The sequence below is a fragment of the Euphorbia lathyris genome, chromosome 6 (assembly GCF_963576675.1).
Source record: "Euphorbia lathyris chromosome 6, ddEupLath1.1, whole genome shotgun sequence".
In the NCBI taxonomy this organism is placed as follows: domain Eukaryota; kingdom Viridiplantae; phylum Streptophyta; class Magnoliopsida; order Malpighiales; family Euphorbiaceae; genus Euphorbia; species Euphorbia lathyris.
This window is the reverse complement of record NC_088915.1, coordinates 31,011,508-31,083,596: the sequence shown is the minus strand read 5'-3', so window position 1 is coordinate 31,083,596 and position 72,089 is coordinate 31,011,508. Positions and strand designations below refer to the sequence as shown.

At 36.7% G+C, this 72,089-nt stretch overlaps 3 protein-coding genes across 7 annotated transcripts; 1 reads left to right on the top strand and 2 right to left on the bottom strand.

The window, feature by feature from the left end:
• Positions 1-2,969: 2,969 nt before the first annotated feature.
• Positions 2,970-8,636, bottom strand: LOC136232767 (mitochondrial inner membrane protein OXA1-like). The gene is made up of 9 exons (XM_066022161.1): positions 7,962-8,636; positions 6,841-6,931; positions 5,825-5,872; positions 5,254-5,303; positions 4,423-4,498; positions 4,189-4,320; positions 3,956-4,063; positions 3,674-3,728; positions 2,970-3,520 (listed from the first exon to the last, which is right to left on the bottom strand). Exons 1-9 carry the CDS (start codon positions 8,441-8,443, stop codon positions 3,252-3,254), a joined length of 1,311 nt encoding a protein of 436 aa, XP_065878233.1. The 5' UTR covers positions 8,444-8,636; the 3' UTR covers positions 2,970-3,251.
• Positions 8,637-21,740: 13,104 nt separating this feature from the next.
• Positions 21,741-35,902, top strand: LOC136232887 (carbon catabolite repressor protein 4 homolog 4). 5 transcript variants are annotated; one of them, XM_066022347.1, is made up of 13 exons: positions 21,741-21,950; positions 22,021-22,172; positions 22,258-22,358; positions 22,788-22,828; positions 25,381-25,430; positions 26,038-26,107; positions 27,387-27,508; positions 27,982-28,121; positions 29,616-29,766; positions 29,847-29,994; positions 30,064-30,252; positions 32,307-32,581; positions 32,680-35,902. In XM_066022347.1, exons 3-13 carry the CDS (start codon positions 22,277-22,279, stop codon positions 32,681-32,683), a joined length of 1,272 nt encoding a protein of 423 aa, XP_065878419.1. In that variant the 5' UTR covers positions 21,741-21,950; positions 22,021-22,172; positions 22,258-22,276; the 3' UTR covers positions 32,684-35,902. The 5 variants fall into 5 exon arrangements, with proteins under 5 accessions (XP_065878419.1, XP_065878418.1, XP_065878422.1 ...); XM_066022346.1 differs by lacking the exon at positions 22,021-22,172; XM_066022350.1 differs by lacking the exons at positions 22,021-22,172; positions 32,680-35,902 and adding an exon at positions 30,770-30,832 and having other exon boundaries at positions 30,064-30,166; positions 32,307-32,444.
• A 1,627-nt stretch (positions 35,903-37,529) lies between these two features.
• On the bottom strand, positions 37,530-42,566 carry LOC136233826 (mitochondrial inner membrane protein OXA1-like). The gene is made up of 9 exons (XM_066023509.1): positions 41,864-42,566; positions 41,424-41,514; positions 40,413-40,460; positions 39,876-39,925; positions 39,036-39,114; positions 38,802-38,933; positions 38,563-38,670; positions 38,310-38,364; positions 37,530-38,179 (listed from the first exon to the last, which is right to left on the bottom strand). The coding sequence occupies exons 1-9, from the start codon at positions 42,331-42,333 to the stop codon at positions 37,887-37,889; spliced, it is 1,326 nt and encodes a 441-aa protein (XP_065879581.1). The 5' UTR covers positions 42,334-42,566; the 3' UTR covers positions 37,530-37,886.
• Between the last annotated feature and the right edge of the window lie 29,523 nt (positions 42,567-72,089).

The window sequence follows — 72,089 nt, the reverse complement described above, 5'->3', positions numbered from 1 at the left end:
ATTTAATAATTATTAATCTAGATGAAATTTTCAAAATTATTTTTTTATTATATCCATAAAATTCATTAAAAATAAAAAGTTCATCCATAATTTTATCTCTCTTATTTTTTTTATAATTTCTACAATATTTTTTATTTATTTTTTTTAATAAAATAAATTCTATAACCTTAAATTAAAATTATACAATTACTGTATCTAAAAAAATCAAATTACTATATATTAAAGACATTAATACTACATAGAAATAAAAAAAAAATAGAAAATACAAATATTTAATCATGATCAAATATGATAAAGAATAATTTTATTATTATTATTTTTTAAGCCATTTAATTTTATTTAATCTAGTTTAACTATCAACTTTAATAAGATTAAGAGGATTAAAAAAAAGATAAATTACAAAACGACCAATTACAACACTCACTAAACACTTTCAAAATTAACTTTTCTAGAATACCCTTAGTATTAAAAAAAAGATAAATTACAAAACTGATCCAATATATATATTTAGATCCATTACAACACTCACTAACACTTTCAAAATTAACTTTTCTAGAATACTCTTAGTAGCTTGCTTCTGACGTCTGCATCTACTACTGGGCTTGACTCAGCTTCTTAACTCCCAACCCAACCCCGAAAGAGTTTCACTGGAGTCAACTGAGCATCTCAGCGGCGGGATTGAATACCCGGATCGAATCAGAGTTCACGCCGCCCGCCCTGAACAAATAGGAGGCGTGGGCCACATGTGGCTTTAGTCGCTTCAACGCAAAGGGAAGATGAAATAGCGTCGACTGCACGAATTCATTTGCCGCCTTAGAACAGCATTGGAGGAGGAAGTTTGTAAAAGACGTATATAGAATGGAATTCCTTTTCTAAAATTCCCCGCCCGTCAGTTTCACTTGAGTTAGGCGCTTTCCCGCTTCTTCGCTTTCCGATATATATTTATCGGAAACCGAAGGAGCACACAAAGCAAACGAAGGGACTCACCAAGCAACAACTACGCTGTTTGTGTAGGCAGAATCTATATATATCATCGATTAATATATCTCTCCTCTTTTTTCATTATCTTTATTCTTCTCTAATTTTCATAGTTTCTTTATGATTTTCTATTGAAATTTTTGATTTTTTTTTATCTTTTGATTTGTTAGAAATAAAAACTTCTTTGAATATATATTTTAATTGTTGTATAATGATGAGTAAATATAAAGCGTTTTGCCAGAAAGGTGAAGTGAAAGAATTGGTTAAGCCATAATATATATATACTAAGGGTATTTTGAAAAAATCTAATATAAAAGTGTCTAATTTGGGGTAAATTTCATCTATGGTGTACAACATTTACCCTAAATCACACTTTGATGTACAAACTTCAATTTGTCACATTAATATGTACGTACTTAGGGATGACCTCCCACTGTGGTGTACGACCGGTGAAAATGACCGGTCTAACGCGCCACCTCAGCTTTGACCGGTCAAAAAGCAAAAAAAATTCAACCACTTAATGTAAAATTACTTTTACACCCCTCTCTCCATTTATTCATCTTCTTCCCTCCATTTCTTTCTCTCTCTTCAAATTTCTATCTCTAACTCCTCCCTCTCTAGCCTCTTCCGCTCTCTTCAAATTGGAGAAATCTTTTCTTAATTTCTTTTGGAGCATCTCTTAATAGCTTATCAACCTCAATAATCAATAGATCTACCTTTGTGAACCAAACTCGAACATTTTCTTGTGGCTTCATTCATCAGCCCTTCATATCCTCTTTCACTCTTCGCATCAAAGCCTTCTTCAAACATATTAACTCATTCCTAGCACTCCATAGGACATCAATGTCTTGTTTAAGCAGGCCTACATGATCTGGTTCGACGAACACTCTCTCAACCAATACATCAAATTACCCACTTTGCTTTAGACTATCAACTTCTCCCTTCATATCTGCGACTCTTTTATCCAGAGAGTACCTGCAATGTTGGTTCTTCAGTCGAAACCCTCCAGGATTTCTTTTCTCGACAATTTCTTTTTCACCATCTCTAATTAGCTGAGCAGCTTCTTCCAGCTTATTTTGCGCAGAATCCAGCCATTGCCGAACTTCTTCCTGCAGCTTCATTGATGTGCCTTCCTCATCGTTGACCTTTTGCATCAATTGATCCTTAGATTTCCCCAACTCATCTCTCGCAGCTTTCGGTTCTAGAAGATTGTGCTCAAACTGCGATATGTGAATCACTAGATCGGCTTTCCGATCACGATCCACTGATTTGCAGTTACCCATATAAAAGGAGAAATTAAAGTTTGCTGCAGAAATTAAAGTTTGCGTCGACGAGATAATTGCAGAAAAGCTGCAAATTCTTTCTCCGCCACTCACACATTTTGAATTCCCAAACTATCAAAGTTGGGTGCTAATCTCAAACAAGCTCTCAAGGACTTTAATGTAAGAGATAAAGAGGTTAGAGAGAGAAATTTGAAGAGAGAGGAAGCAACGGAGAGGAGAAGATGAATAAAAGGAGAGATAAGGGTATAAAAGTAATTTTATATTAAGTAGTTGGTTTTTTTTACTTTTTGACCGGTCAATGCTGAGGTGGCGCGTTGACTGAGCATTGACCGGTCATTTTTACAGGCTATACACCACAGTGGAAGATCACCCCTAAGTACGTATATATTAGTGTGACAAATTAAAGTTTGTACACCAAAGTATGATTTAGGATAAATGTTGTACACCATAGATGAAATTTACCCGTCTAGTTCGGTAAAGATATTGTAATTGGTCTCAATATGTAAAAAGATCTATCAATTAAATCAGTTTTGACCCTTTAAAAAAAAGGTATGCTAAAACACCTCATCTATCATGCATCTCACCAGAGTTCAACCCAATACTATAAATAGCTTCAAGTACAAATAATCATGAACATGAAGCATTACATTTACATCACTCAAAATTTCAGCTACATAAAAAAAAACTTCAAGTTTCCAACTCTACATCTGATGTTTTGCACTTAGTCACATATCCATACTAATACAACCAAAACTAGGTATATATTATCACTTCAGTAACATAATTGCCAATCCAACTATAAATACTTCAAAATTTAAGTGTAACTAAAATTCGTCAATTTATTCGGATAAATGGGACTCAACCATGCCCATCTAATAATTATATGAATACTGTTTTTTCTTGGAAAATTGGAGAATACAACACTCACTACAATCGCAGTGAAACCTCATTTCTAATTATAACTTATGCGTCATTACTAAAATTTGAAAATCACCTCTTCTTGTTTTTCTTTCTTCCCTTCACTTGTTTCTCCAGACTTCTAATCCTCTGACTCATAACTGAATTTGGTGATATTCTTTGATCGGGAACCTTGGATGTTGATTCAACAGGTGGTGATGCTGTCGAAGGATTTTGTGCTGCTGAGATTTGCTTCAGTATCGAGGAAAGACTGAAAGACGGCTGCGAAGCACTACTTGCTGGAGGAGTAACAGGCATTTTAGGAAGGCCCAAGAACTTCTTCACCCCTGGAACCTTAAGTGCTGAAAGTAATAGGCAACACAGAAATAAATAGTTAGGCAATCACAACAGTTTCGACTTTCTTCCCTCAACTTTGTTACTTCATGATGAAATACAAGCAGACAACAGTTTGATAATAAAAATGCTGATTGCTCATGATTAGAATCAAAACTCACCCATGCCATAGGCGAGCGAGAATATGTTGGATGTTACCCAATAACAAAATATAGCCTGCAAGTAAAATAGGAGCCAACTTAATTATTTGCCTGATTTGTAACATATTCATTAAGAAGAAAGCATATCCTTATATGGAAGTGCGTACACAGCATTGCTAATTAACAATGAAAACATGATCTCAAAATAACATCGACATGGCGAACTTAAGGAAAGTGAACATTATAATTAATCCATAATGGATGCATGTTACAAAGATGCATCACTTCCTCACACAATATTACCTTAGGGAATCCAATGGTCAAGGGAACTGTCAAAACAGCAAGGCCCCTAGATACGTTTTTCATGGTACCAGCAATTGGATTTCCTTCCAGACCCTCTTGCATGTTGTACTGAGGAGATATAATGTAGTAAATTAAAAGTGAGCTACAAAGGAGCATTGAGCAAAGCTGAGTAGAGCAAGATGGAGAAGAACACAATAAATTCTAGACAAATAAAACAGTCAACATGGGCATACCTCCACAGTTATCCAGAATGTTAATGCTGTTAAAACCGGTAAGATGTATAGAGTATCAGGAGTACTCAAATCAAGGAACCAATATGCTCCACCAGTTTTAAACGATGGCACCTTTTCTGCCATGTTTGAGACCTGGAAAAATTAGATCATGATCATTCCATCAGTTTTGCTTCATTTTACGCTGTTTCCAATATTAGAAAGAAAAAGGAAAAGAAAACTGTGTTAAGTAATTACCGCTAAGAAGAAAGAGATAAAGATGGGACCTTGAATAAAGAGCCCCTTCATTGGTGTGAAAGGAGTCACACCATATCTGCAATTTCCCAAAAAATATATGAGCCAAAATAGATCAAGGAATCAAAAATCATAAAAGCAGGCTAAAATAATAGTACAACCTCATGATTTAAGTCAGAAAGATATAGTAAAAAAAATCACAACAACAATACCATCCACTACTATCTAGTTATAAAATACAAGTGATGACACCAAGAAAGGCTAAATATTTCATCTATTTTTATTTTTTAAATAAAAAATTTGGACATTCCAAAGTTATAGCTATCTATATAATATCTACATAGCGTTTGCTCATATCATAGTTTATCATACAACTGGCAAGTAAGCAAAACATCTTGGCCGCTTATGCATAAAGTACATCATTGTTCAAACTAAGCCAGATACAACCAAAGGTAGTTTCACTGAATTTATCAATCTTGTATATAAAATGACAGTTTAATAAGGAATTAGTGATTAGTTTATGAACCATACATGATTACCTAGTAAATTGCTAAATGGTGCTTCCATTAGTACCACATATAGTTACTAATCCCTTCTTATATCATGCAGCCTTCTGGTTAAAAGACATTGCTGAAGTTCTCACAATTACAAGAACCACTCAATGATGTTTCATAAAAACAGCAATCATTAATATAGCATGAGTCCTATAACTTATCTATCAGCATCTGAAGTTTATGGAGCATCCAACATGAAGATCTAGTATTAAGTCATCAAAAAGGCCATATGAATTTTTGGAATTGATTTTCTTACAAGCACGCAGAAAAGATTGCTTACTCTTTGAAAAGCATCTGCATTTGTTTGTTGCCATCATACATATCCAAGCCCTGAATTATGAGTGAGAGAAAGCATGTGTGAGAAAGGAAGTTCCCAAATAAAGCATTTACTTGGACAGCATTTTATGTAAGTGTGCTCAAGAAGAACACAGGGAAATCATAAACAAGGCCAAAAAGGCAGAAGCAGAACATTTTTCAGATGGCATCCTTCATTCAAAGAAAGTGACCTGTATTTCTTAGCTGACAAATACCATAACAAAAATGATAAGTTGATAACCACAAGATTATAAACATTGCAAGTTTCACATATAATAGGTTTCATCGCTGATGAGATTCAATATAAAATATCATATACCTAACTAAAATATCATAAACCTAAATCATGAGATTCAATATAAACTTTTTCTTTGTGTAAGTTATCATTTAAACGATACTGGTTAAAAGATTATGCAACAAAACAGGCGTAGAAGGTGATAAAATAATTAGCAAAAGGTGTAAGTTTATCATCTCCAAATAGCATGTAAACCATGTTATAAATGATAGGATAATTAGAGAAGTGACAACTATCATACCCCATCTTTTATCTTTTGTTGTATCTCCTCCAAACGTGGTCTCATTAGCTGCAACATGGAAAAAAAAAATTATGTTGCTATTAAACAAAGTTAAGTATGAAACAACAATTCTTGTGACAGTATTCATGTGATATGGATGCAAGAATTAATTAACACAACAATGCAGGTACACATGCTGCAACAAATGTTTTGGTAATCAGAATCCTGGAACAGTTTGATCAAGGTACGGTATATTTGACATCAATCTTGTCAGTGAAGCAATGTGAAGCAGTATAATCATAGATGCTACAAAAAAGATAAAGAAAACAAAGAAACAAACATAGAGTAATCTATTGGACTAGGCATCAAAATGAAGATGCACAACAAAAGCGTAGAACAAGAAGAAGTGAACCTATAAATAATGGTAGAAATTTGATTTCTTTAGCAAATTAGCAATTGTAAACAACTTCAGAAGCATCATAATTGTAGAAGTTCCAGCAGCTCAATACTAAAGTTTGAAACTTCTAAAAAGCGAATAACAAGCATCTGGGAACATAATAGAAAAAGAAGAGAATAACAAAGAGGTGAGACTTTAAAAAAAATATAAAACAAGTAAAATTTCAAAGAGACAACATTAAAGCTTTGTTCGTTTACAAAAAGTAATGAAATATTTTCCTCCTTTTCTAGTATTTTAAAAGAAATAAGTTAATAGTAAATAAAAAAATATTCTAAAAATGTGGAAAATAATTTCTTGTTTTTTCCAGAATGTAAAATTCTTTTCCAACCCTTGAAAATTAGAACTAAACATATAGAGATAGAGAAAGAAGCAGCAAGCATCAGCATCCTAAGCAATCAAACAAATATGCTAGAAGACCATAAAAAAATCTATAATATGTGTGAGAGCAAGTGTCAAATAAGGAACAAATTTTACACTACAATTTGCACATACAAGCCAGACATTTACAACAAAATACCAGCGAACAATGCAAATAAGAGGACTGAACAGGAATATGCAGTAGCAACATAAGATAACTTACGGTGAGTTGTGAAGTAGCTTTCAGTTGATTTACCACAAGTGGGAGGACTGCCCCTCTAATGACTATAGTTGTTAAAGCTATGCAAACCCACCTAAAATAAATTTTGGAAAAAAAAAAAAAAAAAAAACTCTATGATGCCGTGAACATACAATAAGAACATTCAAGTAAAACTAGAAGAATGAAACATGCTATATCTTTAAAATACACAACAAATTTACATTGTACTTGAAGTGTTGAAGTTTCAATCCAAAAAGTACTTTTCTGGGCAGTAAAATATACTCAGATGCACAAAAACATTTTCTTTGCATGGTAAACCATTACTTCATGGAATTTGTGAAATAAATCCTATTTATTTGGTACTTGTTTGCACAATTAGTAGTGTTAGAGGTGTAAACGAGCCTTGGTAGTTCGCAAACTATTCGAACTCGGCTCAGTTAAAGCTCGAATAAAGCTCGGCTTGATAGAGCTCGGCTCAGTGAAAGATTTTTAATTACTATATATATTTCATTATTTTATATATATATATATATATATATATATAGTACATTTCATTGGTTATTACAATTCACAAAAAAAATAACACAAAAAACTTAGAGATTTGAGTCTTTAGCTAGATAATTATGTTTTGATAACATGCACTACTATGTGGTTTGGTTTGTATTTTCCGACCTGTTGGAATCTAGACAATAACATGATTATTTTCTTTATAAATATGTTGAACTCATATGGATCATTTATAAATATGTTAAACTTATGTGGAGTGAATATGTTGAACTCATATGGATCATTTATAAATATGTTAAACTCATGTGGAGTGAATATGTTGAACTCATATGGATCATTTATAAATATGTTAAACTCATGTGGAGTGAATATGTTGAATTCATATGGATCATTTATAAATATGTTAAACTCATGTGAGTGTTAGATGACTTTTTTGTCTTCTATGCATATATGTATGGTGAATTTGGTTATTCTATGCATATATGTACGGTGAATTTGGTTATTCTATGCATATATGCTCTGTCAAATATATTAACAAGCTGGTTGACATCCCTAGTCAGAATGCATTGAAGTTCAATTGAACACTTAAAGAGATTTATCTCTCTGCAGATACTTACCAGTTCAAGCCGGTAAAGGAATGGACAGCATCAATAAAATGTTGAAGTACAGCAACAGGGAAAAAAGAATCAGCAGCAGCAATAGCAACTTCATTGAGAGCAGGTGCCTGCGAGGCAACGGCTTGTACAGTGGTATCAGAAAGAACATCAGCGACATCAGTCAACATCTCAATTTTGTCCGTCCCTTCACCAATAGTGGTTGACATATGCCGAGAAAAAGAAGCCCCGATTCCAATTGTTGGTGAAAGAGAGAAATCATTGCATCTCCGATCTTTGACGTAACCAAGTAGGGATGAATTAGCAAAGCCACTTACAAAACCCCTATGTTGTAAGAAATTGCTAGTCCCCTGCGAAGATGGTCCTTTAGGGATGGAATCATGTTTGCTATCATCATCGTCATGATGAAGAACGTAACCAATTGATGCGTGACATCGTCGTGTAAGAAGGTTTGCCCTGGTTGAGAGGCCGCGGATGTAAGCCATTTGATAACGATTGCGGTGTTGGATTAAGACTTTGCAGTGATTTGGTTATCGAGAATATAAAGAGGAATCGAGCTGGATCATAATGGCAGTGGACAAGGGTTTTTGTTTTGATGGAGAATCAGCAGAAAGACACTCAGGAATGAGGATCGAGCGCGCAAAAACGGCGAGTGTTGAAGCCTTGAAGGGACGGGAAAAATATCTAGGGTTTTATACATTTAAATTGGTTAAACGACACGACGTCGTACATATAAGCTCGGTAACAAACCTGCTAGGCTTTTTTGGTGATACAAGGATTAAAACCGAAAAAGTGAGGTCGTTTGTCCAAATGTTATAAAAGTCCTCCAGATGAAATGGGGGCTCCAGCCAAATAAAACTCGGAGAGTTAGCCAATCGAGCATTAATAAAATCCTTTAAGGGATAGTATTTTGATTTGAAAATCCTATGAACAAGAGAGTTTAGGATAGACACCAAATGCCAACCTTGCTTGCCCAACGTTGCCAAATTAAAAGCGGTAAAATTATGAAAATCGAGACCTCTTTTTGTTTAGGAAACACATAGCTTCTCCGAACTCATTTAGTTTATACTACGATCTCTATTTTTTTGCATCCCCCACCAGAATGAGTGGAGCATTTGATCCGATGTAACTCATTCGCGGTAAAGGCAGAAAATAGAAACTCTCTCATGAAATATAACGAGATAGCCTGACTCGTTGTTTTAATTAGAATTGACCTTCCTACCTTAGACATAGTATTTCCCCTCCAATTTTGTAGTTTCTAACATAAACGGTCTCAAAGATGAGCGAAGATAGCTCGTTTTTTACGGTCAACCATCGAAGGGAGGCCCAAATAACGGCACGTGTCAATCGGATTTGATACTCCCAGATTGAAGGAAATAACATCACTGAGCTCGAAGTTACATTATTACTACATAAGATGTATGACTTACTAAAATTTATAGATTGACCGGACACATCTTCATATAATTCCAGAATTCGTTTCACATTTCTGCTCTCCTCTATCGACGCTCTGAAGAAAATAAATGCATCATCGGTGAACAATATGTGGATAATAGGTGGACCACCTCTCCCAACCCGACATCTATGAATAATTCCTTTTATTTCTTCCTCTAGTAGTAACGTTGAGAGACCTTCAACACAGAAAAGGAGCAGAAACGGGGAAATGGGATCTCCCTGCCTGAGTCCCCTTTTAAGATTGGTAGGACCAACTAGTTGGTTTTTCACTCTGACTGAATATTGAACAGTGGATATATACAACATCCTCATATTAACCCATCGGTCTGCAAAGATAACTTCAACAGTACATCTCTGAGGTAGTTCCATTTCACCCGGTCATAGGCCTTACTAACATCAATCTTGATAGCTACATCCTTTTTTTTACATTACGCTTCATGCTATGAATAACCTCAAAAGTGATAAGCATGTTGTCTGTAATGCTTCTCCCCTTAATAAAAGTAGATTGTGTGTTAGAGATCACTTTGGGTAGAATCCTCTTCAATCTGTTTACCAGAACTTCAGAAAACACTTTGTATAGGATGTTGCAAAGAGCAATGGGTTTGAGATCCTGCATGGTACTGGGTTTCTCACATTTAGGAATAAGACAGATGATAATATCATTAAGGCCCTTGGGTACTTGTATTGATCTAGTGGAGTCCTGCTTTATAAATGTCATCACCAAGAATGTCTCAAAAATTCTGATCAAATCTAGGATTAAACTTTTTGGGCCCAATGCTTTATTAGGGTGCATTTGAAACAACTCATCTTTAACTTCAACCTTTATGAGAGGAGCTAAGAGCATGGAATTGTCTTCTGGGGAGACTTTGGGTGAATTAAGTTAGAGCACCATGTCGTAATTACCGTTACTGTTGGAGAAAATATCAAAGAAGTACATAAAAGCAATTTGTCAGATGATGTTATTGTCGTGTACCCATACCCCTTCATTGTTCTTCAATCTGGATAGCTTGTTGCACCTACACAACCATTTGCAAAGGAGTGAAAGAATTTTATGTTGATATCTCCCTCTTTGAGCTAAAAAGATCTTGGATATTTATCATAAGTGGTCTTCTTCCTTCAATAAAAGGGGAATCAACTTATTCTTTTCCACCATGAATTCTGCATCAACATTCGATAGAGATGACTCTAGAACTTTTCTAGCTTGTTGTTGCATAGCAAAAATTCCTTTCTGAAATTTCCATTCAAGCCTTTATCCCAACGGGCAAGGCAGTCTTCAATGTTATTCATCCTTTCCAAGAGCGAGAGATGTGATAATTTGATCCATATTTGGAGGACCACCTCTCTGAGTTCAGGTTCGCGCAACCACCTATTTCAAAAGCAAAACTTTTCTCTGATATGACACTACCAGTTTCTCCATATGCAAAAGGATTTGCGAATGAACTCATAAAGGTGCAAATGCATGATAGGAGGAACCGTTGGTGAACTTAGGCAACTAATGGAAATGATCGGTTGAGCCTTTCATGTACTTCATTCTTATTCCCTTTGTGCCAAATCCAGGTATAAGAGTACCCCTTTAGTGGAATCTCATATAAATCGCAAAGCTTTTATAGTATCACGAAAGCCTTTAAACACCATTTTTGTCTGCTAGAGAGAGTAAGTCATTAAAGTCACCAATTATTTTCCAATGTAGTGGGGAACTACTGCTATACTTCATAAAATTTACTTAGAGTGTTTCCTCCGAGATTATTCAGGGCATCCATAGTTACCTGTCACCCTTTAGTTACCTTGAGCTTTATCATGCACTTCCAGATCAATATGGTTAATGGAAAAGGAGAGAAGTGATCACTAGTCTACAACCTTCCTAAATACACAAAACCCTTCACTCATCCCTATAAAATCAACCGCAAAACATCCTTCAAAACCAAGCTGGAGTCAAATTTCTTCCACCCGGGAACTACACACCAATGTTTCAAACAAAAATATCACATCTGGGTTGTGAGCTCTGGCAAGCGCACAAAATATTTGAACTACCCCGACACTTCCCATGCCTCGATAGTTACAACTCAATGTTTTTTATTATGGATGGCAAACTCGAGCATCCATGCATGCCATCTCTCCGTTTTTAGACTAGACTCCTCTATAAGAGACTTCAAACCGTTAGACATACTAGTGTGGGTGTGGATAGGACTTTGAATATGACCAGTCTCATTTGTGTTAATAATGTTTGAAACCTCCATAATGCTGACTATTTACATAGTTATATTGTTAGGCATGGTCTCCTTGCCCATCGAATCTATCCTCCTCCCGTGAACCACCAAATCCGCACTTTTTTCTCCTTTTCCTCTCCTCGGTTATCTCCAGAACGGTGTCACAATTATTAGGACTAGTGATTTCTTATAAGACTTCTTTCCGTTTCTTCACCAAGTTGCCTCCCATATTATTGGCTAGATGTTGCAAGTTTTTCTGTCCATTGAAACATATGGTATTCCATTTGTCCTTTGAGGATGTGATCTGTTGATCCCGTCCTCTATCATACTTCTGGCTGTTGCCAGTATTATAACACCCATCTCCTTTGGTTCTTCCTTGAGCCACCTTTCGACACCCAAATTAGACATTCTTCTATGTGGAGCTTTGAGTGATGTCCTAGGCCCGAATAACTTCTTTAACAGTCGATTGGTAATATCATTCACAATTTCGGTCTATATGTCCAATGCGTCCATAGATAAAACAGAATAAGGGAAGCTTCTCATACTTGAATCTACACAACATCCATTCACCTCCTGGTTTTTGGACCTTCTTACCCTTCTTTAAAGACTACCATATGTCCAATTGCACTCGTATACACATATAGGCGCGATCATGTGACCAAGCATTTTTTGCATAATAAGAAACAAAGGCTCCAATGTAATTTGCTAAGGCTTTTCCCACAATCTCAGAAAAGAAACTTGCTGCCAGACCATGAACTTGTACCCAGAAGTTAGCAAGATGAAATGACATTTCTAACAGATCCTCTCCAGGCTTTAATTCATGGAGGACTAGTAGATGATTGTCAAAGGTCTAGGGTCCTCCATCCATCACCGACATTAGGTCATTGATGCGCGTTTTACGTATACGTGCACGTGAAGGCAAGTGTACCTTAGTCGTGTATCAAGTAATAAAGTGAAAGTATAGTATCGTTCCCACGAGGATGGTGATTATAAGTATTAATCTTTTTGCTTACTATCTATTATTTAAACAATCAAAAGGTAGAGTTTGTTGGACAACCAAGTTAAGACTTAATTAAAAAGTGAGATGAAAATTGTACAAAATTAGATGAGAGAATACTTATAATGAAAGAAACTAAGGCTTCTAGCTTCACTTAACCTCTTTGCTTGGTAATAACACTTAACCCTTTTTAAGTTGTTTTATCCTTTTTAAGATGACGATTTTTTTTATTAACTAATAGTTCTCGAGATTGGTTCTAAACTGCCGATTAATTACTTTCCTTTGGTCCGGCTCAAGTAATTAATCAAGAGAAGCATTAAGTTTTATTAGTCTAAACCTTTTTAACCTACTTTACCTTGGTCCGGCTAAAGTGATTACTTAAGATTCAAGAAAAACCGCTCGAGTAATTAATTCTAAACTTTCGATTAATTAATTTCCCTTGGTCCGGCTCAAGTAATTAATCCAAAGAAGCATTAAGTTTTCTTAGTTCCAAAACTTTGATTTATTACTTTCCCTTGGTCCGGCTCAAGTAATAAATCTAAGATTTGCAATAAGATTCATGAAAAAAACCTTGGAAAACCAATAAGCCACACTAAATGGTCATTAGGTCCAACTTATGAATTTTGATTAATCAATTTAATCACGGTCAATATAAATGATTAATTATAGTCAAGTAGAGAGTTGGCCCATCTCCTACAAGCATTAAGAATCATAAGTTAGTTCTTAAAAATGATAAACACAACTTAAATAGGTTAAACATAATTACCACATAATTAAGGTTAAGATCCTCTTTTAGCCTTAGTTAAGGAGGTTTTAGATCATGGTTAGATTAAAACACACCTTAAAAAGATAGATAATGGAGTTCATAGTAATAAAAGAGATTAAAGTTTAGAAGAAACCGTGATGACGATTGACGAATGAACTTCTTCGATAACTTAAAACTTACTTTTATTGAATGAACTCTTGCACAAACAACAACTTGAGCACAATAACAACAATTACAACAACACAAACAACTGATTTTTGAAGAGAAAAAATCAGCAAAATAACATTATAGAGGAAGAAATTAAGCCTAAGATTAGTGTGTCTTCAAATGGCACACAAGGTCTCCTTTTATAGTAAAATGACACACATAATTTCAAGTCTCCTTATGGCCTCCCACTCCCTTATCTTCTTAATTTAGCTTTTAAGAGAGCATGGTGGAAGATTTTAATAATTTAGGAGTTGACATGTGTAAAAGTGTGAAAGGAATCTTAGGCTTCAACATATTCATCAACTTTGGATAATTTTCTGGGCCTTACTTTGAATTTGGAGATGATTATTATTAGTCATTTGTTAATCTTTCTCTTAGCTTTCCAACGCATTTTGAATCGCCTCAATCCGAGTCCGTATGAGGGAGATAAGTTGAAAATGCGAAAATGTGTCAAATTTGTCCTAGTGTGAACAATTAGACTTTATCTTACAACACCTATCCGCGACGAAGTGCATGATGGGTATCACTAAAACTCTTTTTTTCTGGTCCTTTTTACTCCCGTGTTGCCGCCTTAAGCCCTGACTTGGTTATTTGTGCCGAAAACCTTGTGAAAGTACCTAGAAAACACACAAATTGGTTTAGATACATAAAATGAAGAAAATATACAAAAACCATTATTAAAATTTATTAAAATTGTATAAAAAAACTAGTAATTAAATACTAAAAATGCTATAAATTATGACGATAACAGTCATGTATGTGATAAAAGTGGAAGAGAATTAGTTTCCCTCCTATTTCCTTGATCGTTAACCTTTTCCCTGGTTGCCATAGACTGGCTAATTTGTGTTTCATAATCGTAAAATTGTAAGAGCGCGTTGTCATGAGAGAGCTTAGAAGACATAATTAATAATTCTCCAAGGATTGTGCATCTGCCAAAACAGGAAACTCGAAGCCGTCATCGATGATATTCTCAAAATCGTCGTAACCCATTGCCTTTATAAGGGGAAGCTCTTAATAGGAGAAATACTTAAAAAAAAATACTATGCTCTTAAGTTATAATTTGGTTTTTAATTTATTGAAGTAGTGTATGGTTACGTAAATTTGTTCTTAACTTTTTTTTAGTTAAAACGTAAAAATTATATACTTTAGAAAGACAACTTTATAATGGTGTTGGGATAATTTTAAAACTCATATTTTATTATTATTTTCTCTTTTTCATAGGCGATATTTAACCAATTTTGGATGGAAAATGAACCAATTTATTAAATGTTTTGCCACATGATGCAATTTTTGACATATGACATGTAAATATAAGTTTTTTTATATAAACTTATTATGGGGATAAATAAAAAAGAAAATTAATTCTTTATTTATCTATATATTAAATATATATGAAAAAAATTTAAATCAATTGGCACATCTCAAAATTTGTGTTATATAGCAAATTATTTAACATATCGAGTAGTTTACATTTAAAATGAGTTAAATATCACCAATAAAAGTACTTCAAGGGGCAAATGTTACCAAATGATACCACATGAGACAAATGATAAAAAAATTTGATACCACATGGTCAAATATGAGTTTAATCCTATTTTTTAGTATCACATCCTCAAAGTGATCTGGTTTTCCGGAGTAAAAACTGAAAGACTCATACTGAGATGATTTGGAATCTTGATTCTTGATACGTTACGAATTTGTAGACTACTCATGGAGCAAAAAACAAAAGAGCAATATCGAGGGAGATATGGACATTTTTGTGAGAATAAACTTACATGAAAAACGTGTCTCAATAGGAAATGAACTTTTCAACAACTCTAACTACCCTCAACCCACATTTTAAGGCGGAATCCTGCTTCCTCAAGCCAATGAGAACGTGCCATAAAAATTGCAACTGAAACAGAATAGTGGAAGGCCAAGATTCTAACAAATTTGAGCAAACTCCAACTATAAAAGACTTGATTTTTCAATTAACACACACAACATGGTAAAACACAACAAAACTCTTCTTCTTCTTCTTTTGTCCAAGACTTCCGTCATTTTCATACGAGTTCTAAAAAAATCACAACTTACAAGTTCTTAATTTAGTTATTTAAGTGTTAACATTTTTACTAAACATAATTCATCTAAAAAAAATTCAAGTTTTTTCTGTAATTTATCACTTTTTTGTTATTTTATTTCTTGTATTCAAACCTTTCCAAAATCAGTTCCTTGAGTTGATTTACATCTAGTGGTCATTGTTAAGGTTTTCAATAGTTGTAACAACTTACAAGTTCTTAATTTAGTTATTTAAGTGTTAACATTTTTACTAAACATAATTCATCTAAAAAAATTCAAGTTTCTTCTGTAATTTATCACTTTTTTGTTATTTTATTTCTTGTATTCAAACATTTCCAAAATCAGTTCCTTGAGTTGATTTACATCTAGTGGTCATTGTTAAGGTTTTCAATAGTTGAACTAAGAACCCAAAAAGGATTTCTCAATCCTTAAATATTTCGCTCTCAATCCTTAAATATTTCGCTCAATCATTTATTTTAGAAGTCAAAAAATCATTATATATTTATTTGGGAGTCAGATTCCCTTGAATGCTCACAAAATCGATAAAAAAAAAAGGTTAGAACTGGTATATTTTAAAAATATCGCTAACAATTTTAGCACCCCTTGTGAGACAAACTAGCGGTGCATTTTTTTTGTGAAACGATGAATCGTTTTTCAAAACCCATTCTATTCACCCCACTCAAATAATTTTTAGCACATTTAGAAACAATTTTGGCACACTGGTGGGACATATTGATAATCCGCCTGAAAGAACACCAAAAAAGAATTTGTTGCTTCCAACTTGGAAGAAAATCAAAGTCAATAGCAACTTGGAAAGTTCCATGCTGAAATGGTGGACAATATAAAAAGGGAGTGTTAGATGTGATAAACCAAAAAACAAAACGAACAAGAAAAAATATATGAACACTAAAACTAGAAATTAAAGAACAAAGTTATACAAACCCACGACATCTATTAGCAGTCTTCTTAAAACATATTTCATCGCTATTGATGATTGTCTCCCAGGATACAACAAATTACGCAAGCAAACTCTTACCGTGTGTAAATTGGTTACCACCGGAGTAGGAAAACAAGAACAATGTAAATGTACATAGATAAGAAAATTTCAAAGAGTGTTTTTATTTTTCTAGTCATTGAATTTTGACAGTTCCATTCTGTATAAATAGAACTCGAAAGGACATGTCTATTCATGAACGAACATGAATGTTCACGGATAGACACGGTTGTTCACAAATGAACACGACTGTTCACAAACGAACACAACTGTTCATAAACGGACATGACTATTCATGAACGAACACGACTATTCATAAAGGAGATGTTTATTGGTATTTAAATTAATTTCATAAATTTATTCATTTTGTCCAACAATACTCCACATGAATAAAATTGGAAACGAGACAATTGCAACGTGGTGATAACTTTCTACAGTTGATATTTGCATAAGATAGGTAGGTAACAACCCTTGAACCTTCCCTTTTGAAAGTATATTTACTTTACTAACTGCCTAGTAGATGCGATGTCCTTGAACTACTCTACCGTTTGTGTAAATAATGATATACTCCACACAAATACCAACATAATACGAAAATTGGTTCTTATGGTTATGTTCGTTATAGTTATGAACATCTCCTATATCTGCAAGAGTTTCGGAGAATTAAGCCCCATTAGTCTTCTTTGAAGCGACCCCACTTCACTCTCACATAAGTGATTTATTTGCTCAAAATACTGACGCACAATGTATCATTAAAAGCATAATTTAACCTTTTTCCCATTTTTATATCACTATTTACATCATAAGAATGGACTTGGGTTTAACCCCCACAGTGATCACACAAGTTTTATGCAATTAAGTTGTCCATTTGAACCTATATCTTGGGATCTCCAGTCAACAAAGTCGAGTTTTCCTTCAGATAACACTTTAAATTTAATGGGATTGAGTCTCATTCCTTTCGATGTCTTTTCAATTTGATCTTGGTTTAACTTCTAAATTAGCGGGTCTGCGTATTAGCCTTTGATTCAACAAAATTAGTAGATCTTATACCCGTTGAGATCAATTGACTAATGATGTTTATCATACAGAAGCTTTTCTATCCGTGTTTCATCAGTCAGAAGCTTTTTATACTGCATGTTCACCAATTGCCCTTCTATGTTTGTTTCAAACCTTTTTATGGTTCGACTACTTCAATAGATATGATATTTTGATTCCCTTTCATCATTGTGACGTACTCGCTTTAAAGCGATTTGATTTCTACATTTTCAGTGACTTTCATAAATTATATTTCCTAGCCAACTAATGTTCATCTACCAACGTCTGACTCGTTAGATAACATCATTGCTCAGATTTTTCAATTTGTGATATTTCACATTTCTAATGGAAATGAACCCCCACGTATGATAATGTCAAAATATAAAAATTTCGCATATCATCATCATCTATGAAGAAAACATATTTTGTTTTATGGTTAAGTCTTAGAATTCACACCAATGAATTTTTCTAGACTTTCGTTGTGGCTTACGGACGTTGCCACTAGTACACGTGAGCCTAAAAGCCTTTGAAGTAACCGTATTCTTAAAACCGGATCCATCTTCAATTAAAGAACATGTACCACCACATGTAAAAAGACAAGTAAAAAAATAAACCAACAATTTATTTCCTTGGACGCTAGAATGATAAACGCTAAGTCCAAGCCAATAAGTACATCCATTAATGGGACTGAGATCATAAACGTTAAGATAAACAAAGACATATATTCATCTTTTTTCTTCATCAGTTCTGACATTTTTGGTACACAACATATTTTCTTTTTCCTCTTCTTGTTGGATTCGTGTATTGTCTTCCTCAATTGCTCAACAACTTTGAATTATGTAAGACATGTACTTTTCAAAATGGTCTCTGCTCTTTTTCTCTCACTCTCCTCTACCCAATTTCAGGTTACTTAAAAGTTGAGAGTTTTCCTTCTTAATTTAAGGCTTTCTTTTTCTTTTTTCGTATATATAATTGAAAAACACGTAAAAATATTTAGGATTTCCTTACTCTTTTTTAGTGTATTTTTAGAAATCACAAAACAATTAATCGATCTTAAAAATGTTAGATGTGATAAACCAAAAAACAAAACGAATACAGAAAAGTATATGAACAATAAACTTGAATCAAAAGAATAGAGTTAGACAAATCTAAGACATGTATTAGTAGTCTCCTTAAGACAAATTTCGTCGCTATTGACGATTGTCTCTCCGGATACAATAGATTACGCAAGCAAACTCTTACCGTGTGTAAATTCGTTACTACCAACAGTAGAAAAACAAGAATAATGTAAACGTACAAAAAATAGAAAATTTCAAAGAGTATTTTTATTTTTCTACTCTTTGAATTTAGACAGTCCATTCTGTATAAATAGAACTCGAAAGGACATGTCTGTTCACGAACGAGCACGACTGTTCACGGATAGACACGATTGTTCACGAACAAATACGACTATTTATGAACGAATACGACTATTCATGAAGGGAAGTGTTTGTTGGTATTTACATTAATTTCATAATTTTATTCATTTTGTCCAACATGGAGTCCTCCATCACTACCACCACCACCACCACTAGGTGGGTATAACAAGAGATGTCGCAAATGCCACATGATGCTCGAAAAAAGTATCGTGCAAACTAAAGGCAAGTGATATCGTTCCCATGAGAATTGCGCATATAACTACTGATGTTATAAACTTTTTTTTATTATTAAGTAAATGAAATTAAAGCAATTTGTGATTTTAAACTGTATGATCTAAACTATTAAAACAAACAATTAAACAAAAGTTGATTTCGATTAATGGAAACATTAGAGCTAGGCTTTCCTGGACCCGTTTGTTTCAGTTGTTCCTGTTTGCTGTTTATTGTTGCTGATTGACAATAGATAGCAGCTGTTTTGGAATTTTACTAAACACTTTCTTTTGAAAGACAAAAAGCAGCTCCGAAAAATGGAAACGAACGGGTACTTAATCTTCGTTTATAAATTTCATTAACAATCTTATCCAAGTCCGTGTATTAAAATCTAGAGAGTGTGATTATTTCCCGAGTAATTAAGATACTTTTGGTCCACTCAAAACTAGGGGTGTTAATGACTCGGGATAATTCACAAACTGTTCGAGCTCAGCTAAAACTCACTCGATAGGTTACAATCATTTCAATTAAATGCAATTAACATGTCAATTGAATATAATTAATTCTAACGTTTTAGAAATGATCCTCTTCATATTAATATTTGACAAAATGCAACTATTTCGTTTTAGAAATTACATACTATTAATCAGTCAATTGAATGCAATTAATTTCAAATGGGATAAGGTACCAAAATAGGCCTAATGTTTTTGAGGAAGTACCAATTTAGGCTCAAAGTTCAAAATAGCACCAATATAGGCTTAACGTTTACAACATAATATCAATTTAGGCTTAATGTTTACAATATAATATCAATTTAGGCCCCACGTACAAAATAACACTAATATAGGCTTAACGTGTACAAAATAATACGAATTTAAACTTAACGTTTACAAAATATATACAATTTAAGCTAAACGTCATAATTAAATTAATCATATTATATTCTTTCCATATTACCTTTATATGTTATCTTTTTATTTAGTTCTATATTCTTATTTATTATAATACAATTAATTAGTATTCTTGCCTATTAAGATTTTATATTTGTTTTTCATCAATGATTCCATGACTACTAAATTTCATTGCTCGTGTAATATATGTAAACTAGTTAAAATAATATTGATACATGTCAATTTTCGAAATATTGTGGATGTTCAATTACTTTTAGTTTGCATGTGAAGTCATGGAATTTATGAGTTATGGAATGGTTGATGAAAAACAAATATAAGGTTTTAATGGGCAAGAATACTAATTAATTGTATTATAATAAATAAGAAAATAGAAATAAATAAAAAGATAACATAATATAAAGTTAATAGGAAAAGAATATAATATGGTTAATATAATTGTGACGTTCAGGGGCGTATGTAGGGGGTCAAATGGGGCATTTGCCCCCTTCATTCCATTAAAAAAAAAATTAGTCCAAAAATAAGGGTTAAAGTGCAAAAAAACTCCTAATATTTTGGGTCAGGAGCAATTTTATCCCTAACATCTAAAATAGTACAATTTTATCCCTAATGTTGGAAGCCAAGAGCAATTTTACCCCAACATTGATAAATTGGATCAATTTGAGAAATAATTCATCAAACTGCCTTCTCGGTCATGAATAATAGTGTCTGAAATTGATCCAATTTATCAACGTTAGGGATAACATTGGTGCAAAATTACAAAATTGATATGCAATTGGTGCAAAATAAAGAAAAAAATGACTGTATTTTATAAGTGTCTGAAATTGATCCAATTTATCAACGTTAGGGATAAAATTGCTATTGGCTACAAACATTAGGGGTAAAATTGCACCATTTTAGATGTTAGGGGTAAAATTGCACCTGACCCAAAACGTTAGGGATATTTGATGCGTAACAATCCGAGAATCCCGGAAATGGATGATTACGAGTCGGAAACATTATAATTTACGTTTTTTTATCAACAAAAATCACGAAAATAATGCATGACAATCGAACGATTTTGTATTTTTCGTCACAAAAATTGAACAATTTTGCATTTTTTGTCATAAAAAATTGAACAATTTTACATTTTTTGTCTAAAAATTGTTTACGTAGAATTTTGCCCTCCCCCCTCCCTCAAATCCTGGATTCAACACTGGTGACATTTAACTTAAATTAGATATATTTTGTAAACGTTGAGCTTACATTCGTATTATTTTGTAAACGTTAAGTTTATATTGGTGCTATTTTGTACGTGATGCCTAAATTGATGCTATATTGTAAACGTTGAACCTAAATTAAAATTATATTATAAACGTTAAGCCTATATTAATATTATTTTGAACGTTGAACTTAAATTAGTACTTACTTAAAAAAAAAAAACTTTAGACATAACATATCCCATTTCAAATTGAGCAATTTCAAATTATTTTAAGTGTCATTTATTGGTTGTATCTCTAACCCATAGTTTGACAAAAAAAAAAAAAAAATAAGGCTAGCAAAGTGTTGTATTACATATTTTTCCAACAGAATTCCCCTTCAGCTTGTCGCCCGAATGCTTGTCCATGGTTGGTTCATTGTAGCTGGTTTGTCTCCTCTACTATAGTCTCTCTCTCTCTCTCTCCAGCACCATTGCCATCGAAGTGACATGCTCAAGTTCTTGTCTCTTTCTTCTGGACTGCCTGTTTCCTTAACCAGGTATACTATCTCATTTCGAAGGAACTTCCTACATTTGGTATTGCTTGATTATCTTTTTGTGGCATTTTAGCTTTTATCTTTCCCGGGATGGAAGAAAAAAATTCCTATACACTTTCCTAATGGTGGAGGCTCCCGCTGGTCGCCGGCGGCGGAGCCATCAATGGCTGCTGCTACGTGAAGGGGGCACTGGGGGTGGGAGGTTGAAGACAACCTCCACTGGAGGTGCTCCCTAATCAATAGGCCAAATTTTTTCACCAAGCCGATTTCCGTCACGCTTCCTATCTGAATTGATTATATTCATATGCAGGAGAATTTGTTCGAGCAAAATGAGCACTTCACAATCACCAATTTGCCCAAAATTTGTTTCTGTTGAAGGGGCTGATATTCATTCAAGAAGTAAACCTGATGGTATGCTTGTTTTTTGGCTCTTTTCTTTTGGCTTCAATGTCTTGTTTTATATCTGCTTATACTTCATCCAGACTATTTTGGGTTGAGTTCTTTCTTTTTCCTCCCTTGAATCCATATTATTTTCTAAAGTGGAGCATTTCTTTTTCTCCACCACTAAGTTTCCTTTGTCTCTGGGGGTATAATTTTACTTTAACATATCTGCATTAGATTGGGTATATGGAATTATAACATCAACATCTAATCATTTTAATGAGTGAGGCTAACCGCTGAAAGTCTGGAATGCTGGAGACTAGGATACTATTGACATGACTTACCTCTAGGATTCTACTTGGGTTTTTCAGAATAGGATTTCCATTGTTTTATTATGCATACAGAGGAATTATTAACAGTTTGCTCTAAAAAAAGTGTTCATTTCCTTTTCATATGTAGGATTTCGATTCAGCCTCGTCTCCTATAACATTTTGGCTCAGGTACGCAAAGCTTACTCACTCTTTTTAACTGCCAAATGTTTAAGTGCATTATAAGGTTCCAATTTACTTTACCTCTTCTTAGTTTATCCTTGTTAAGATGGTTTTTTGATAGAGAATGGGCTAACAATGACGGTCTCTTGGATCACAACGCAACTGGGCCTACTGGCCTAGAGGATGAGAGTTTATACCTGTAAGAAGAAGAAGAAGACACAACAGGGGCAGATTGGGGATTCCTTGCCAGTTATGGAGAGGAGTATGTAGGGCAAGTAGTTAGTCATAACCTATGTTGAGCTGGCAGGGCTAGGCATTTTTTGCTATTTGAGCATCATTTAGGAGGGGAGGAGGTTAGGCTGTGTTTGTGTATCTTTTTCTGCATCTTGCAGGGCTCTGCTTTGTGCGGAGAGAGGAGATTTTCTCTTGGTGTGGGGTTAGCTTAACCTTGTTCTTTATTTCCTATTTTCGGATTAATGAATAACAACTCGTATATTCAGATTCCACTTGCTATTTGTTAATTGCTGTTTGGTTTAGCGGATTACCTTTATTGTTTCTACAGTTTTAGATACTTATTCTATATCTTTGTTGCAAATAAGAGTTGAAGGTAAAATATTAAATGTCAAATACTCTACAAGATATGTGGATGTATTCTTGATGTATGTAGATTCCCTTTTTTTTCTTTTTCTTATAGACCTTTGGTATGAGTTGACATCTGCCTAACTTTGTCTTGCTCAGACCAGATTTGGACAATGCTTGAAACTAAGTAGGAAATTAGGTATCATAGATCTCAGAAAGAATAATCCTACTTTAGGTATTATTTTAGGAAGTTCGATGAAGATGTTTCAAGTTGCTGAATGAGTAGAGTCTATTTAATTGACTCTCTACTCTAGAGTAACAGCTTCTTTGTCCTTAATTGGCAAGAAGTAGATATACAATATAGGAACAACTCAAAATGATAACAAACCCTCTTGAAATTGCAAAATATGCTTATTTTCTCAAGATGCTGGAAAGGATTTATTTTAGTTGCTGTAATTTCTCAATAATTTAAAAGCTCAACTAATTGCGAAGTTACTGAGTGTGCTCTGAAGATGCAGACTGGTAGTAACCTCGTGACCATCTTTCCTGTTGTACTGATATCTTTATTGAAACCTTAAATCTAGGAGCAAATCCTTTCGAGTATCATCTTTTTCAGCTTTGAACTACATGCATGTACTTTAAACATTTCATATATATGGGAGGAGAGGGGCTGTGGATCCTTGCACTCCCTGTATGTCTGCCAATGTGTATCAGTCAGCTTTATTGAAACTGGTTGTATAACTTAAATTATTTGAGCTTATGCTTTCGTTTCTCACATGAGCAACTTTGTTGTTGAAAATATATGGCACAAACAAATACATGAGAATGTAAGGTTTTATGTGAAAAAGTTCAGCAGATCATTGAGAATATACATTTGGATCCCTTCAAAACTAGAACAGAATAAAAATTCACAAAAACTGCTGTATTTTGAGTAGATCATGAAATGTAAAGAAATATTTCACAAAGAGAATATAACTTAATATTAGCATGTAAAAGGCAATGGAATATTCCACACAAAGCGTTTAGTTCAACAGAAATTCAAACAAGATCTTAGAATCAAAACAATCAGTTTGGTAGGTCTTTGATTGGTAAACGAAGACTCTATATATAGAGGGTATCCTAGAAGTATCAATGAGTTAGTGACCACGGAGTGACTTCTGAAAGCATAAAGAGATATAGAACTTCTTAAGTACCAATTTTTTTTCCCTTTTTGCTAATTAAAATGATGATTTTGGTGCAGAAGGAAAAAAAGGGAAAGCAACATAATGAACTTTTGGTTGTTTTTATCATTACTGACACAAACTATGCAGCCTATGCCCCTGTTGCATACAAGAAATTCATAATAAAAAGGAAATTTGTGCAAAATACTTTTGCATAAAGGCATCAAACTTCTAGATTTAGTTCTCTGAAATATTGATTAATTGATATGTAGGTCTAATAGACTAGTAAGTTAGATTTGACTACTTAGGGATTACAATTTTACTGAATAGCAATGGTTTATACATTGAAGATTTAGTTAAATCTTACTAAACTTGTGAGATTAAAATATACGCACACACATATTGCAAATGAAAATCATAACAGTTGTGTCTGTTGTATATGGCCATAGCAATTGAGTTTTCAGATTACAATGAATTAGAATCTTAGGACAACCTTATTTTTTATGTCACATTCAGTTATTTCTATGGTGATCAAGGACAAAGGTTATCTGGGAAAACAAACTAAAAGCAATGATTTGAAACCAACATATAAAATCAGAAAATTAATCGTTTAAATTTTGTCTAGTGCTAACTCTACCGAACTTCTTTACCAGCTGTGAAATATTTTGCAACTGGAGCGAAAAATAAAATTTACTTTTTTTTATGTAAGTTTGCTCCATCTATTTTTCGGCCATATTTGTGGTAGTAACAAATTCTTTCCGTACATGGTTTATTCAGTGTATACTCCTAATTCTGATAGTTTAAAATTACTCTAATGTGTAGGCTTACGTGAAGAGTTCTTTCTTTCCACATTCTCCATCACCTTGTCTCAAGTAAGTTTTCTAACTATATGCGCTCCTTTATTGATGCACCTCTTTAATAATTAATTTTCAGGTTTGTTGGATGCATCTCTATGAATAAGGTAGACCACCTACCTATATATGCTATTGGAACAGATTTATTCCAATAGAGTCTGTAAAGCCAATAAAGGAAGGAAAGAAGAGACAACACAGACAAGGCATTTGTGCCGTGAACTACTCTTCATTTCTACTTTTGCAAAACATATAGATCAGGGAGATTATTACAAATGCTAGTTGTCTTTGCATTTTCTTGACCAGAAGAGATATTCTAGAAATGAAAGCTCTTCATGTTTTTCTTATTTCTACTATTTTCAAAATTCAGATGGCACTGGTCTGCTAGTTCTAGTATAAAGCTTGAGATGCTTTTTCTCACTATAAAATTTGGGAAACATTTATATTTTTTTCGTTTTTTTTTTTTTTGGCTGGAAGAATTCTTGATTGTGTCCTTCGTACTGGGGAAATTAACTATTTGTCAAAATCACTACATGCCTATAGAAGCAGCCCTAAATTGATGCAAATTTTTTTCTCGTTTTTTTACATTTGAGGAACTAATTGAATAAGTTTCTCATCAATACTACAGGTGGAAGTCTCGTTCAAAGGCAATGTTAACTGTTCTCAAGAACCTTGAAGCTGACTTCCTTTGCCTACAGGTATATGGTGTCATACATGGTTTTCAATCAATAGTAGAAATATAATTGGCTTAAAGCATTATTTGGCCCCTGCCTTATTAAAATGTTGGTGTTTGCACCGTGACCTATGATTTGGTAACATTTACCCGACCTATCAAAATCAATAAAATGTGAACCAATTTGGACAGAACTATCACAGAGAACGAAATTGAGCTTTGATTGTACACGGTGGAACCAAAAATTACAGAACAGGTAGCAAATAAAATCCAAATATGTAATAGTTTACAAAATAGGTGGCAAAGAAAATCCAAATGTGTAATAATTTGCACACGAATACTTTTGCCACTTGCTTTGTAATGTTTGGTTCCACTGTGTAAAATCAAAAGCTCAATTTTGCAGTTAACGGTTTCTGTGGCAGTTCTGTCTAAATTGGTTCGCATTTTATTGATTTTGATAGGTCAGGGTAAATGTTACCAAATCGTGGATCAGGTGCAAACACCAAACATTTTTTATAGGTCAGGGACCAAATAATGATTTAAGCCAATATAATTAAGACATCAATTTCAGAAAATGAGACACTTTAGGTGGCCTGATGATCTCATAAGTCCTCAACTTGAATTTAAACTGTCTACTGTATTTATAATTAGAAACAAATTATGATTTTGCTGCATGAACTCACAGATCATTACTAATTTTGTCCAAGAACTAAGGACTCTTTGATAATATAGCATTGAAGATTCAAATACTTTTAAGTTACTGCAATGGATTATGGTCAGCATTACTTGATATATATAAAATTCTATTTTTCTTATAAATCATTCTATACCATTTTCACTTAATATGTTTTATTCTTCTCAAATGTCTTACTTTTCTTTCTGGTGTTTGTTTTCCCGAAAAAAAGATTCCCCCAAATAGTTAATGTATATCAGGCAATATCATATATAATGAACTACAATACAAGTTGAAGAAGTAAATTTGGAAGTCATTATGATTCTATTCACACAATGAAGAAAGTATAGACAAAATAGAAAACAAAAACGAATGAATCAACGAAAAATTATTTAATGCCTTTTAACTGTCACACCAGCAGTCATATATTCCCTTCAGCTGTTAGATTAACATTGATACCACTTCGAAAATTTGGGAAGCAAATTGATATTTGTTTTTTTGGACAGCAAGAAACCTCAGGATGTACCAGATAATTATACCCTCTTTAAGCCTTGAAAATATGTCCATTTTAATTTGTTATTTCATATTTATACAAATTGACTAGAAAACAACTTGTAACAAATCTGATCAGGAGCTGGATGAGTATGATAGCTTTTACAAGCAGAATATTGAGACCCGTGGCTGTTCCAGTATTTATATTCAGAGAAGTGGGCAAAAGCGTGATGGTTGTGGAATTTTTTATAACAACAATTGGTATGTTGTTTCTTCTTTTTTTATTGATTTTTTGAATTTCTGTAGATACTACACACAGCATTCCAAAGGAATCACTTAATTTGAAGAAAATAATTAATTCAAATAAACTAAGTTTTAATTGGTTTGATCTAAAATAAATGTTAAAACTAATTTTAATAAAAAGTTGGCAACACTTAGTAACAAAATCTGGAAATTGAATTGAAATTCATCACCAAGAGTTGGGCTAGTTTAGATTTGTCAGAAGCCTATTTGGTTAATAGATGTTGAACCGATTTATGACAAAATTCAAATTGTGTCTAGAGCTAGACATCTGAGCCCCTCAAGAGAGCTCTCTGCTACTGTGGACCATCTAATTCTTCTTTATATGTTACTTGCATGTGGCACTGTTCTTTGTCATCACCAAACATGAAGAAGTTTTTGCGAACATTAAAATGTCTTAGCAAGTTTATCATTTCTTTATACCATGGTTTCAGTGCAGATTTGATCTTAGAGGACCGGATAGAGTATAATGATCTTGTGAACTTAGTTGAGGATGAATCTTGTGTATCTGGAGATAAACCAGCTGATACATGTATCACTGGCAGTGAGGTTAAAAATGATGAACCTAAGAATGGTAATTTTTACAATGTTACTTTTTATGTGTTATTTTATCTAATTTTACTACTTATTCACAGTCTTTGCTTTGGCATGTATTGCTTAAAACTTTAGTTTTCTGCCTAAAAGACATGGCTTTCAAAATTTGCTTTTACCTTGGTCACATAAAATCTGTTGTATAAATAGTCTTTGTTTCCGCATGCATTGCTTCAACTTTTTAGTTTTATTCCCAACATAACTTGACTTGCAAACTTTCCTTTTACCTATTTTCTTAAATTTTCTCTTATCATTTGTTGTTCTTTTCGACACCGGTTTCATTTGTTTATTCATGAATGCCTTGTTATTATTTTGTTTACAAGTTTTAAGAAAATTGTGAATTATGAGGTGAAATATTGTGGCAAGCTAAATTATTTGCATTTTACTTCTCCCTTCCTCCCCTTTCTCCTAAATCTCTTTCTGGTTGTGAGGATTTGAGTTTGCTCATTGAGAATATAAGAAATCCTATAGTGAAGGCTTGAATTTCTTATTTGCTCAATGGAATTCCAGTTGATCATAAATTTCCGGAAGCAGGAGGCATAGGAAGATTTGTTCTAACATTTGTTAAGAGGACTGAAATCCTCATATAAGGTCCTAATGTAATTTGTTAGTACAGCTGTTACTTATTGTATGCTTGATGTTGATTAGCCTAATTAGCTCCTACCTAGTTTAGAATACTGTACATGTATATATATAATTATATACGTTGTACCTTCTCTTGAATAAATAACTGGATATTCTCCATTCGTGTGATTTCAAATTTTATGTTTCATTGCTGGAAATTATTATTTTTATTGTTGTTTTACATGTTAGGGTTTTTGATAGAGCATGAGACAAGGGTCAGCTTTTAGATCAGTTGTCATATCGGCCCAAAATATGGAAGGTGTACTCTAGGACAAGGGGTGGGACACGTGGTGGCTGATGGGAGAAAAGTTTGTTAGTTTGTTAGGGGTAGAGTAATCGAATCGGGGTCATTGTTGAGGGTTGCAAAAAGTTTCTGTAGAGGTTACGATGATGATTACATTTCTGTTATTCCTGACAATTGTTCATAGGCAGTGGGTTTTGTTCCTACTGTAGTATTTTCCGTTCTGTTTGGCCACTCATTAATAATCCTTGATTCTGATCAGATTTTATGATTGTAAATTGTATATTTGATTCAAAAGAATTACATGTATTTATAGTGGAGCGAGCATATGACTAATTCCTAAAGTAGACCTTCTATGTTTTGAGCCCATATGACAATTGATCTAAAGAATTACGTTACATGTATAATCCTTGATTCTTTTCTCCGACCCCTTTTCCTAGAGTAGACCTTCCACGTTTTGATCTAAAAGCTGGCCCTTGTCTCATTCTCTATCGGTTCTGCTTCCGTAAATGTATTTTCATAATGATTATCTTATGCTAGTAATGTTACTCTTTGATTTCTTCATATTATAGGACTAAATGTATGGATTTCTTTTTCCTCACTTATTACAAGGTACCTCATCAAAAACTAGTCGTGAAGATCGTGGAGATCCCAATGATCCTCTTGTAAGATTAAAACGGGACTGTGTTGGAATCATGGCAGCATTCAAACTCAAGGATTCTTATCATAGTATTGTTATTGTTGCAAACACACACCTTTATTGGTACGTAGTGATGGTATTATGTTTTTGCATCTCTTCCATCTATGCATAATACATATCGCTGAAGAATATATTTGGTTCAGGGATCCAGAATGGGCTGATGTCAAGCTTGCTCAAGCTAAATATCTTCTGTCACGCTTATCTAAATTTAAGAGTTTAGTTTCTGAGAAATTTGAATGTACACCCTCCGTTGTTGTGGCTGGCGACTTCAATTCAACACCAGGCGACAAGGTTTGATTGTTACATTTTCGTGATATATGTTGATGATTATTATTTCTTAAGAGTGATGTTATTTTTCAGGTGTACCAGTATCTTGTATCAGGCAATGCTTCACTTGGTTCAACAGAATGTTTGGAAGAAGTTCCTGTACCTTTATGCAGTGTTCATGATCATACAAGAGGAGGTGAACCACCATTCACAAATTGTACCCCTGGCTTCACAGATACTATTGATTATATATTCTTTTCTCCTGATGACAGAATAAAACCTGTAAGTTTCCTTCAACTTCCTGAACCGAATTCTCCTGATGTTGTTGGTGGATTACCAAACAACTATCACCCGAGTGACCATTTGCCAATTGGCGCCGAATTTGAAATCTCCAAGGAATAGTCTAGTCTAGTCTAGTCTGCCTTCTGGGGTGCCAGACTGAGACTGAGACTGAGACTGAGACATGTTTGTCTTTCTTGATTTCATTCAGTTCCATACCATTTTTGTTATGCCTGAGTCTGACCAATCAATTGAAACAAGTGGGATCACAAGGGTCGAGAGCAAGAGTTTACTAGGCAGCTTGGGAAGGAAGGACATACACTGTTATTTTTAAATTTTTAATAACTCTTGTACAATAATTCATCTTTTTTACGAACTACTTGTGTCTTTCAATAAGCCAAGCGAACTTTTAGTAATATCTCATCAAACCAATTCGATTATAATATCTCATGGATCAATATTTCAACTTTTATTTCATAGTTGATAATAGAGAAGTCAGATTTTGGGTCTTACTGTGCAGCATACTGCTCTGTCGGATACCACATGCTGTGAGCGGTCCCTTCAAATTAGTTAACAGGCAAAGGTAGAAAGCTTTCTTTCTTTGAAATTTAGAATTGTATTGTAGGTAGAAAGATAATATGGTTACTTTATTTTTAACAAAGTAACCATTAATTTGTTTTTTTCCATCATTGGATGATGACTTCCAATGGTGGAAAAAAACAAAGTAATAGTTAGCTTGCACCATTGTATTGTAATTAAGAGATTGTTCCTTTGTTCTTAATATACTAACATCATCTCTAAATGATTCTTAGTTCACTTTTTAAAAATTATATAAAAAATTGACTCTTAGATTATCTCTAATGCAAGCAACTTCAAAAGTTGCCAAAACTTAATATTCCATCTTAAAGTATATTATTTTATTTTCTCTCGCATTTACATCACTTTTAGCAACTTTTTTATAGAAATTGCTCCAATACAAAACAACTTCAAAAATTGTCACTATGGTCCTATAAATCATTATTTTATATATAATTTATTTTAATTATAAATATTATTATAAGAATGCACCAATAATAGACAATTAAATTGTCACATATGTGCCTAAAATTTCTAGTCTTTATACCTTAGAGCATCTCTAAGAGCCTCTTAATTTGGTTCTTAAATTAAAATTTGAAGAGTGAGAGTTAAAAATTAGCTAGTGGCTCCTCAAATCACTAAGAGTCTTTTCATCCTCTCTATTAATGGAGAGTCTATCTCCACTTTTTAGTGCCTTTTAAATCCATTTTTTTATGTGAACTACTATCTACCGCACCCAAATTCTGATTCACCGCCCATTTTTGACATATTTTCCCTCACTTTTTCTAACTAAAAATTCAAATTCTCTCAAATCATCTCTACCTTCTTAGGATTTTAAAAAAACCGAACTAAAACGACATGCAACCTAGGGTAGGCAAGGGCAAAGGCTTCATGACTGTCCAGGTAAGTGTTTTTTTTGAAAAAAATTAACGAAACCATGATTTTTGCCTCCGAAATCGGAGGCAAAAATCGTAGAAATCGCACTAAACGGGTGCGATTTTCGTTTCCACCATAGGTGGAACGGACGAACTATCTGTTCCACCTATGGTGGAAAGGGAATCGTCGTGCGCTTCACTAGGTGGTGGAACGCACGGCGCACCCAATCCACCATACGGTGGATCGGGATCGCTACCCGTTCCACCGTAAGGTGGATTGGGTGCGCCGTGCGTTCCACCACCTGGTGGAGCGCACGGCGCAACCGTTTGTCCCATCGGTCAAACGGATGCCCCATTCGTTTGACCGATGGGCCAAATGGTTGCGGCGCACCAGTCAACCCTAGGGCCGACTGGTGCGCCGCACCCGTCTGGCCTGTGGCCAGATGGTGTAAACCAGCCGCCCAGGCAAAAAACGGGTCGATTTGTGATTTTTTTAAAAAAAATTTATATCGGGCATGTCGTTGGCAGACCCGAACACATAAAAAATAAAAAAAACGGTAAATTGAATATAATAAATAAATAATGGAATTTTTCGATATTTTACAGGATGATGTTGAGGCGGGTTCTGGCCGCAGGCATACATCTTCACGTGTTGTTACTGCCTCTGCTCGACGGCAGCGGGAGGAGCAGCTGCGATTCATGGCGGACGCCCAGAGGGCACATGCAGCAGAGGAGGAGCGTGTCGGAGGTCAGGATGTGGCGGGTGATGTAGAGATGGAGGGAGATGACTCTATACCTCCTCCTAGTTCTGATACTATCCCCGTACCTCGTGACGAGGGGTCGAGACGGACGATTTTCTTCTACCGCAGGATCGTCTTTTGGTAAGAGAAATTTAAATGTGCTTATTTTTATTTGTTTTATTCGTGATTATTAGAAAATATACCAAAAATTTAATGTAAATCGTTTACTGTAATTTCAGGTAGCAGCAAGCGCTCGAGGAATGCTACAGATGATGAATGGGTTGTGAAGGACCCCGTCCCCGGGGGTCCATTTGATGAACTAGTAGAACGAGCACGCCCACGACGAGTTTCATTGTATTCCCAAGAACTCGGCATACGTTTTGTGGATTTGCTCACCTTAGGTCGTCCTCGAACGTGAATTTTGACATCGGGTTCGGTGTACCGAGCTTGATCAGGGTGTAGTTGATCATGGATAAGCATTGAAATATTACGTATTAGGGTTGGGTCGCCTTTAGAGACCTGGTCCACCAAGGACTTAAAATATCGCTGGTCCTCGTTCAGATTATTACACCCTGCATTTTCATCGGTGTGACCATAATTGATTAAAAGTGTTCTCCAGAACACATGAACACTCTCAACACTGATCATTTGGTCCAGATCCCAAGCTCGTTTGAGCTTACATGCACATGGTATCTGATGCGAGGTTCTCAATACACAACCGCAACGCACGTACACTTCATGGCTCAACCCTCTCATGCGCGCTAACTCTTCATTCAGCAACTACAAACAGTGTTGAGAGACATTGAATACCAGGAGGTTTAATGGGAATCCGGCGAAAGTGACTCCTTGACGAAGTCGGGACTGCTCAAGCATGTACCTGAGATGAAGACAAAATTACTATTAGTTAGTGAAATGATACATTTATAAATGCAAATTCCTAAATTGCAGTAGAACAAATTGCAAATACCTTATATTAGTTGCTTGTGATTCAATCTGCTTGTGAACCTTCTGCCATACCGTGTTGAGGGAGCCAGTTGCGGTATTGAGCCATTGCTTTAGACTAGCATGTTCGCTGTCCACTCGACAAGAAGTTGTGTTGCCAAAATGTAGGAACTCCTTTGTCCAAGCAACAACAAACTTCTCCTTATGCACCAACCACGTCTCCTTAACATACGAGATAAGACTTTTGTACCTACTTATCCCATCATTCATCATGCTAAGATTGGTCTCGTACTCCTCAATGGTTAATGATTCTAATATTGTTTTCCATTTGCCATTCTTGAATTTAAAGGCATGTCCTTTATCTCCTAGAATTCTATACACCCGATCTTCCACATCCTTATTTATATGCCAAGTGCATAGCAAGTGCGCTGCTTGTGGAAAAACTTCTTTGATTGGCTTTAATAACCCAAGCTCCCTATCACTAACAATAACGGTCGGGTTAAGATCAAACCCAATCAAAGTCCTCAGCCTTTGCAAAATCCAACGATAGCTCCCTTCAGTCTCGTCTTTAACTATAGCATACGCTATCTTGAAGTTGTTATTGCATGGCGTCATCCCCACAATCTCAACAAACGGCATTTTGTACTTGTTTGTTTTGTACGTTGAATCAATGCCGATGTACCAGTGGTAAGTCCTGAACATATCAACTGAATCTGGATGTGCCATAAACACATGTGTTATCACACCGTAATCAGTCTGTGTGTAATTGACATATTTATTCTGCACAGTAATATGATAGAATTGACTAGCCAAGTCTCTACCTTCAAACCCGTCCTTCCTCATTTTGTCCCTGTAATTATATATGTGTTTAATTATTGGGTTGTCTTTTGGGTGTTTTTCTTTAACTGCTGCTAAAATAGCACAGAACTTTGCTTGAGCTGAAGTCATATCACGCACAATTTGTTTGGATGCGATACTGAGTCCGTTCATCTGCCGACTTCCCTCTGGATACACACGCATTGTATGGTTATGCATTCCAGTTAACCCAGCCTTAGCCTGTATCCCCCATCCAGAAAAGTCTGCATGTTGATAGGCTTTAATCTGAAATTTACAGCGGCACACTTTAGTTTTACTTTTTCTTATTGCATAATCTTCATCAATTCTTACAACACATCTATAGCGTTCACCCCGTGAACATCTCAACAGCCTTTGTTTTCTCCTATGTTTGTGCGAAGATATTACAATCTCGAACCCATTCTGAATAGCTATCTTCTTTGCCCAATCAATAGCATCTTGACACGAAGGGAAAACGATATCCGTTATGAAACGCGGACTATAATCAATGTCATTGGGATTCCAATCTTCAAACGGTACCTGAATATACAGAAAATGCATAATAATTAATCATAATGTACGGTAACCTTTATGCCCTATTTTTTTTCCTGGATGGGCAGGCTACCTGTTCCACCATGGGTGAGGACGCGCAGGCTACGCTGCCGTCTAACGGACAGAACGGGCAGCGCTTACGCCCGTTCCGTCGGTGGAACGGGCAGCGCGTAACACCCATTCCCTTGGTGGAACGGGTGGCGCATGCGCCCGTTCCCTAGGCCGAACGGGACGGGCAGCATGCGCTGCCCATTCAGGCAAAAATAAAAAATAAAATTCAGAAATTAATTTGAGAATAGAAATCTTACCTCGTGTTCGAAATTAAAATCTTCGGAAAAGCTCGGGTCCATTTTTGTAAAAACCGGGTTTTTGGCTTGGGAGAGAAAGGGAGATGGAGGTTTTAAGGTTTTGGGTGAAATAAAATGAAAAGGGCGATATGGTAAAAGAAGGGGCGGTAGATCGGAATTATGGTGCGGTGAATAGTATTACCCTAATTATTATTAATGAGTCTCCTTTCACTATCGGTAAATATAACAATCATTAATAATTTTAATTATAGAATAATAAATAAGGAGTGAATATAAAGAGTATTGTTAGAGATTTAAATCATTAAGAGGCAATTATTTATATTATTTTAGAAAGTGCACTAAGAGTGCTCTTAGTATTAGATTGGGTTATATTTTTGAGTGGAGGAATAATTGATTGAACAATATGAATATAGTTCAAAGATTAATTTATGCCTTTATACATGGCCGGTTCCAGTATTTTAGAGGCTCTAGGCAGGGCCGATTCTGGCATTTTTATGGGTCCTATGAAAAAATAGAGATAAGAATCTCTTAAATAAAATTGTACCTAAAAGTTTAAAATATAAAATTGAGTCTATTTTAAACCTAAAATATCATTTTATTATTTGATCATTTTCCACTGTTATAACTACATTTAAAAAAATTACTATATATACAATAAAAAAACAATTTGGGCACCTTTTGGGTGAGGCTCTAGGCGGTCTCACTCTTAACCTTCACCAGCTCTCATACTTCATTTTTTTACAAATTTAAATCTAACATATATGAAATATAATTAATTTTTGACTCAACAAAAAGAAATAATTGAAAATCAAACTTTTTGGCAATATGCAAAGAACGAAACAATTAATTAATATATTATTGTTAGATTATGTACAAATTTATCTCTATAGTTATTATGTGAAAATTGATCTAACTTTTATGTACAAAACAATCCAATTTCAAGTCTCGTTAATGAAAGATGAGTTTTTGTTTCACGTACAATTTTATGTTCTGGCTATTCTACAACCTCTAGCATTCTGACCACCCAATAAGGTTTTCTATTATCGAAAAACTCATCATTCGTTAATAACATTGAAATAGTATTGTCGAGTAAATCTTGGCTTCAAAATTATACTATTTTGTAAGCAGGTGCTGAATTTGCTTTCCCTAATAACCATATAGCTAAATTTGTAACGCATTCCTATTAATGTTAAGAGGAAAGTTGTAAAATAAAATTTGAAGCCTCATGTTATGCTATTGTTGTTAAGAGATGGTGGGTAACAAAAAAGGAATCAATTTGTATTATTGTATTATAATTTAATTTAATTTTGAATTTTATAAAGAAAATTTTTTAAAAAAATTGGATTGGAGGCCCTAGGCGGCCGCATATGCGGCCTCCCTCTGGAGCCTCCCCTATACAATATTTCATCCGCTTGTACACGCATTTTGCTTTGTGTAACAAGTTTGGAGAAGAAAAGAAAACAAAATCATTTATGGCTAAGTTCCCCAAATGATTTTTTTCTTTCTTCATTTTCATATTTTATTTTTGGGAAAAGTACGAAAAAATGTATGTGGTTTGTCCATTTTGCAAATAGAGGTATGTGGTTTAAAAGTTTACAAATAAAGGCATGTGGTATGTTTTATTTACAAAACAAAGTATTACAATTACACAGTTAAGTTCTGATTACAACTAAATACATTTTTATCTTAAAAAAATTATTCTTACATATCAGCAAAACATAACCCCCGAAAAAAATAACTTTCTAAATCGAAACAATAAATAATATGGTGGAATTTTACGTTTTTTTCTAATCTGACAGTTTATGAACTAAATTGATATTTAAATTTATTTTACACCGTTTCAATTTGATTTTGGGATCCGTGTTTTGTCAATATATAAATATAATTGAAAAAAATTTAAAAAATGCGCTTATTGTCATCAATTACTTAAAAGTTTAATTTTAAAATACTTTGTTTTGTAAAATAAGTATACCACATACCTCTATTTGCAAACTTTTAAACCACGGAGCTCTATTTACAAATAAGGTAAACCACGAGCATTTTTTTCGTACTTTAACCTTTATTTTTTTTTTTGTGTTTTTATTTTTATTTTTATTGTTATTAAATTTGAATTATAATTTTGGAATTTTTTTATATTCCTGTTTCTAAATTTGATTTGTCTTTTGAAAAGTTAGGACAAGACATAAGAAGCAAGCATGGAAATAAGAAGATATTCAAATTCAAATTTAATATTATAGAATAGATATGATTGCTTGGTGTATATTTAAAATATTAAAAATTGATCCTAAATTTATTTTAAAGAAAGATAAGTTGGTTAAACAGAAAACTAATCTTTCATAATTTTATAAAACCATTATCATTGATGACACTTCATTTTTTAATAAAATAAATTCTATAACCTTAAATTAAAATTATACAATCATCTAGAAAAAAGCAATATAAATGTTCAATCATGATAAAAGAATAATTTTATTATTTGTAATGTTATTTAATCTAGTTTGATTGTCAAGACTTTAATAAGATTAAGAGGTAAAACACCTCTATCATGCATCTCACTAGAATCTTAAATAGCTTCAAGTACAAATAATCATAGGAACATGGACCACTATCATGTTTCTAACTCTACTTCCGATGTTCTGCACTTTGTCACATTTCAATTTCTTCAGATAAATGGTACTCAACCATGCCCATCTAATCTAATAATTATATGAATCGTCATCCATTTGCTATTGTTTTTTCTTGGAAATTTGGAGAATAACACTCACTATACTCGCAGTGAAACCTCATTTCTAGTTACTAAAATGTGAAAATCACCTCTTCTTGTTTTTCTTACTTCCCTGCACTTGTTTCTCCAGACTTTTAATCCTCCGACTCATAACCAGATTTGATGATATTCTTTGATCGGGAACCTTGGATGTTGATTCAACAGGTGGTGATGCAGTCGAAGAATTTTGTCCTGCTTTGATTTGCTCCAGTATCGAGGAAAGGGCTTGTCTTCGGTCTGTCAATCCACTGAAAGACGGCTGCGAAGCACTACTGGTTGGAGGAGGAACATGCATTTCAGGAAGGCCCAAGAACTTCTTCACCCGTGGAACCTTAAGTGCTGAAAGCAATAGGCAAACGCAGAAATAATTAGTTAGGCAATCACAACAGTTTCGACTTTCTTCCCTCAACTTTGAAATACAGCTTGGTAATAAAAATGCTGATTGCTCATGATTAGAATCAAAACTCACCCCTGCTGTAGGCGATCGAGAATATGTTGGATGTTAACCAATAACAAAATATAGCCTGCAAGTAAAATAGGAGCCAACATAACATATTCAGTAAGAAGAAAGCACATCTTAATATGTTGGATGCTAATTAACAATGAAACATGATCTCAAAATAACATCGACTTGGTGAACTTAAGGGAAGTGAACATTGTAATTAATTCATAATGGATGGATGTCACAAAGATGCATCACTTCCTCTCTCTCACAATATTACCTTAGGGAATCCCATGGTGAAGGGAACTGTCAAAACAGCAATTGCCTTAGCTATTATTTTCAAGGCAGGAGCGAGTGGATTTCCTTCCCCACCCTTTTGAAAGTCGTACTGAGGAGATATAATGTAGTCAATTAAAAGTGAGCTACAAAGGAGCATAGAGCAAAGCTAAGTATAGAGCAAGATGGAGAAGAACACGATAAAAAAAAAAGTAACAGCTTTTTTTTTCAACATGGGCATACCTTCAGAGCTATCCAGAATGTTAATGCTGTTAAAACCGGAAAGATGTATAGAGTATCAGGAGTACTCAAATCAAGAAACCAATATACTCCACCGCCTTTAAACGATGGCACCTTTTCTGCCATGTTTGAGATCTGGAAAAATTAGATCATGATCATTCCAACAGTTTTGCTTCATTTTATGCTGTTTCCAATATTAGAAAGAAAAAGGAAAAGAAAACTAAGTTAAGTAATTACCGCTAAGAAGAAACAGATAAAGACAGAACCGTAAATCAACACCCCCTTCAATTGTGCAAACCAAAGAGTCACACCATATCTGCAATTTCCCAAAAAATAAATGAGCCAAAATAGATGGAGGAATTAAAAATCACAAAAGCAGGCTAACATAATATAGTACAACCTCATGATTTAAGTCAGCAAGATCTAGTAAAAAAAAATCGCAAGAACAATACCATCCACTACAATCTAGTTATAAAACACAAGTGACAACACCAAAAAAGGCTAAATATTTCATCTGACCTATTTTTATTTTTTAAATTGATAATTTGGACATTCCTAAGCTATAGCTATCTATATAATATATACATAGCATTTGCTCATACCATAGTTTATCATACAACTGGGAAGTAACAAAACGTCTTGGCCACTTATGCATAAAGTACATCATTGTTCAAACTATCCCAGATACGACCAAAGGTAGTTTCACTGAATTTATCAATCTTGTTCGTACAATGGCAGTTTAATAAGGAATTGACAATTAGTTATGAACTACACATGATTACCTAGTAACTTGCTAAATGGTGCTTATATTAGTACCACATATAGTTACTAATCCCTTCTTATACCATGCAGCCTTCTGGTTAAAAGACATTGCTGAAGTTCTCACATTTGCCAGAACCATTGAATGATGTTTCGTAAAAACAGCAATCATTAGTATAACATGCGTCCTATAACTTATCTATCAGCATCTGAAGTTTATGGAGCATCCAACATGAAGATCTAGTATTAAGTCATAAAAAAGGCCATATGAATTTTTTAGAATTGATTTTCCTACAAGCACGCAGAAAGGTTGCTTACTCTTTGAAAAGCGTCAGCAGTTGTTCGTTGCCCTCATACATATCCAAGCCCTGAATTATTAGTGAGAGAAAGCATGTGTGAGAAAGGAAGTTCTCAGATAAAGCATTTACTTGGACAGCATTTTATGCAAGTGTGCTCAAGAAGAATACTGGGCAATCATAAATAAGGCCAAAAAAGACAGAAGCAGAACATTTTTCAGATGGCATCCTTTATTCAAAGAAAGTCACCTGTATTTCTTAGCTAACAAATACCATAACGAACGTGACAAGTTGATAACCACAAGATTAGCAAGCTTCACATATTATAGGTTTCATCACTGATGCCCAAATGCCTTTAGCTAAAATATCATACCTAAGTCATGAGATTCAATCTTTATGTAAGCTATCATTTAAACGATACTGCTTAAGAGAATATGCAACAAAACAGGCTTAGAAGGTGATAAAATAATTAGCAAATGGTGTAAGTTTATCATCTCCAAATAGCATGTAAACCATGTTACAAATGATAGGATAATTAGAGAAGTAACAACTATCATACCCCATCTCGCAACTTTTGGTGTATCTCCCCCAAACGTTGTTTGAATTGCTGCAACATGAAAAAAGAAATGTCGCTATTGAACAAAGTTAAGCATGAAACAACAATTTTTGTGAAAGTATTGATGTGATACGGATGCAAGAATTAATGAACACAACAATGCAGGTACACATGCTGCAACAAATGTTTTGGTAATCAGAATCCTGGAACAGTTTGATCAAGGTATGGTATATTTGGCATCAATCTTGTCAGTGAAGCGGTATAATCATAGATACTACAAAAAGATAAAAGAAAACAAATAAACAAGCATAGATTAACCTATTCGACTAGGCATCAAAATGAAGATGCACAACAAAAGCGTAGAACAAGAAGAAGTGCACCTACAAATAATGGTAGAAATTTGATTTATTTAGCAAATTAGCAATTGTAAACAACTTCAGAAGCATCGTAATTGTAGAAGTTCCAGCAGCTCAATACTAAAGTTTGAAACTTCTGAAAAGGGAATAACAAGCATCTGGGAACTTAATAGAAAAAGAAGAGAATAACAAAGAGGTGAGACTTTAAATAAAATATGAAACAATTTTAATTTCAAAGAGACAATGTTAAAGCTTGTTTGTTTACGAAAAATTTTGAAAAATTTTCCTCCTTTTTAAGTATTTTAAAAGAAAATAAGTAAATAGTCAATAAAGAAACATTCTAAAAGAGTGGAAAAGAACTTCTTGTTTTTTTCAGAATGGAAAATTCTTTTCCAACCCTTGAAAATTAGAACTAAAAATACAGAGATAGACAAAGAAGCATCAAGCATCAGCATCCTAAGCAATCAAACAAATATGCTAGAAGTACAGACCATAGCAAAAAAAATCTATAATATGTGTGAGAGAACAAGTGTCAAATAAGGAACAAATTTTACCCTACAAGTTGCACGTACAAGCCAGACATTCACAACAAAAATACCAGCGAACAATGCAAATAAGAGGACTGAACAGGAAGATGCAGGAGCAAGAGATAACTTACCGTGAGTTGTGAAGTAGCTTTCTGTTGCTTTAGCACAAGTGGGAGGACTGCCACTCTAACGACTAGAGTTGTTAACGCAATAGAAGCCCACCTAAAAGAAATTTTGAAAAAAAAAAACTCTATGATGCCGTGAACATACAATAAGAACATTCAAAAATACGTTTCTGGGCAATAAAATACACAACAAAGTTACATTGTGCTTGAAGTGCTGAAGTTTCAATCCAAAAAGTACGTTTCTGGGCAATAAAATATACTCAGATGCACATAAATATCTTCTTTGCATCCCAAGCCATTACTTTATGGAATTTGTGAAATAAATCGCTATTCTATAAATGTCAAATTACACCAAAAATGGTAATTGTTTTGCACAGTTAGTAGGCACTGTATGCACTGAAGTTGAATTAAACACTTTGGACATCTATCTCTCTGCAGATAGATACCAGTTCAAGCCGGTAAAGGAATGGACAGCATCAATAAAATGTTGAAGTGCAGCAACAGGGAAAAAAGAATCAGCAGCAGCAATAGCAACTTCATTGAGAGCAGGTGCCTGCGAGGCAACAGCTTGTACAGTGGTATCAGAAAGAACATCAGAGACATCAGTCACCAACTCAATTTTGTCCGTCCCTTCACCAGTAGTGGTTGACATATGCCGAGAAAAGGAAGCCCCAATTCCAATTGTTGGTGAAAGAGAGAAATCAATGCATTTGACGTAACCAAGTAGGGATGAATTAGTAAAGCCACTTACAAAACCCCTATGTTGTAAGAAATTGCTAGTCCCCTGCGAAGATGGTCCTTTGGGGATGGGATCATGTTTGCTATCATCATCATGATGAAGAACGTAACCAATTGACGGGTGGCATTGTCGTGTAAGAAGGTTTGCCCTGGTTGAGAGGCTGCGGATGTAAGCCATTGATAACGATTGAGATGTTGCAGTGATTTGGTTATCGAGAATATAAAGAGGAATCGAGCTGGGTCATGGTGGCGGTGGGCAAGGGTTTTGTTTTAATGGAAAATCAGCAGAAAGCCATGAGGAATGAGGATCGAGCATACAAAAAGGCGAGTGGTGAAACCTTTCTTTTCAAATAAATAACACCACGTCGTACGTATAAGCTCAATAAGAAAGCTGATTGGCGTTTTTGGTGATACAATAGGCATTACTTGGTATTTAATTAAAATGTTAAACACTTACAAATATTTGGTACAGGATATTTCGACTGTTGTGCGACTTGGGGGTGAAACGGGCATGGCAACAAAAATGGGCATTATTCAATAAAATGCGTTTGTAGACTGCAATGGATGTACTGATTGATAATAGAGGGAGAAATATGATCTGTATTTATTGTTGGATTATTTTATTTTGGTTCCATCGGATGGGTTGAAACTATTGAAGACTTTCATATATATATATATATATATATAGAGTTAATCTATGCTTACTTTGTTTTTGACAAAATAAGCCTTACTTTGTTTTTTCCACCATTAGATGAACTTACTTTGTTAAAGTTCATCACCATCTAATGGTGGAAAAAACAAAGTAAGGCTTACTTTGTCAAAAACAAAGTAAGCATAGAATACACCCTTTTATATATAGAGAGAGTAGAAATTGTCTTCATTTAGCAGCAACAAGTACAGTCTAGCATCACCTTCTCCACCTACGTTTCCAATCATAGGAAATCTTCACCAACTCGGCTTGTGTCCTCGACATTCTCTTCGTAAATTGGTTGAAATCTATGGCCCCATCATGTTGCTTCATCTGGATAGTATTCCATAAATTATCTAATCAACAGATCTGGCCACCTTGTGTTCCATAAATTATCTCATCAACAGACATCGCTCATGAGATCATGAAAATCCATGATATTAACTTCTCAGATAGGCCTAAATAAAAAATTAATCAAATAAGTTGATGATTATCATATTCATGAATGAAGCTGCTTCTAATTCCCGATCCACGCTTCAACCTTAAACACTCTGATACTCCATTAAACGCATGAAGAGAAGCTCAAAGCTTTCTTTCATACTTCATATTTTTCATTATCAACAGTAGAACTAGTAATCGAGGGCAAAAAGGTATTATTATTTCTAGCTTTGAGTCTTTTCAAGAGAAGATTAGTGATCTTTGAAGGAATGGGAAGCTTAGAATTAGTAGACAAAGAAGAAGGCCAAAAATTAGTAAGAGTCTTAACTCCATATGATTGACAACATCAAATCTTCTTCTTCTTTGTCTGTTCATTTAAGTCAGAATTAGAGATAAGGATTAAATCCTAGTTTTGTTGATTAGAGACCATGGAGGGTTAGTGCAACATCTTAAGAGAGAGAGGTTTTAGAGAGAGGAGGGATGATTAAATGAGAGAAATAAAGTAAAGGGATGAGTTAGAGAGAGAAAAGGGAGAGAAAAGAGAAAGAAGAGGTATAAAAGTAATTTTATTATAAGCGGTTAAACTGCTGATGTGGGGTGTTGACTTCGTGTTGACCGGTCATTTTTACCAGCTGTACACCAAAATGGGATGTCACTTATAAGTTCGTACATATTAGTGAGACAAATCGAAGGTTATGCACTAAAGTGTGAAATTGGGTAAACGTTGTACACTATTGATGAAATTTATCCGTCTTTCTTTGCACGATTCTTCGTCATAGGTCCAATTGACAGCTCCAATGGATCCCTCATGCTTCTACTAGGCTCCTTAACTCCAAGCTCCTTTGTTCCATGCTCTTGTGTTTTTGATATCACTTCACATATATTACCGGTTCGACCGATTGAATTGAAAATCGACCAGGTCTTCGATCTAGGAGTGAGCAGAACCGAACAAAAAACTCCAAAACTAAAAAAACGAACCGAATTATATTTTGATTTGGTTCGATCCTAATTTTTTCGATAATTTGTTTCGGTTCAGTTTGGTTCGGTCTAAAGCTGAACCAAAATACAATATATATTACTTTTAGTTTTAGAGTTTTAAATTAATTAACTAATTATATATAGAAAAGAAAAAACAATTAAACATTTTCTTTGTCTTAACTAATTATATGATTATTTTCTTGGTGATATAACCCTAATACACGTAACCAAAGGTTTTATTAACTACACCCACGTACCATATCCTCCTGATAACTCTAAGGTAACCACCATCCAGGTAACTTCCTCCTCAATTCTTATAAATAGTCTTTCAATTAATGAGGAGGGGGTTGGCTTTTAGAGAGAGAAAAGAGAATACTATATTTGACTGTATCTGACTTAATCATCGGAGCGTTTGTGGGAAGACCGCTTCCCACACTGTAACAGGTTCAATCCTCAAGGAAGATCAACCTTCATCTGAAGACGTTCAACCTTCATCCGAAGATGTTCAACCTTCATCCAGAGACGTTCAACCTTCATCCAGGAGGTTCGATCCTCAAGGAACGTCGGCTGTCATTATCCTAATTGGAAGGACCGCCTTCCTTCAGAAGCTCAACGATTGATCTCCCATTTTACAAATTTATTGTTTAGTTCAGGCTACAACAATTGGCGCCGTCTGTGGGAAACATCGATCAAAAAGCCATTCATTCTATGTCATTGATAGGGGTATTTTACCCTACGGTTCAATTTTAGAAGAAATAAATGAGTTTAATTGCAAAAATAGAGTGTTTTAATAAAATAACGGAATAAAAATAAATTCCGTACTTTCAGTTATTTTTCCATATTTTTTATTAATATTAGAAAATAAAACATCAAGCTAACTCGGCTCTCGAGAATTGTATTTCAGGTACGAACAAGGAGTGAAAATCCACCACAATATGCGGGGCGTCTCATTCCTTACGCGGGGCGTGAAACACCAAGTCAGAAATAATTACCTTATCCACAGACACCACGTGGGATCTACTCAGCATACGCGAGGCGTATACCACCTTACGCGAGGCGTACGATATGTGTCAGAAATAATTTGCCTAATCTTGAAAGTCAGACTGCACGGTCTCCCTGAGTCAACTATCCATACGCGGGACGTACCACCTTACACGCGGGGCGTGTAAGGAAGTTCTTCAATGCAAAAAGCTCAGAGACTCTTTTACGCGGGGCGTACTTCAGCTACGCACGGCGTAAAAGACCCAATTCAAGCAATAAAAACTCAGAAACTCAAACACGCGAGGCGCATCCCAGTCTACGCAGGGCGTGTTTGAGACAACAAGATCTGGAATTGGTCCACATGCAGGAGATTTCTGACGGAATGGGCAAACACGCGGGGCGTTCCACACCCTACGCGAGGCGTATTATGGGATTTCTGCACAAAATCATGTTCCTCCATGCTTGCACCTTGTGGAATTACAATCTTACCCCTAGCTTGATGTGTATAAATAAGAGTGACTAGCACTCATTTGAAATACCTTAGACACCTTGTAATATACACCTTCTTGAGATTAAATTCTTGTCATTTGTAGTTTTAGATTTTGTTTTTAGGCTTTATATAGCCAAACTCTTCCACCTTGAGAGCTTGTTCGTTGATTCCGGCATTCCATCAAAGTTCCGCTCTATCTCCGTGCACCAAGATCGAAAGCTCCACCATCCAAGTCCTAAGAGACGGCTTTGAGTCCGGTTAGCTAGTTCCGAGGGTGGATTCTTCCCTTTACACTTGCTAATTAGCTTGCACTCATCTTATGTACTAGGCTTGGTTGTAATTCATATTTACATTCTCCATATTTATAATTTATGATTCATAATCTTCTTTTCTATATATGTGTTTATGTTTGTTACTTGTTTTGATATTCATAATTGATTATTGTGTAGGAGAACACGATTTCCGACGCCATTCGGGCTATCTTTAGGGATTCATATAGGTGTTGCCTTACCGGAAGTGACAAACCGGAAACCGTAGGAATTGACAAGCCACGGAACTTACGGGCCCTAATTTCTAATCCCGAGCATTAGACACGCCTTGACTAGGAACCACATAGTCTAAGTACTTCACCGGTCTGTCACACTACACGTAGTCGTCATTGCAAAAACAAACCATCAACCGTATAAACACTAGAAGTCGTTATTTGTCATATTTATATCTTATCGCATCCACATCATTTCATAGAGTTTTGTTATATAAATTCGCCTCACCTGTAGTTAGGACTAGTTTGTAGTTGGTCCCCATATCAAACCTCAAAGTATTCACCGCTTAAATAACGTATAAAACCGAGTCGTTTAATACTTATAGTTATAAATCCCGTGGATTCGATACCCGGTCTTAACTGGATTATTACTTGATACGACGGGGTACACTTGCCCCTAAGTAGTGACGTCTAGTAAAGATAGAGCACTTAGAAAGATCACATCCATAGTCATAACGCACTTATCATAATACATATTTTGTCGTAGAAAACACTACACTAGACGGCACGCATCAATCATCTACTTTTTGTAATCAAAAGGGGTGCCTCCTAAGAGATCTCAAGTTCCACCTTCTCAAACATCCCATATTCCGGACGAGCACGATGCACGCCAAGCCAATGAAGAAGAACGTGTGGAACACGTTGAAGACCAACATGGTCCATCAAGAGCTAATCCGCCCACCGTTCCCTTAGCGGACTATGAGGAGTTGAAGAAAAAATTTGAGGAAAACAATAATCAACTCCAAGAGTTAATGCTTTTTGTTCAAGAAGAGATACGGGACAAAGAATTTCGGAATAAGGAAAAGCGTCCTGAAGTCGAGTTATCACACGATGAAATCTCAGAACCACATGAAGGAGGAAAGCGTAAGGGAAACAACTTAAAGATCCATGAGGTTATGGAGAGTTCTTGTAAAGAAAATTCGAAAGCACATGAGAAAGCCGGAGAAGAATCCATGTTCAGCGTGAAAGAGACAGTAGATCTTAAGAGGATGATCGAGCAAGTGTTAGAACAAAAGAAGTTGGTTCCGAACCGTGACGAACAAACGGCAAGAAAATTTCCCTTTTCAGGAGAGATCATGAATAAACCTCTCCCTCGAAAGTTCAAGATGACACAACTCATCACTTACTCTGGAAAAGGTGATCCCTATGATCATATGCAGAATTATGAGGCAGTAATGCTATTACATGGATGGGAAGATGCTATAATGTGTCGAGCTTTCTCTCTCACTTTATCAGATCATGCTCGTACTTGGTTCAATAGCTTAAAGGAAAGCTCCATCTCCAACTTTGATCAGTTGAGAAAAGAATTCATAAAAGCATTCATCATTAACACCAAAAGGAAGAAGTATGCAACATATCTCCTTACAATAAAGCAAGATGAAAGAGAAAACTTGAAAGATTATGTAGAAAGGTTTCGCACTGCAACTCTCGAGATTCATGATCTCCAAGTTAGAATGGCAGTTGCGGGAGTACTTCAGGGAACAAGATCGCGGGATCTCCAAAAATCTCTTTCCTATGATCAACCTTCAACCTTGGGCGATTTGTTCAGCAGGGCTAATAAATTCATTCTTTCCGAAGATGTGATGAGGAGTATAGGGGCGAGAGGAAATCAAGATAAAAAAAAGGAAGGAGAGGGACGAGGTTGATGATGTAAAAAAGGGAAATGGAAGAAGAAATGAAGCAAGACATGCTCCAAAGTTGAGATATGAGAATTTCACACCTTTACTCCAACCACGTTCCAATATCCTGGCAGCCATTGAAAGATCCGGACTCCTTTACTCCAACCACGTTCCAATAGTCGTCGTCTGTGGGACGACCTCATGGATGACGAATGTTCGCACCAACAATCAACCTCACAATTCGATGTGGTAATCTCTATGCTTAAAGACATTCATGAAAGATTATCTAACACTGAGGCATATTGTAGGGATTTAGGAAATCTACTTGCCAGATTGAAGTCTCCTCTTGATTCAGCCTCGGACGAATCAATTCGAGATACCAATCCGGTTGGTCAAAATGGAAAGCTCGAGTTAATTGAGTTTTCTCAAGAAAATTCTCCAAATAATAAAGGTTGTCTCAGTTGCGAGGAAACGGACATCGATGAGCCGGTTGTGTGCGGGCCCATGGGAATGAATCCAAAACTAGAAGAGTTTGAGGTTCCTTCTACCTCGGAATATTTTACTCTTTTTGAACTACCAAAGGAGTCAAAAAGGGAGCAAACTAAACTCTTCATTAATTTCTTTAAATGTAGTTTTTGGTTTTTATTAATTTTTATTGAGACTAATAACCCGTTTTGCAGGTACGGGTTGTTTATTCAAGAATTTGAATTTCTCACGCGAATGGAAGCATACACCTAGGAGGAAATGCTCAGTCGAGCTCACCGACTATAACGTAGCGCTTCTTGGGAGGCAACCCAAGCTCGAATAAGGGAGTTTTCGTTCCCAAGCCTTTATTTATCGCATTTTATTTCCCGTATTGTTTTTTTGTTTATGCTCTCCTAAAGCCAAAAAAAATCAAAAGAAAAACAAATCCCATGTTCGATCCAAAGGAAAATAAGCCACGCGGGGCGTACACACCTATACGCCCCGCGCATCCGCGTATCTAACCTTTTTTCTCGCGGTAAAAGGCATGATACGCGGGGCGTTTACCCCTTCACGCCCTGCGTAAAGATCGGCAGTTAAATGCCTCAGAATAAAAGCCACGTGGTAGGACACGCGGGACGTGTCCTAGGGCACGCCTCGTGTATCCTTGGGGAGTTGTGAATTACAACTCCCCATGGCAGCTTTCCCACTTTTTCCTTCCCCAACCTTTCCCATCACTCTCTCCTCTTCCCCAAAAATCTTTCCCACTTCTCCACTCCACCTCTTCCTCTCTCCAATCACATTCCACCTTTTCAAAATTTAAAATCTCTTTAACCTCCCTCCGTAATGAATTTTGTCTTAATTACCCTCTTAATTATAACATAAAAACATTAAAAATAATTAACAAATCATAAACACATTAATTGAAACCCATAAAAATTCAAAAACTGCTAAAAAATCGAAATTTTTTTTTAACTTCCTCCTTTTACGCGGGGCGTATCCCCATGTACGCCCCACGTCCTTCCCTTTTTTCCATCAAAAAAGGGCAGGAGGTGAAATACGCGAGGTGTGCTCCCTTTCACGCCCCGCGTATCTTACCACTTTTGCAATTAATAACGGTCAGGAGGTGGGATACGCGTGGCGTGGCCACTTCACGCCCCGCTTACCCCTCTGGGAATCCGAGTTTTACTTGGATTCCCCACTCCTCCCCTATATAAATCCTTCCTTTTCTCCCTTTTCTTCCTCACAACTCATCCTCACTCCCCCCCCAACCTTCCTACACATTCTCTCAATTCTTCACTCACACCATGGTTAGGCGAAAATAAACCGCCGACATACGTCCCCCACGGTCCACTCGGGCCCGTACCGCCCGCACCTAAAATTAACAACAACAACCACCACCCGAACAGGAGGAGACACCACCACTCACCCGACAAACCGGGCGCCTTTCCATCTCCTCACCGAAGAGGAAGCCCAAAACTACCAAACACTTTCCGCCGCCCACTTTATGGAGCTCCCATACATTGAGCGGAGCACTCTTGACCGCTTCGACCTTGGCGGGGCTTTCGTGGAGCGCCTCCGTACCCTCTCTTGGCTCGATCACTTTCATGCACGGCCACACATTTACCCCTCCTTAGTTTTGGAGTTCTACACCACCCTCACCTCTAACAACGTCCCCGGTGCCGCCCTCTTTAACTTCCGCCTTCACAACCACCCCTTTTCCATCGACACCTAATGGCTCCGCAACCATTTCACCCATCAAGCGGAGGGTGGCATCTCCCATTGGCCCGAGGGTGTTTCTGCTCGTGATTTTTGGACCTCCATCATCGGGTCCGAGGATTACGATGTCTCCAACCTCCGCCCATCTCTCATCCGTGATCCAATCCTCCAACTTCTCCACCGCTTCATCTCCTTCTACTTTTCGGGGAAGTAGGAGTCCACCAAGGTCAACAAGGACGAACTTTTGGCGCTCTATTATTGTGCCAACAACCACGCCTACGACCTTTCCTATTTCATGGTCGTCCAACTCCACCACATTTCCACCCGAAAACGTGGCAAGATCGGGTTGGGACATCTCATCACTCTTTTCGCCACCTCTGCTCTTGGCGAGGCTGCCCTTGATCGCCTCCCAAGTCTTGAGCCTCGGCCCTTGGAGAAAAATGCCTTCAAATCCCTTAGGCGATCCACCTCGGGCCCGGGTGAAACCTCGGAGGCGGCCCACTCACATGAGGAGGAGGGTTTGGATTCGGATATGGGCCTCAATTTTAATCCTCCGCCCAACCATGACTTCAATTCCATATATGCTCGGTTGGACGCTCTGGAGGGCCACCAACGTGCCGATCGCGCCCATTACGATTCCCAATTCGCCACCCTCAACACCCGTTTTGACACCCTTGAGGCTAATCGCCTCATGGACCACTCTACCTTCATCACCCACTTCAACTCCATCGAGGCGCAACAACGTGAGGATCGGGCTCACCTCGATGCTCGCTTTGACGCCCTCACCAACTCCTTCGCCTCCTACTTCAACATCCACGGCAATCCTCCTCCGCCTCAACCATAGTTTCCATTTCTTTTTATGTTTTCCTTTGTTTTGTATTCTCATTGCTTTTCCGTTTTTATTTTGTTTTCGATCTTTCCGTTGTTATTTTTTGTTTTTATGTTTTTATTGTACTTTCTTTTCCGTTTCAATATATTTTTAATTTATGTTTATGTTTCGTTCTCTTGTCGTGTTTATTTTTCGTTGTTCGAAACCATTAATAACATTCACGCCGGACATACCCCCTTGTACGCCCCGCGTGCTCTTCTTTTTTCTTGTATAAAAAGCCTCGAAACTCAAGCACGCGGGGCGCCCCTCTTCGTGCGCTCCGCGTATTTGAGTCTCTGCCCAAAAAGAGCTCAAAACGCACCTCCTACGCGGGGCGCCTCCTGGGCACGCCTCGCGTAGGACCAAACCTTCAACAAGGTCCATTTTTAATTTCACGCCTCTTTTTGTTTTTTTTCTTCTTTTGCGACGTCCTTGGAATAGACGTCATTTTAATAACGCGGAGGGCCGTGCAACCCCGCACTTAACGTTTGTTTTGCACTAACAAAAACAAAAATAAAAAAAATAAAAAAATAAAAAATAAACAACAAAATAATTAAACTAATTTATTGATTCTTTAATTTTTCCGACACACTACCTTCCCTCGGAAATTAGCTAAAGTTCCGTTATTTATCGTTAAAGGTAAATACAGACGGAACACAAAGGATCGGTTTTAGTGAGAAATTTTAGTCTTAATTTTGAAGCTCTAGAATTTATACAAAGCCTAGGTTTATACTAAACAAAAGCATTGAGTCCTAACCCACATGTCATCTCCATAATGAAATTTAAAAAGGCAATAAAAACGGGATGTTTGAAAGTTTAGCGAAGACTCGATAGTACACAATTTAAACCCAAAATTTTGTGAGGTAATTTTGAGCCTAGAAGAGTTCGTACGAGAACTCTATTTCTTTCACAAATTTTTGAGAGCTTTGACTTCACCCGACTCATAGAGTTTGCACCTAATACCTGGTTAAGTACACCTATTTTGGTTAAAATGGCAATAGATGATAAAACGAGCCCACTTAGTCTAATTCTTTTCTTAATTTATTTTTCTCGTTTTTATCAACCTCTAAGAAACCCCTTCGAGCCTATTAATCGACTTCTCTTGTTAATACCCTTTTAACAATTAACCCTCTTTTTCCTCTTGTTTAAATACCAACAAAATCAATTCGCACCCGAAATAAGTCAAGGCCTTAATAAATGAGCACCATAGTTCTCGAGATCGTTTTTGTGCCGCTCTCAAAACAAAAAGAAAAAGAAGAACATAATAAAGAGCAAAAAGGCATTCTCAAGCTCCACCCGAGCAATTTCGAGTTATATTTTATGAACTTACCAAGGCCAAAATAAAATACGGTGCAATCATCAAAATGATATTTAAACTCGATTTTTCAAAAATTAACCACTAAAAAGCCACCCACATTACAACCCCCCTCCGGGTTCATTTTTAATGTTGCCTTAACCATAACATAGGAGGAAAAACCCGGATAAAAATGCAAACTCAAAGTGATCTCGAGTAAGTGCAAAGAAGAGTGCTAAAACACCGACCCATCAAAGTTTGAGCGTAAGAGTGAAATCCCTTGGTGAGGTACTATCGGGTTCTCAAAAGATAATCGACCCCCGTTAATATTGCCTATTAATTTTAATCATGGAGGTTTCAAATAAGTTTTGGTCACTCATTTGTTTGCGTAAGTACTTACCGAAAGCTTTGCATAAAACTTTAACTTTGAAATCACGCACTTGGTAAAACCAACCAACGGTTTGTTTCTTAATAATCTCAATTCCTTGTCTTTCGATTTCTTTTACTTGAGGACAAGTAAAACTTTAAAGTCCGAGGAGGTTTGATAGGGGTATTTTACCCCTAACTTTTAGCGTGATTTACGGTTCAATTTTAGAAGAAATAAATGAGTTTAATTGCAAAAATAGAGTGTTTTAATAAAATAACGGAATAAAAATAAATTCCGTACTTTCGGTTAATTTTCCATATTTTTTATTAATATTAGAAAATAAAACATCAAGCTAACTCGGCTCTCAAGAATTGTATTCCAGGTACGAACAAGGAGTGAAAATCCACCACAATACGCAGGGCGTCTCATTCCTTACACGGGGCGTGAAACACCAAGTCAGAAATAATTGCCTTATCCATAGACACCACGTGGGATCTACTCAGCATACGCGAGGCGTATACCACCTTACGCGAGGCGTACGACATGTGTCAGAAATAATTTGCCTAATCCTGAAAGTCAGACTGCACGGTCTCCCTGAGTCAACTATCCATACGCGGGACGTACCACCTTACACGCGGGGCGTGTAAGGAAGTTCTTCAATGCAAAAAGCTCAGAGACTCTTTTACGTGGGGCGTACTTCAGCTACGCACGACGTAAAAGACCCAATTCAAGCAATAAAAACTCAGAAACTCAAACACGCGAGGCGCATCCCAGTCTACGCAGGGCGTGTTTGAGACAACAAGATCTGGAATTGGTCCACATGCAAGAGATTTCTAACGGAATGGGCAAACACGCGGGGCGTTCCATACCCTACGCGAGGCGTATTATGGGATTTCTGCACAAAATCATGTTCCTCCATGCTTGCACCATGTGGAATTACAATCTTACCCCTAGCTTGATGTGTATAAATAAGAGTGACTAGCACTCATTTGAAATACCTTAGACACCTTGTAATATACACCTTCTTGAGATTAAATTCTTATCATTTGTAGTTTTAGATTTTGTTTTTAGGCTTTATATAGCCAAACTCTTCCACCTTGAGAGCTTGTTCGTTGATTCCGGCATTCCATCAAAGTTCCGCTCCATCTCCATGCACCAAGCTCGAAAGCTCCACCATCCAAGTCCTAAGAGACGGCTTTGAGTCCGGTTAGCTAGTTCCGAGGGTGGATTCTTCCCTTTACACTTGCTAATTAGCTTGCACTCATCCTATGTACTAGGCTTGGTTGTAATTCATATTTACATTCTCCATATTTATAATTTATGATTCATAATCTTCTTTTCTATATATGTGTTGATGTTTGTTACTTGTTTTGATATTCATAATTGATTATTGTGTAGGAGAACGCGATTTCCGACGCCATTCGGGCTATCTTTAGGGATTCATATAGGTGTTGCCTTACTGGAAGTGACAAACCGGAAACCGTAGGAATTGACAAGCCACGGAACTTACGGGCCCTAATTTCTGATCCCGAGCATTAGACACGCCTTGACTAGGAACCACGTAGTCTAAGTACTTCACGGGTCTGTCACACTACACGTAGTCGTCATTGCAAAAACAAACCATCAACCGTATAAACACTAGAAGTCGTTATTTGTCATATTTATATCTTATCGCATCCACATCATTTCATAGAGTTTTGTTATATAAATTCGCCTCACCCGTAGTTAGGACTAGTTTGTAGTTGGTCCCCATAACAACCTCAAAGTATTCACCGCTTAAATAACGTATAAAACCGAGTCATTTAATACTTGTAGTTATAAATCATGTGGATTCGATACCCAGTCTTAACCGGATTATTACTTGATACGACGGGGTACACTTGCCCCTAAGTAGTGACGTCTAGTAAAGATAGAGCACTTAGAAAGATCACATCCATAGTCATAACGCACTTATCATAATACATATTTTGTCGTAGAAAACACTACACTAGACGACACGCATCAATCATCTACTTTTGTAATCAAAAGGGATGCCTCCTAAGAGATCTCAAGTTCCACCTTCTCAAACATCCCATATTCCGGACGAGCACGATGCACGCCAAGCCAATGAAGAAGAACGTGCGGAACACGTTGAAGACCAACATGGTCCATTAAGAGCTAATCTGCCCACCGTTCCCTTAGCGGACTATGAGGAGTTGAAGAAAAAATTTGAGGAAAACAATAATCAACTCCAAGAGTTAATGCTTTTTGTTCAAGAAGAGATGCGGGACAAAGAATTTCGGAATAAGGAAAAGCGTCCTGAAGTCGAGTTATCACACGATGAAATCTCAGAACCACATGAAGGAGGAAAGCGTAAGGGAAACAACTTAAAGATCCATAAGGTTATGGAGAGTTCTTGTAAAGAAAATTCGAAAGCATATGAGAAAGCCGGAGAAGAATCCATGTTCAGCGCGAAAGAGACAGTAGATCTTAAGAGGATGATCGAGCAAGTGTTAGAACAAAAGAAGTTGGTTCCGAACCGTGACGAACAAACGGCAAGAAAATTTCCCTTTTCAGGAGAGATCATGAATAAACCTCTCCCTCGAAAGTTCAAGATGCCACAACTCATCACTTACTCTGGAAAAGGTGATCCCTATGATCATATGCAGAATTATGAGGTAGTAATGCTATTACATGGATGGGAAGATGCTATAATGTGTCGAGCTTTCTCTCTCACTTTATCAGATCATGCTCGTACTTGGTTCAATAGCTTAAAGGAAAGCTCCATCTCCAACTTTGATCAGTTGAGAAAAGAATTCATAAAAGCATTCATCATTAACACCAAAAGGAAGAAGTATGCAACATATCTCCTTACAATAAAGCAAGATGAAAGAGAAAACTTGAAAGATTATGTAGAAAGGTTTCGCACTGCAACTCTCGAGATTCATGATCTCCAAGTTAGAATGGCAGTTGCGGGAGTACTTCAGGGAACAAGATCGCGGGATCTCCAAAAATCTCTTTCGTATGATCAACCTTCAACCTTGGGCGATTTGTTCAGCAGGGCTAATAAATTCATTCTTTCCGAAGATGTGATGAGGAGTATAGGGGCGAGAGGAAATCAAGATAAAAAAAAGGAAGGAGAGGGACGAGGTTGATGATGTAAAAAAGGGAAATGGAAGAAGAAATGAAGCAAGACATGCTCCAAAGTTGAGATATGAGAATTTCACACCTTTACTCCAACCACGTTCCAATATCCTAGCAGCCATTGAAAGATCCAGACTCCTTACATTCCCTCCCAAAACTGACAGAACGATGGGCAAATTTACGGATGCTTATTGTCGATTCCACAAAACTCATGGTCATTCAACTGATTGATGTAGACAATTGATGAATGAAATAGAATCATTGGTACGACAAGGTAAGCTTGAAAATTTTGTCTATGCAGAAATGTGGAGAAGGGAAAAACCACAAAACTTAAAGGAAGAAAGATACATGGAAAACAGAGAGAGGGATGGTCGAACATATGCCAAAGGAAAGGAAGATAAAAAAGATAAAGCCATAGCTCTTGATAACAAGCCGGCGTATCCGGAAATAAATGTTATCTCTGGAGGGGAAACTTTAGCTGGCAAATCCTCTTCATCAGGGAAAGATTATGCTAGACAAGCTTATGAAGTCAATAATATGATGAAAGTCCAAGAAGAATAGTCCATAATTTTTACCCCTGCGGATCAAGGAAATGTGGTTATACCCCATGATGATGCTTTAGTGATTTCCGCTACCATAATGAAGTTCCCAGTAGAAAGAATTCTCATTGACAGTGGGAGTTCGGTCAACCTCCTCTATTGGAATTGTTTTAAGAAGATGAACTTGTCTTGGGATAGATTGAAGAAGGTGTTGGCTCCACTTTTTAGCTTCTCAGGAGAAGCTGTCCAGGTGGCAGGGTCTATCCAATTACCAATCACGTTGGGTGAGGAGCCTTGTAATGTTACAAGGATGGTGAATTTTACAGTAGTAAAATCTATATCTCTAGCCTACAATGTGATACTAGGAAGACCATTAATTATTGTCATCGGAGCCATGATATCGCCAGGATACTTATTGATGAAGTTTCCTACACCAAACGGCATAGGGCAAGTGAGAGGAGATCAAAAGAAAGCTCGCAATTGCTACGTTTCTTCCATTAAAGGAAAACATGGTGTAAGTGCAGAAACAATGGCAATTTCAGAAGAATCTGATAATAAGCCAAAACCGAAGCCAGCTGAAGAAGTTGAAGCAATACGATTGAATGAAGTGAAGGGTGAAGTAATCACATGCCTTAAAAGAAATGTGGACGTGTTTGGTTGGGTTCCTACAGATATGCCTGGCATAAGTTTGGATGTAGTTTCACACCACTTGAATGTTGATCCAAACATCAAGCCCATCAAGCAAAAGAAAAGGAGAATCGCTCCGGAGAGGCAAAAGGCTTTAGAAGAAGAAGTTGATAAGTTACTGGAGGCAAACTTTATTCGAGAAGTTTACTACCCGGATTGGCTTGCAAATGTTGTGATGGTGAAGAAACCCAACGGAAAGTGGAGAATATGCATAGATTTCACCGATTTAAACAAGGCTTGTCCAAAGGATTCATATCCTTTGCCTCCAATTGACAAAATGGTGGATGAAACCTCTGGATACGAGTTATTGAGCTTCGTGGACGCATACATGGGATACCATCAAATCAAGATGAATCCATCTGATGAAGAAAAAACTGCATTTATCACTGAGAAGGGCACATACTGCTACAGGGTTATGCCTTTTGGACTTACAAATGCAGGAGCAACATACCAAAGGATGATAAATAAAGTTTTCAAACCTTTATTGGGTAACACCATGGAAGCCTATGTGGACGATATGATCATTAAAAGCAAGAAAGGAGAAATGCATGCAGAGAAGCTCGACAAGGTGTCCGATGTATTGAGAACCCACAATATAAAGTTAAATCCTAGCAAATGTACTTTCGGAGTACAATCAGGAAAATTTTTGGGGTATATGATAACTGAAAGGGGTATTGAGGCAAATCCAGAAAAAATCCAAGCCATCTTAGAGATGAAGCCTCCTACCTCCATTAAGGAAGTTCAACGTTTAATAGGAAGATTAGCATCGTTGAATAGATTTCTGTCTAAATCTGCGGAAAAAAGCCTACCTTTCTTCAAAACCTTGAGGGCAGGGAAAAATTTCCAGTGGACAACGGAATGTGAAAAAGCTTTCGGAGAATTAAAGGATTACTTGAAGAAAATACCACTTTTGACTAGGCCAGAACCAGGTGAGATATTGTTTGTATATTTAGGAGTAAGCAATGTGGCCTTGAGTGCAGTCCTGTTGAAAAGAGAAGGAAAAATTGACAAGCCAATCTACTACGTCAGTAAAGTACTTCAAGGAGCAGAACCTCGATACCCTTTTGCAGAAAGAGTTGCACTTGCACTAGTGATGGCCTCCAGGAAGTTAAGACCTTATTTTCAGGCTCACTCCATAGTGGTATTAACTGATCAACCTCTAAGGCAAATATTGCAGAAACCTGAATGTTCCGGACGTCTTATGAAATGGGCTATTGAGTTAGGAGAATACGACATCAACTTTGAGCCTAGACAAGCGATCAAGGGACAAGTCTTAGCCGATTTCATTGTGGAATGCACTGGCAAGAGAATAGTGGCAAGAGAGAATGGGCGCACATGGAAATTATTCGTTGATGGAGCATCAAGTTCAATAGGGAGTGGAGCCGGGATAGTATTGATATCTCCCGAGCAAGAAATAATCGAATACTCCTTGTGTTTTGCTTTTCCAAGTTCAAATAATATTGCAGAATACGAAGCCCTTATAGGAGGAATGAAACTTGCCAAAGAATTACAAGTTCAAAAGATAACAGCTTACAGTGACTCACAATTGGTGGTTCAACAATTCAATGGAGAGTATGAGGCGAAGGAACCTATCATGATTAAATATCTACGAAAGGTCAGATCTTTATCTCGAGAGTTTGAAGATTTCCAATTGCTACAAATCAATAGGTCTTCTAATAGCCACACAGACGCTTTATCAAAGCTTGCATCATCAATGGAAATAAAAGGAAGAATGGTGCATTTGGAGGAACTTAAAAGGCCGAGCATAGAGGAAAAAATTGTAGCATGTATTGAAGAAATACAAGATTGGAGAACACCATTTGTAAAATTCTTGAAGACAAGGGAGCTTCCAGTTGAAGCTATGGAAATAAAGAAACTGAAGATAAGAGCAACACGTTTCACTTTGATAGATGATGTCCTATACAAGAAGGGTTTCTCGATGCCACTTTTGGAATGTTTGGGTCCACAAAAGGCTGATTACGCTCTAGCTGAAATACATGAGGGGATATGTGGGCAACATTTGGGAGCAAGAGCTTTAGCAAGTAAAGTGTTGCGTAGTGAATTCTTCTGGCCTACCTTGAGGGATGACACTTTAAAGAAGGTTAAAGCGTGTGATAAATGCCAAAGATTTGCAACCATTCAAAGTGCTCCAGTTTCACTTTTGAGAACCTCAATCGAACCAACTCCATTTGAAAAATGGGGATTAGATTTATTAGGACCTTTTCCTCAAGCAACCGGAGGAAGGAAATTCCTGATAGTAGCAACAGATTATTTCACAAAATGGATAGAAGCAGAACTGTTAGCTACTATTACGGCAAAGAAGATAGAAAACGTGGTATGGAAAGATATCATATGTAGATTTGGGCTGCCAAGGGTGATAATTACAGATAGAGGGAAGCAGTTTGATTATGATTCATTCAAAGGTTTTTGTGAAAGGCTTTATATCCAACTTAGCTTTGCTTCAGTAGCATACCCACAAGCCAATGGGCAAGTAGAAAGAAGCAATCGAACAATCCTAGAAGGTTTAAAAATGCGCCTGGATAAGGCAAAAGGAGCATGGGAGGATGAGCTTCCATCAATCCTCTAGGCATATAGAACAACCAAAAGAGTCCCAACTGGAGAAACTCCATTCAGTCTAGCTTATGGAATGGAAGCTTTGATCCCTATTGAGATTGGAGCAACATAATGGTTGATTTTGACAAGGAATCAAATTCTGATGCACTATAGGATAACTTGGATTTGTTAGATGAGCATAGAGATCAAGCGTGCATACGGTTAGCAGCATACCAACAAAGAGTCTCTCGTTACTACAACTCAAGGGTGAAGGAAAGAGTGTTAGTAAAAGGAGATCTTGTTCTGAGAAAGATAGCCATAACCAATGCACATTTGGAAGAAGGGAAGCTTCGTCCAAATTGGGAAGGACCGTATCGGGTAAGAAGGATAGTTGGACCTGGAACTTTCTTACTCGAAACAATAGAAGGAAAAAAGATTCATAAGACGTGGAATGCAAATCACTTGAAGCTCTATTTCTAGAGCAATTGTATTAACACTTATTATGAATAAAGAGACTCGGGCCGTAATTACGGTCCCGTGGTTTTTCCCCACATTGGGGTTTCCACGTAAATATTGTGTGTTTATCTTTATCATTTGTTTACCAGCTTAATTTATTCATGCTACGTGCTTTTAATTTATTATATAACGCTGAAGAAAAGCTAATAAATCTGTAAAGATTATCATTCTATGCTAATATGCTTTAACGTATTTTCCAAATGTGTTAAGAAAAATGGTAAAACAAAAGCCCATCTTCTACGAGGGAAGATACACTCTTTACCATGGCTTTTACCATGATGCACACAGTTGTGTTCCATTAAAGCTGTTAAGACACATGGTAGAGAAAAAAGCTCATGCTTTTACCATGATGCACGCAGTTGTGTTCCATTAAAACTGTTAAGACACATGGTATAGAAAAAAGCTCATGCTTTTACCATGATGCACGCAGTTGTGTTTCATTAAAGCTGTTAAGACACATGGTATAGAAAAAGCTAATGCTTTTACCATGATGCACGCAGTTGTGTTCCATTAAAACTGTTAAGACATATGGCATAAAGAAAATGCAACGTCTATGGGGGAAGACATGTTTTTTTCCATAATGCAAGCAGTATCAATAAGTTCATCAAAATCACATTTAATTCAGATTGAATTTCAAGTGATTGGGGAGCAGGAAAGATTAAATAAATATAACTAAAAACGGTTTCCAAAACAAAAGGAAATGATAAAGTTTTCCAATAAAATGAAAATCTATCTCTAAGAAGCAGGGGTGGCAGAGGTATCATCATCATCATCAAGATCCTCATCAACTCCATGATCTTCATCCAAGTTTTGCAAAACAGCTATTTTTTCATCCTCTGTAATCCCATTCTTCCCATGAAATGTCCAAGGCCCGCTAAGATTCTCCAAATCATCATAGAGACCTTTATTAAAAGAGGCGGTGACATCCTCTTCGTCGGGGTCGAAACTTTGCTATGGACGGGAGTCAGAAACTGATGCAGTTTTTGAGAACACTAACTCGGGATACACTCGACCATGTTCTTCCTCAAGAATTTGGCGAGCTAGATAGAAACCTGTCTTGCTAAATGAGACCCCTACAACACATTTCCTTTGATAACAATCAAAAGATTCTCTGTATGATTGAACACTGGTAGTGTGCACCGATTTAAGTTCTCATTTCAGCTTTTGAACCATCTCACGCTCAACGTTTAACTCGCTTTGGAGTAAAGTAACATCGTTAAAAAGCTTACAAGTCTTCTCTCCCAACTTCTTATTATCATCAACCATGGCTGAATATTTAGAAGCATCCTCTTTGAAATGGTCACACTCAGACTGTAGCTTTTTGTTATAATCTCGAAGATCTCTAATGGTTTGCTCCATTTTCTCTTGATGTGTATGATAATTCTCTAGCTTTTGGTTCCGCTCTTGAAGATCTTTGATAGTCTGATCCATTTTCTCATTGCGAGCAAGACAATCATCGAGTTTTTTCTTCCATGATCTTGCGAACCCAAAAGCAAGAGAAGCACATTGAGCTCCCTGTAACAATAAGAAGAGGTAAAGAGACATTTTTGGTTACTTCTAAATTCCCGATTATATATAAAAGAAAACAATATATATATATATATATATAAGCCTATCACCTCAACGATCCGGCGCTCGGCTAAGTCCATGTTTTGTTGGATATCTTTAAAATATGTTTCTTCATCTCGAGGAAGAATGGAAGAATACATTAATCTTGAAGCTACCCCAGGAAGAAAAACATAATCTGTATCAAGCAACCCAGGATACACTCTAAAATCATCGCCGTTTAAAGAACGAGACATGGTAGGTTCATCCCTATATAGCTTCCAGAATGATTTAGGTCTATCTAACAAGGGAAAAGATGGATGAATGTCATTTAAGGACTCTGATTGAAGTGTCCTCCTTGAAATGCGTGGGGTTTTAGGGTGTGAAAAATCGAGCCACCCTTGTCAGCATGGAAGGTGTTTGCGTGTAAATTGGGAATATCTTTCTCAACTCCACTCTCAAAAGCAACTTGGGGATCTCCCATCTTTGATGAGTCGGCTTTAGCTTCCTTACAAGGATCTGTATCGGCAGATGCATCAATAGGTTTAACCTTTTTAGAGGTTAAGGTATCATCTCTAGAATTTACCGAATCATGAACATTTTCTCTGCTACGTTTCTGGTTGCCCGTCTTCAAAGCGATGAGAGCAAATTTTCTAGGCGTGGAAGTCATACCTGTAAAAAATAAGAGAAGCATTAAAGTTAACAAAGCTACTTTATTTTTAGAAATATAATTTGCTATATCAACTTAAGTCGTTCACCAAGCTCAGATATGGTGTGTGTAGAAATTTTCGACATTTCAGACATTGAAGAAACGCTAAATTTCTCGACCAAGGATGGATCCTCTACGGAGTCGGATGAAGATGCCATATTTATAAATTTAGGAGCCATATTTGTCTCTTCCGATGAAGAATTAAAACTCAAAGTCTTGCCATTTTTCACATGTATCAAAGATGTAATTCCCCAACCAGTCGTGATACAGCGGAAAGCATTTAAAGCATGGCTGAGAGGACTTTTCGCACATTGAAGAACATGAATCTCGAAAGAATATCTCTCTAAAAGCTTGGGATGCGATGGCCGTGAGACACCTCTCCTAATCCAACACCAACTCCGTGGAAGAGGAATATTCCATGCCAGTTTAGGAGGAAACACGAGGATCCATCTATCTTCATATCGCTCGATAGGAGGAAGATCGTCAATAAATAATCCATCATTGCACATATCAGTCCTCTGAAGAGAAAATCGCCCGGATTTGTCTTTGAGAGGTCTAAGAATGTAAAAAAGATGAAAAGGTTGACGACTGGAACTACTCCTTTTTTTATTACAAAGAGCATAAAACGCTACAAGCAATCTCCATCCTTGAGGATGAAGTTGAGACGGAGACAATTTGTTGCTTTTCAAAAACTCCATGAAAAAAGAAGGTAAAGGAAAACGAACTCCCATCTCCAGTAGAGTCTCATGTATGGCGAATGATTCTGAAGGAACAAAGGCAAAGGAGGTCTTCAGGTCTGGAGGGAGGTGGCCCTCCCAACCAGATGGAAACGAGAATTTTGTCTTGAAAGTATGAACATCATCTTTTGATAGGCGAGTAGGAACGCACAAAGCTAAAACGTCCAAGGAATGAGGGCCCAATGCTTCGGATATGTGTTTTGATGTTTGCTTGGTACGAACCATGATAAATATTCTTCAATGAAACAAGCCAACTGCGGAAGAAAAAGCTCAAAAACGATTAAAAACAAAGGCGATTAGCATCAGAAAAACAGGTTTCTTCACCATTTCGAGGGCAAAATATACAGAAAGATATTAAGAGATGATTATTATCTCTGTCAAATATAGGGTACATTTATACATTTAATAGAGATATGAAAGAGTAATATTTGTCAGCTGGGTAGAGCATGAATATATGTCATGTGACATTTTCAAAATGATAGTGGATCATGTCACGCGGGAGTAACAAATTAAATTAAAAATAACAAGTTTTCATAAATGATTTTAATAACTATTCACTGCTTGGTAGTTCGAAATCCAGTAATTCAAAAAAAAACCCTAAATATCATAAATTATAGATAATAGGTTTTCATTAATGGCGTATGTTTTGATAGTATCTACTAAATTTTAAATTACAACAAACATTATACCTTTCTTTCACACCTCAACTCAATTATAATTCTACAATTAGAACTTCCCCTTTCATCAAATTATTCCACATTTGATTTTGTCAAACCCAAATATTATGTCTTCAAAAAAAAAAAAAGCAGGAACTCAAAATACTGGAAAAAGAAAAGAATAGCTGGTTGGCACAAATAAATGTTACAGAGATAGACGACGCTAATTTATTAGCTTTTTCACATTAGGTTTCATTAAATGCAATTCTCTTTCAAGCTATCCTTGCTAATTTATTGCAAAAAGTAAAATAGAGGACTCATATACAAGGAAGGAAAAAAAATTACATGCCTGTGAAAAAGAGGACGCCGCAAAAGAAAATTGAGGAGACAAATGGATGATGATAGTTAGGCTATTGGTGGCTTTAAATATCACATGTGTCTAATATCCTAAGTAGAATAGGACTCTAATATCTATTATTATTTTAGTTTGTTAATATCTATTATTATTTTAGTTTGTTGAGATAAGGAGTAAATCCATATCCTTATCAAAACAAGTACGCCCATCACTATCCCATAAAAATAAGAGATTTGATAAGTTTGCAATTTAAAAAGTGAGCTGCTATATACCGCCTCCTAATTCCGGTTCACCGCACCCTGTTGACCATATTGCCCTTCTCATTATTTCAAACAAGAAATTTGAAAATTCCAAATCCTCTCTACTTTCTTTCCATTTTCAAAAAACCGAGCTAAAACGACATGGCACCAAAAGTAGGCAAGTGCAAAGGATACATGGGTATTACGGTAAGTTTTTCCGTTCAAATAATTAACGAAATCATGATTTTTGCCTCCGAAATCGGAGGCAAAAATTCCAGAAATCGCACCAAACGGGTGCGATTTACTTGTTCCACCTACGGTGGAACGCATGAACTGTGTGTTCCACCGTAAGTGGAACAAGTATGCGCCGCGCGATCCACCATATGGTGGAATGCGCGGCGCACGCGTTCCACCATAACGTGGATCGCACGGCGCACGCGTTCCACATACGGTGGAACAAGTATGCACCGCGTGTTCCACCTTAGGGTGGAACGCGCGCCGCGCCCGTTTGGCCGACGGGCCAAACGTTTGCGGCGGCCGACTGGTGCGCCGCACCCGTTTGGCCCGTCGGCCAGGTGGTGTAAGCCACCCGCCCAGGCCAAAAACGGGCCAAATTTTGATTTTTAAAAAAAAAAAATTGTACGGACCGGGCGTAGGCAGACCCGAACACATAAAAAATAAAAAAAAATGGTAAATTGAATATAATAAATAAATAATATTACAGGATGAGGCGGGATCTGACCGCAGACACACGTCTTCACGTCCTGTTACTGCATTTGCTCGGCGGGAGCGGACGGAGCAGCAGCGGTTCATGGCGGACGCCCGGAGGGCACATGCAACACAGGCGGAGCGTGCTGAGGGACAAGATGAGGCGGCTGATATAGAGATGGACGGAGATGACTCTATGCCTCGTCCTAGTTCTGATACTATCCCCATACCTCGTGGCATCGTGACGAGGGGTCGAGACAGACGATTTTCTTCTACCGCAAGATCGTCTTCTGGTAAGAGAAATTTAAAAATCTGCTTATTTTTATTTGTTTTAATCGTGATTATTGGAAAATATACCAAAAATTTACTGTAAACCGTTTACTGTAATTTCAGGTAACAACAAGCGCTCGAGGAGTGCTACAGAGGATGACTGGGTTATAAAGGACCCCGTACCCGGGGGTCCATTTGATGGTGCTGTGATCCCGAGCTTTCTGGGACATGTTGCATGTGCTATCTGGGCCGGTCAGGATAGGGGCGTCCTTAGGTGTCATACCAGATCAGGGTATTGCGCGAAGCTGAGATATTGGTACAGTTCTTCTTCCAGGATGATTCAGTCGTGTATCGAGTCATCTGGCATGTTCCATTTACCTGGTATTATGCACAGTCACATAGATGCTGCTCTGATCACGGCATTTGTAGAGCGGTGGCAGCCAGACACGTCATCATTTCACATGCCGTTCGGCGAGATGACCATTTTGATGCATGATGTGTGGGAGATATTGCGCATCCCCGTAGATGGTGCCATGGTGACTGCTGATGCGAGTATTGAGGAGTTTAAGGAGTGCGTGATGGATTTGTTTGGAATGACTCGGGTTGAGTTAGATGTCAGTCACTATTCCTCTGGTGGTATACGAGCCGCTTCCGTCATGGAGCACTGTAGAGGTGATCGGATTCCTGAGACACAGGCTATCGCTTGGACGTGGCTGATGCTCGGTTCCACCTTGTTCGTAGACAAGAGTGGTGACTGCATCCGACCTTCTTGCCTGCTAGAGGTGCAGGACTCGGCAGCTGGAGCCGCTGGACTTTCTTGGGGATCGGCTGCACTAGCATATCTATACCGTCATCTTGGTATTGCTAGCAGAGGAGATTGCGAGCAGATGACGGGTTGTATGACATTGCTCCAGTCCTGGATTTACGAGTATTTTCCTTACTTCAGGCGACATCGAGAGGCAGTTACAGTTGACCCGGATCTTCCTAGGGCTTCGATGTGGCCATCTATATCGATGGAGAAGAGCGATGAGCGGCTGAGAGCATTTCGTGCCCGGCTTGATGTGTTGACGACAGATGAGGTATAATTGCTATATAATTATAAATACTGTTCAAATAAAACAAATTTGTATTACTTGTATGTGTTAATATAATTTTATACATCTGTAGGTGATGTGGATGCCGTATGGCCCTGATGCCATTACGGGGACCCCGATGACGCTATACGCTGGATGGATACGGTATCGGGATGTGATCGAGCCGTACATGCCGGGGAGATGCCTTCGATAACTTGGACATGTGCAGACCATTCCCAGACCGATATTGCAGCCTTCTAAGGCTATGCGTCCGTGGGCCAATTTGAAGTATCGTGTAGATGTGCCAGCTGTGATGGTGCAGGGTATTTGGGACTCTTTTCCCCAGTCGGCCGTCCTTAGATTGTCTGTATTCACTCCAGCACGTACTCCATCAGATTGTGAGGATCAGTACATGCATTGGTACACCCGTCACTCACACCCTCGTCTACTTCCGGAGATTGTTGCACCCGGACCGACTGTTTATACTCGCTCGAACAGTGAGATTGTAAGTTATTTTTGGTTTTTCTTTACTGATCTACAAATGTGAAATGATATTTACTGAAGTGTGAAGTGATATTAACTCTGTTTTTTGTTCGTTACTTTTGACAGTGGGTTAGTCGATTAGCTACCTGGGGTGAAACTGTTTTGGATCACATGAGTCATCTGGATGAGGATGCTGCGATTGTATATAAGCAGTCGTTAGAGCAGATTATGGGTGCTTTGCATTTGGCCAAATGAGTTATGACTGTATTTCGAAGTATTTTAGTACTATTATGACTGAATTTGGTATTTTGATATTTTCGTTTTTTTTGCGGTACGCTTTATTATTATTGCAATGTCATTAATACCAAATTATTATTATTATTAAAAATTTAAAAATACATTACCACGACATAAACTGAAAAAAATACATTACAACGATATAAACTGAAAAAAAAATACATTACAACGACATAAACTGAAAAAAATACATTACAACGACATAAAATGAAAAAAATACATTACAACGACATAAACTGAAAAAAATACATTACCACGACATAAACTGAAAAAAATACATTACCACGACATAAACTGAAAAAAATACATTACCACGACATAAAATATTACATTAGTCACTATCTTCTTCGTACTCGTCAATGTTTGGTGAAGATGCCGCTTCTACACCTGACTGTATTGCAAGGTATATCTCTTTCTCCTCTGCAATATTCATCTCATATTCCACAGGAAAAATGTTCCATGGAGCATTTCCTCTATTTCTTGGCCAAGCTCGTCCTGGAAGGTAATCGTTCTTTGAAGCGCTGATACTCTGTAGTACTCGAACCTCTAATTTATAGCGATCCCAATTTTGCACGATCGAGTAAGGATAAGTTCGATGAACCTCATGAGAAATTTCAGACTCTGTCAATCTTAAAAAGATGATGGAGTTGAAATTTTTTCTAGGGATAATTCCCCTCTGATTATCACGCAATAGTCTGGCGAACATAGCTTTCCAGTCATCAATAGGCATAAACCATTTCAGAAATGTTTGAATATGACTAGGAATATTTCCTTCATTCAAACTGTTCAACCATTCCTCTAGAGCGAATTCAAATGGCATGTAATGCATATAACATAAGAACCATACCATGTGTAGTGAGTATATTGGAAACTCACCAGCAGACGGAAGCTTGAAGCAAAACATAAATGGAGTTTCAGGATGAAACATTGCTGGACTAACAAATGTCTCTCCATATACACGGATTGCATAGTATTGGTAGTCAAGCATCTTCACCGTGCAATCAGACTTACTCAAAGTTGACACTATGCTTTTCTCGGGAGGAAAATTAGGGAACACATTGGTAAAATCAGATGAAGCCATTGATAGTTGAGAGTTTTCGTTGAAATGAATTTAAAGAGTGAATGTGGATAACTGAAGTAGAAAAATTGTTTAATTTTATAGATGGAAAATATAGCTGTTGGAATATATCCGTTTGAATATGGCCGTTGGAACGAACCTGTTCGAATATATTCCTTGGAATATGGCCGTTGGAATATGGTCGTTGGAACGATTCCGTTCGAATACAACCGTTGGAATATTACAGAATTCATCAGAATTCACTGTAACATTATAGAACCATACAGAACCACACAGAATTCATCAGAATTCGCCTGTAACATTGCAGAACCATACAGAACCATATAGAATTCATCAGAATTTACCTGTAACCATACAAACCCACACAAAATTCATCAGAATTCACCTGTAACATTACAGAACCATACAGAACCACACAGAATTCACCTGCAACATTACAGAACCACACAGAATTCATCAGAATTCACCTATAACATTACAGAACCATACAGAACCACACAGAATTCATCAGAATTCACCTGTAACATTACAGAACCATACAATACCAAATACTAATATCCCCTAAGTTTGGCCAATCTGGTCCACTGTGCCACCCTATCCTGATAGAAGCGCTCCCATCCTACAACGCTTTGACTTCGGTGCCGAAACCACCAGTGTATTATAAGGGGCACCGGAAAGTTAGGCGATAAAAGTGTGACCATGATTGATTAAAAGTGTTCTCCAAAACACGTGAACACTCTCAGTACTGATCATTTGGTCCAGATCACAAGCTCGTTTCAGCTCGCATGCACATGGTATCTGATGCGAGGTTCTCAATACACAACCGCAATGCACGTCCACTTCATGGCTCAACCCTCTCATGCGCTCTAACTCTTCATTCAGCAACTCCAGACAGTAGTGAGAGACTTTGAATACAAGTTGGTTTAATGGGCGGCCGGCGAAAGTGACTGCTTGACGAAGCCGGGACTGCTCAAGCATGTACCTGATACGAAGATAAAATTATTATTAGTTAGTGAAATGATACAGCCATAAATGCAAATTCCTAAATTGCAATACAAGAAATTGCAAATACCTTATATTGGTTGCTTGTGATTCAATCTACTTGTGAACCTTCTGCCATACCGTGTCAAGGGAGCCAGTTGCCGTATTGAGCCATTGCTTTAGACTAGCATGTTCGCTCTCCACTCGACAAGAAGTTGTGTTGCCAAAATATAGGAGCTCCTTTGTCCAAGCAACAACAAACTTCTCCTTATGCACCAACCACGTATCCTCAACATACGAGATAAGATTTTTGTACCTGCTCATCTTATCCTTCATCATGCTAAGATTGGTCTCGTACTCCTCGATGGTTAATGATTGTAATATTGTTCTCCATCTGCCATTCTTGAATTTAGAGGCAAGGCCTTTATCTCCCAAAATTCTATACACCCGATCTTCCACATCCTTATTTATATGCCAAGTGCATAGCAAGTGCGCTGCTTGTGGAAAAACTTCTTGGATCAGCTTTAATAACCCAAGCTCCCTGTCACTAACAACAACGGTCGGGTTAAGATCAAACCCAATCAAAATCTTCAGCCTTTGCAAAATCCAACGATAGCTCCCTTCGGTCTTGTCTTTAACAATAGCATACGTTATCTTGAAGTTGTTATTGCATGGCGTCATCCCCACAATCTCAACAAACGACATTTTGTACTTGTTTGTTTTGTACGTTGAATCAATGACGATGTACCAGTGGTAAGTTCTGAACATATCAACTGACTCTGGATGTGCCATGAACACATGCGTTATCACACCTGAATCAGCCTGTGTGTAATTGACATATTTGTTCTCCACAGCAATATGGTAGAATTGACTAGCCAGGTCTCTACCTTCAAACCCGTCCCTCCTCATTTTGTCCCTGTAATTATATATGTGTTTAATTACTAAGTTGTCCTCTGGGCGTTTTTCTTTAACTGCTGCTAAAATAGCACAGGACTTTGCTTGAGCTGAAGTCATATCACGCACAATTTGTTTAGATGCGATACTGAGTCCGCTCATTTGCCGACTTCCCTCTAGATACATACGCATTGTATGGTTATGCATTCCAGTTAACCCAGCCTTAGCCTGTATCCCCCATCCAGAAAGGTCTGCATGTTGATAGGCTTTAATCTGAAATTTACAGCGGCACGCTTTAGTTTTACTTTTTCTAATTGCAGGATCTTCATCAATTTTCACAACACCTCTATATCGTTCACCCCGTGAACATCGCAACAGCTTCTGTTTTCCCCCATGTTTGTGCGAAGATATTACAATCTCAAATCCATTCTGAATAGCTATCTTTTTTGCCCAATCAATATCATCCTGACACGAAGGGAAAACGGTGTCCGTTATGAAACGCGAACTATAATCAATGTTATCGGGTTTCCAATCTTCTATTGGTACCTGAATATACAAAAATGCATAATATGTTAGCATAATTGACATTAAAATTAAAAAAAAATACTTCGGGGCAATTTCTCCCCTGCAAAAATAGTCCGGGGCAATTTCTGCCCAATTTTGCTTGAACGGGCAGGATGCCCGTTTCACCATAGGCGGAAACGGGCATCGCGTACTGCCCGTTCCGTAGGTGGAACGGGCAGCGCGTACCACCCGTTCCATAGGTGGAACGGGTGGAGCATACGACCCGTTCCATGGGTGGATCGGGTGGCACATACTGCCCGTTCCTTAGGCCGAACGGGTAGTTCATCCGGTCGGCCTAAGGAACGGGTGGTATGCGCCACCCGTTCAGGCAAAAACCAACGAAAAAAAAATCAAAATTAAAAAATTACGTTTTTAATAATCGTAATATTACCTCGTGTTCGAAATCTTATCTTCGGGAATATTTGGATCCATTTTTGGAAAATCCGGGATTTGTGGTCGGGAGAGAAAGGGAGAGAGAGTTTTTAAGGTTTTGGAAGAAAAAAATGGCAAGGGCAATATGGTCAAAAGGGTGCGGTGAACCGGAATTAGGGAGCGGTATATAGCAATACCCTTTAAAAATTAAAACTACCCACTTACTTCCACCTACTTGATCTATATAATTAAATATTGTTCTTATTTTCTTAAAAGTTTCTTATGTTTATATTTATGTTTATTGTCTTAATCTCTGTTCAATGTTGTTGACTTCAAAGGATCATATGTGCCACCGTCCATAAAAAAGTATACGGCCAAGAAAAATGTTGGAAATTTATACAAGAAATGTATACAATAGCTAATTTAACCATCTTCATTTATTACTCTTATCCTTTAAAAAATTCAAAAAAATGTTGGAAATTTATACAAGAAATGTATACAATAGCTAATTTAACCATTTTCATTTATTACTCTTATCCTTGAAAAAATTGAAAAATAAGAGTGGGGAGCAATTGATATAACCCTAATACACGTAACCAAAAGTTTTATTAACTACACCCACGTTCAAAACCATATCCTCCTGATAACTCCAAGGTAACCACCATCCAGGTAACTTCCTCCTCAATTCCTATAAATAATCTTCCAATTAATGAGGAGAGGGTTGACTTTTAGAGAGAGAAAAGAGAATACTATATTTGACTGTATCTGACTTAAGCATAAGAGCGTTTGTGGGAAGACCGCTTCCCACACTGTAACAGGTTCAATCCTCAAGGAAGATCAACCTTCATCCGAAGACGTTCAACCTTCATCCAAAGACGTTCAACCTTCATCCGAAGACGTTCAACCTTCATCCAGAGACGTTCAACCTTCATCCAGGAGGTTCGATCCTCAAGGAACGTCGGCTGTCATTATCCTGATTGGAAGGACCGTCTTCCTTCAGAAGTTCAACGATTGATCTCCCATTTTACAAATTTATTGTTTAGTTCAGGCTACAACACTTGGAATGTTTGGTTACTTATTTTCATGCTTCTGTTTACTTTTTCACTTCAA

What these genes read in the sequence shown, in the direction of transcription:
- LOC136232767 (XM_066022161.1), bottom strand. Translation starts at nt 8,443, where the DNA reads ATGGCTTACATCCGCGGCCTCTCAACCAGGGCAAACCTTCTTACACGA. An exon ending in AAGCTACTTCACAACTCACC is followed by an intron (nt 5,873 to 6,840) that starts GTAAGTTATCTT and finishes TCCATGTTGCAG; the next exon opens with CTAATGAGACCACGTTTGGA. An exon ending in ATGCAGATGCTTTTCAAAGA is followed by an intron (nt 4,499 to 5,253) that starts GTAAGCAATCTT and finishes GGGAAATTGCAG; the next exon opens with ATATGGTGTGACTCCTTTCA.
- LOC136232887 (XM_066022346.1), top strand. Translation starts at nt 21,901, where the DNA reads ATGCTCAAGTTCTTGTCTCTTTCTTCTGGACTGCCTGTTTCCTTAACC. An exon ending in CTGCCTGTTTCCTTAACCAG is followed by an intron (nt 21,951 to 22,257) that starts GTATACTATCTC and finishes ATTCATATGCAG; the next exon opens with GAGAATTTGTTCGAGCAAAA. An exon ending in AAATGATGAACCTAAGAATG is followed by an intron (nt 28,122 to 29,615) that starts GTAATTTTTACA and finishes ACTTATTACAAG; the next exon opens with GTACCTCATCAAAAACTAGT.
- LOC136233826 (XM_066023509.1), bottom strand. Translation starts at nt 42,333, where the DNA reads ATGGCTTACATCCGCAGCCTCTCAACCAGGGCAAACCTTCTTACACGA. An exon ending in TCACCATGGGATTCCCTAAG is followed by an intron (nt 38,365 to 38,562) that starts GTAATATTGTGA and finishes TTTTACTTGCAG; the next exon opens with GCTATATTTTGTTATTGGTT. An exon ending in CTCGATCGCCTACAGCAGGG is followed by an intron (nt 38,180 to 38,309) that starts GTGAGTTTTGAT and finishes TATTGCTTTCAG; the next exon opens with CACTTAAGGTTCCACGGGTG.